This window comes from Mesoplodon mirus, assembly GCF_964341445.2.
Source record: "Mesoplodon mirus genome assembly, chromosome: 15".
In the NCBI taxonomy this organism is placed as follows: Eukaryota; Metazoa; Chordata; class Mammalia; order Artiodactyla; family Ziphiidae; genus Mesoplodon; species Mesoplodon mirus.
In genome coordinates, this window is record NC_138991.1 from 77,003,158 (window position 1) to 77,075,246 (window position 72,089).

At 40.5% G+C, this 72,089-nt stretch overlaps 1 protein-coding gene and 1 pseudogene across 3 annotated transcripts; both read left to right on the forward strand.

Moving 5' to 3' along the window:
• Positions 1-8,586: 8,586 nt before the first annotated feature.
• LOC309816779 (transmembrane protein 14A-like) lies at positions 8,587-8,938 on the forward strand (annotated as a pseudogene). Its single transcript has one exon. The product of its transcript is annotated as a transmembrane protein 14A-like (transcript).
• A 10,595-nt stretch (positions 8,939-19,533) lies between these two features.
• On the forward strand, positions 19,534-58,815 carry BTBD3 (BTB domain containing 3). 2 transcript variants are annotated; one of them, XM_082643875.1, is made up of 5 exons: positions 19,534-19,665; positions 50,257-50,524; positions 51,010-51,100; positions 51,668-51,786; positions 54,822-58,815. In XM_082643875.1, exons 2-5 carry the CDS (start codon positions 50,382-50,384, stop codon positions 55,852-55,854), a joined length of 1,386 nt encoding a protein of 461 aa, XP_082500001.1. In that variant the 5' UTR covers positions 19,534-19,665; positions 50,257-50,381; the 3' UTR covers positions 55,855-58,815. The 2 variants fall into 2 exon arrangements, with proteins under 2 accessions (XP_082500001.1, XP_082500000.1); XM_082643874.1 differs by lacking the exon at positions 19,534-19,665 and having other exon boundaries at positions 50,064-50,524.
• The last annotated feature ends 13,274 nt before the right edge of the window (positions 58,816-72,089 follow it).

A 72,089-nucleotide genomic window follows, 5' to 3' on the forward strand; every position in this document is an offset into this window, starting at 1 on the left:
AACTTTCCAACGCTCCAGAGCCCTGGATCCTTACCCCTTCAACAACTATGTCCAACTCAGTCACCCCCTCCCCTGGTTACATCTTAGATAGTCATCACCAAAAACTGCACTATCTCTAAAATCTTGAGTTTAAACACCCCACTCTCTGTCCGCCAGCCTTGTTCTACCTACGCTGCTAAATCACAAACCCCCAAGGCCCCCCATTCTTCAGCTCTTTGGAGGCTGCCAAAATACTGGCCCTATAACTTTCTGATTGCTTATTTCTTCCTCCCTTCCCTGTCTAGCCCGAAGTCCATGACCTCTCATTGTAATCATTCCCTTGCAAGTACCGCCAGCTCCCTGGTTCTCTCCCATTCTCTCTCCAGGGAAAGATCTCCCTCCAAGGCTTTATTTGGCCAGTAGCTTATGATCCTCTAGGACTTTGCCTGAGTATAAGTTCTTCTGGTGGCCTTTCCTGACCACCCTCTGCAGAGTGCAGTCTGCTATCTCTACCTCAATTCCTTTTCCTTGCTTCTTTCATAGCATTCATGGCAAGTTATAAATATTTTATTTGAGGTATACTCTTTTCTCCCTGTCTCTTGCACTAAAACATAAGTTCTATCAGGACAGGGACCCTGACTATTTTGTTCTCCCTACATTCCCAGTACCTACCGTGATTCCTCGCACATATTAGAAACTCAATAAGGAATGGTTGTACAAAGGAATTATTAGCAAATTTTCTAAGCCTATTAAGAATGTACATTATTTCCAAGTGTCTGTCTGTGGAATGATTACAAAATTTGATAACATATAAGGACATAAATATACCTTAATTCAGTAATAGTATAAATTATACCACCCAATTCTTTCACCACAATGTAATAAAATCAAATATATAATAATTGACTCTAACCCACTGGAAATCTAAAAATCTCTATTTTCAGTAACTCTTGGGGAAGAAAAAGAGAAAATGAAAGATTACAATTAAATGACAAACATTTTAGAAATTAAAGAACACTATATATCAAAATCAACTGCATGGATCCAAAACTATCTTCAGAAAAATGTATAGTCTTAAATGGTCTTGTTATTAAGCAAGAAAAATAATAAATTAACTATGTATTCATGAGAAAAAAAGCATTGAAATGAACAAAGATAAATGAGAGTTAAATTAATCAAGGTAAAAACAATATATTGGAGATAAAAGGGGAAAAAAGAAAATTATTTGAACATATCAATAAAATAGATAAACTTTTGTCAAGTGCACTCAAAGTAAAGGAGATAAAGCATAAACAAGGAGAGATAAAATTGGGCACAAATGCACAGGGAGAAAATTAATTAAGAGTCTTCTTTTAGCTAAACCTTCTTTTTTTTGCTTTCTCTAGATCTTTGCCTAGGAGCCAAGCTCGACTGGAGAGAGCTGCGCAACAGTCCACACAATGGTTTTTCATAAAGGCAAAGGTTCAGCTTCAAAAGGACCTCCCCAGTGCCCCCCCAAATGGAGTAAGTTTCTCTGTCCAGCCCTCAATGACAAGGTTTTTACACTTTTCGTTTGGGCCTACCCAACTCCCTGCCAGCTTCCTTACAGCAATAGCCTGACCTTTACCTTCTCAGAAAAAATTGCAGCCACATTACCCTTCAACACGAAATAAAACCAAAAAGTATAACAAGGAAAAAATAACCAAAATTGACTCTAACTCCACAAGCTCTTTGTCTGTGTCATTCACTCACGCATCTCAAGCACCTAAGACAGTGCTTGGCTCAAAGCTATTGCTTAAAATTCATTTGAGGAGCAAGTGGATACCAGGTATGCACGTCCCCACCCATTCAAACTCATTCTCTCACCACCCTCTTCTGATTCAGTGAAAGCAGTGGCCCTCTTCACAACCAAGACCAAGCCTTCTCCCCATGCTTGAACTCCTGCCCCTCCCAGCTTCTCAGGGGTCTTACATTATCAGTTATCCTGTTTCTCTTATTCATAGTCTAAACCACACTCTTTCCAACAGCTTTTAAACATGCTTGAGAGTCTGTTCCACTGAAAACATAACTCTCCTTCAACCAATACCTCCCCTCCAGCTTGCATCCCTCTCCCTCTTGTGTGCTTCCTAGAATTCTTAAAGAACAGTTTCCATTTGCCACCATATGCTCTGGACTGTCTCCATCTATCTGTTGTTCACATCAAAGCCTAATTGGGTTTTATAAGAGTGAAAAATAAGCACTATGTTTTTTCTTAATAATGTTCATTTTTGTATTATACAAATAATATGTATTAATTGTAGAAAAATTTAGAATACGCATAAGGATGTATTTTTTTTGAATAAAATAAAACCATATACAAATGCAATGACCAGAGACAGCCACTCCTTCTTAACATCTTGCTGCAAGCTCTTCCTGGCTCTTTCTTTGTTTACAGTCCTTGATCTGCATGGCGTTGACATGCAAAACTTCCAGCTACCGTGGTTTAGTTATACCCAATAACATGGTTCAAATTTCAGTTTTCTTGTTGTATTAACTGTAATTGCACAAAGGGCAAACTTTGCTTCTTGCTCTTGGGCCCAGCAACCACTTCACAAATAATAGATATGCATCATGATCAGTGGCCCAAGATATTATTTCCTTCAAAGTCTGTCAGTGATGGGTCTCTGTGCATTTGTTATTCCATTCACACAGACAGCAAAGTTTGTAGCTGTGTTGCCTCCCTATTTCCCAGGGATAAACCTCTGTTACATTTTTCAAAAATGAACAACTGAAAGAGGAAATTGGCCAAAAACGTGAAACTTCAGCAAAAAAAAAAAACTTTTTAAGGGACGATGTTAGAAGTGAAATAAGGATAGAATGAATGTAACTGGATTATGGAAGAAATAGCGGACCACTGGAATGTTGACACTGCTGCCATTGAAGAGGAACTAAGTGAAGGTACATTTACAGACACAAATGTGGAATGTAGTTCTAATGAAAGGATGAAGATGTCCCAAAGGACGTGATGCCACCAAGTCTCTCCATTAAGGAAACTCTCAGACACAAGTCATGACTTTGACAGTGCAAAGAATAAAATGCTGGAAGATGACCCAGACTTTAAAAGGAGGATAACAATTCACCAAGACATAGAAAAGATGCTTGTTCCATATCATACATTATATGACAAGAAGGCAAGTGCTATTCAAACTGCTACTAATAATTTTTTAAAGAAATGAAACACTTCAATTCCCAGTGCTTCCAATGTTTTAAATTAGAGTATACTAAATAGAGATTAATTTTACTATTTTTTCATTTCTTTATACAATTAAAACAGGTTGTAAGGAACAGCTTGCATAATCCATTTTACCGGCTGCACTACCATGCAAAGCAAGGGCTGCCTGTTCTCTCATTCATTCTCTCTCTCTTCTCTTCTCTCTCTGTTTCTCTCTCATATCAATAAATGCACTGTAATAAAAATGGTACCATAATAGAAATGTTGTGAATCCTACTTTTTTGCTTCACATATATTATTTCCACGTCAACACCATTTTGCATTCAGTGAACGCAAAGTGATTTATTAAGACAACATTTGAATTATTGCTTTTGCTTTATGATTATGAAAAGTGCTACAATACGCTGCCTAAAAGTAGAATTGCTAAATCAAAGGGTAGGTGTGTGTATTTTTTAATTAGATAACACAATACTGAACTGAGTTTCTGAGAGTTACACCAATTTACACTTCCTCCTGGAGTGAAAGAGAACCACATCAAAAGTTGGTATTTGTAATCTTTCTAATATTTGCTAACCCGATCAGTGAAATATTTCTTTTCATTTTTTCAAGTTGTTGGACTAAATTAAATTTGTGTTGGAGCAAAATAAGACACCATGGCAAATTTCTATTTCACATTAGGAAGTATAAATGTTTAAGTCAGATAGTTTAGAGATACTTATACTCGAAGAGGCCTTTTTGTAGTTCTCCAAAGACCTTAACTGTTGTATAGCAATCAGTCATACCTCTGTCTTCATGGACTAGAAAATAGAGGTTACACGGGAACAGAATACAAGTTTTGGATTCTGTTTATTGTTCTTTTCACTGGCCTGTTGGCTACAGATGTTTAGAAGTTCACAGTGGTCCATATGGGTATCTATGTATACTAAAGATGCTTCTAACATTGGAATCCCCAGAAAAGAGAGTAGGGATAAATAGATATTGGTTAAGGGACTGGTTTTACATTAAGACTCTAAACATAACACTGAGAATGCAAAGGGGTGAGAAAAACAGTAGGTGTAAGTTAAAACTAAGCAATAAATCGAATTTATTTCAATATCAAAAGGTTAATTATAAACTTTAAAATATAATAATAACTTCAAAGATAAGCAATAACTTCATAGTTTATTCTGTTGTGAAATAATGTCCTTGCAATTTATGACATTTGGCTAGCAGGGTCACTTTTTAATAATTGAAAAATTTTTAATATTAGAAGTGTTTAAATTTCCAATTACTTTTGAATCCTCAGAAGGTCTGATAACATGAGACCTCTCATTCCCACATTGCAACTATAGACAGGGACTGGAAATGTAGCTGCTTCCTCTACAAAGGGACAAGGTCCATAGTTTTTAGCTCACTTTCTTTATTCATTTATATTCCCTGCCTACCTTTCGCTCAAGAGAGTAAACCAATCTTGAATTTCCTTATGAATTTATAATACTAGGGGAAAGAAATGAAAACTTATGATGAACTCTGATTAGCGTAGCCATTATACTTGAAAGGGGCGGCAAATAAGTTTATCACTCTCTTTAGACATTTTATTTCAGGGAAATGATTTTTTTTCTTTAATATTTTTCCATTGAGTTCTTTCTGACTAGCTGCCCAATCAGATGACCTAACGCCTAAACACTGTGAGCTAACACAATATCTAGGGGTTACATAGATGTCTACCAAATCTTCCATGGTCCTGATGCAAGCACTTATCAGACTTGATGCCAGTGTGATCTGCATTGTAGCTGAGAAACCTGGTCCTTTCATGTATTATCCCCATTAATACTAGTCCGCTTTTCCCTAAGAAAAGTGTATAATCTGCCTGAAGTCACTCTCAATACTTTGTGGGAAAGTTTCAACGTCCTCTGTGAAGTGTTAGGCTCTTCTATTCTAACTGTAAATGATTTGCTTCCGAATTGACTGGGCTATGACAAAATTCTCAAAATATATGTTTCAGATAAGTAAGTCGATTTACTTAGTTACTTATTGTATGTTCTTCAAAACAACCATCACCAAGCAAGACGGGCACTGGGCTGGCTCTGCCATTTCTATAAAAAGATTCTAGAAGAACTCTACATTCGACTCTTATTCATTTTTCACACGTTAGAAAGACAGAGAGGCATTTAGCTGGTTTTCCATGTGAGGAATAGAATCCATTAGGACAATTAATAGACACGAACAATGCAAGCTTAGAATGAGACTTCCCAGCCCCCTAAAATAAAAGCTAATTAATCAAGGTCATTCACCCCTTTCTTGATGATCTCGCGGCACAAGGACTGTTCCTCAATAAAAGCTCTTTTTCTATTCTGTGACTTACTACAGCTACTCATGTACTAATTGTCAGAGGCCTGTATCTTCAGCATCTTTAGATGCACCACAGTAACTAGCTCCTTGGTCTGCCCAAAGCAAGCCCTCAATAAATGCCAGCAATCCACTGACTGACTCACACAGTGCCTAACTGAATACTCTTTATGTTCCTGCTCTGGGCAGGTGCATCTCTTTCCTCCATCAAGTTGATGCCAGTGTCCCATTAGCTCTGGTGACTTTCTGTCTGATCTACCCTTCTCTCTTCATCCCTCCCTCCTTGGCCCAGGATCAGGGATGGGCCACCTCTCACTTGGACTCTTGCAATCTCATTCCTATTGTCCTCCCTGACACTGTGGTCCTTCTAATACTAAATTCTGAGCATGACACTCCCTTTCAAACTCTTCAGTGCCCTCCCCTCCCTGCAAAATGAAAATTCTTGGGATAATATAAAAGGTCTGCCCACCTGTCCATCTGTCTAACTTACATTTCCCGTTAAACCCAGGATCCTATTGTAAATTCCGGCATAACCAAACAATGTTCCAACATGCCACCTCTCTGAGATCCTTTCTTTAGGTAGGCTGTTTCCTTGGCCTGGAATGTGCACCCCTACCTGTGGGCCTGGGCAACTGCCACTCACTCCTCTCTGCTCCAAACAGCCTCCTCTGAAACCTTCCCTTACTTCCCTAACAAGACACAGTTGATCTCACTTCACCTGGCGCACACCTCCAATAGAGTACGCCTCACATTGTAATCGAATTTGTTTGGAAGTGTTTCTCACTCATGGACTGTGAATTCCTCCAGGGAAGCAGCTGTTTCTCTTCTTATTTGAATCCTTGGTACTTGTTACTAACAGGTTGAGGGACCTCTAACCAGAGAAGGCACTCAATTCCAATTCATCTTGATTGAATTCAAGAAAGGACAAGGGTTGACTAGTCATTTTCTTGAAAACTTCATTCATCTATCCATTCATCTATTCATATTCTGTATTCATCCATTTATTGACTGCTTCCTAAAAATGGGTAGATTATTGTAATGGACACCCCTGAGAGGCTTAGTAAAAATGAGGTCACTTCACTTGTCAGGCCAGAGGCACTGAAAGCCAAGCTAACACACCTCAGAGTTTTGCTCAGGGACAATGTAGGCCAATTATTAGGGACAACACGTAAATATAATAAAGAGAATAATGCACATCACCATCACCATCATCATCATCATAATGGTATCTCACATGTGTACATCATTTCACAGTTTATAAAGAACTTAGATGTTTGCAACCTAGTTATCACAATTTAAATCACTAGAAATACTTGGGAGGGGGGTTCTGGGTTACGATCATCTCTAATTTATTAACATAAATGAGGCTTAGAAAGATTACATGGCTTGTCTAAGTTTACTTCGTGTGATAGCCCATTTCTTTACCCTTTCCTGTACACATACCTTTAGCTATCAAACTTTGCAGTTCTTCCACTTAGACTCTGGCTCTACGTTCATAACTTACTTTGACTAATGGGATGTCAGCAAGCATACCAGCAGAGATTTGAAAACTGATGCACACCTGGGCTTCCTTGCTCTTGCCCTCTGCCATCACCATGGGAAGCACCTGCCCGGGCTAGCCTGTTGGTCCCAGAGGAAGGAGGAAAAATACCCAGAGCAGAGACTAGTCACCTCAGCCATCCAAACCATGACTATATAGACAGCTAAGAATCTAGACACGTGAGTGAACTGGGTCAAGACTAGAAGAACTGTTCAGTTTGGCCCAAACTAAGTCATTACCCTCAGATTCATGAACTAACTATATGCTTATTATTTTAAGCCACTTAATTTGAAGGTGGTTATATATAAGGGATTATTATGACAATCTACCCAGTTAATAAAATTAAAACCAGGACTAGAGAAGATTCTTACTGCAGTCATTCTTTACAGATATTGGCAAATCTGCAGACATTAGGCGCCTGGGTATTGAAGGTTGAACATATCCAATTTCAAGGGTCCAGCTGCCTCTCCATTTCCTGGGGACTATCCACCTTGTGTAGTCCTGTGACTCATTGAGAGAGTGCAGATATACTTCTTTATATCGTGGACAGCTCATAATTTTCTAACTTCCAAAGTATCCCTCCTCTCAGAAAAACAATGTTTTTATAGCGTAACATCCCAGGCTATGCTAAATTGTGATTTGGAGACCAGTTGGAGTTAGATGAAGGCACCCACTCATGGGAGGCAGTTCCTGGGTCAGAAATGGGAGGAAGGAAGAGACGGATGAAGAGGCCAGTAGGAGATGTTTCTTCCAAGCCCCTCTAGCAATCAAGTATAATGACCCCAGGGAGAGAGGAAGGTCATAACACAGGATCCGGAACATGGGATTTGGCCAGCTGGGTCAGGACAAGAGGATGCAGGTGGAGGCAGAGATAATGCTTCGGGGCCCAGGTAACAAAGAATCTCTTAAAGCGGACCCCAGAATATGACTCTCGTGAAGGGAGATCAGAATGCTCTTCAGTAGCCCTGGACCTTGGCAGCATTTGTTGTGCTGGGCAGAACCGCTCTTGGAGGAGACATGATACACTTAGGGGCTCGGCATCCATGGTTCTGAGTGACCACGCCTCATGCCTCACCACATGTCTCGTGGGTACCAAACACTAGCGAGTGGTCAGGGACAAAATCAGAGCAGTGTCCTCTGGGCTAAATGGACAATCAGAAATAACCAGGTGGCTTTGAAGTGGGTGTTAATGTAGGTGGGTTAACGCATTTATGTAGGTGGGAACTAGGGACAAGAAAGCCAATTTTAGTGTGAAAATAAGTGTTTAATCTAGAGGCTAGTGATGCCAAGAGGCTCAGCTTCCAACTATTAAAATTAAAATTGAGAGTGCTGAGAGGTAGCATGCAGAGTCAGAAGGCGCTGGCGGTGGGGTCAGCTTCTGGACTGTAGCAAGTATTTACTGAGCACCTGCCTAGTGCTTGGCAGTGAGGTTGATGCTGTGAGAAAGACAAGACGAATTGAACCTGAGCTTAGTCCTCAAGGAGTTGGACTGGCCCAGAGGAGAGAGAAATTCAATGGAAGTAACTCTACACCAGACTTGACCTTGCCAATGGACCTGGTTGGTTTTGGTTATGCAGCCCTGGTGCCATCCGTAAGCATTTTGGGATATAAGCAGAGAGGTGGTGTTCCATCTTTGATTGCTGGTCTTTTTGTTGGATTTTCGGCTGGTTATGGAGCTTACTGTGTCTCCAATGACAAGAGAGGTGTAAAACTATCACTGTTTACAGCTTTCTTCCTGGACACCACAATTGGGGGTGAGGTTTAAGAGATCCAAGAAAATCATGCCAGCTGGGCTGGCTGCAGGTTTAAGCCTCATGATGATTCTGAGACTTGTCTTATTGCTGCTCTTGTCTCACTCTGAGAATTCGGAGGAACTGAAACCTAAATCCGTGTCATTCTGATGTAACGGGCAGAGCCTATTCTTTGTATTGAAAAGATAAATTTCAATATGGAAAGTTCAACATGGTCTTATTTTATGTTACAAACCATAAAAGAAATACCATCACCTCTAATATGGACAATAGTTTGAGGGTTTTTTTTTTAAACAAATGGTTTAACTGTTTTCTAATTATCACATACTGGTTTCATTAAAGCTATTTAATAAATCGTGATGCACTCTTTGATTTGCTGTCATGTTTTATAGATGTGGTATTTTTTTGATAGTTCCAAATACTCATGTCTGAAATAAGTTTAAATTAAACTACAACTTATCAGATGATGGAATGCCCCTTAAGTGGGCTTCACAGAATGCTAATGTTATCTATTTGTCATTTGTGTTATATTTGAAATTATTTTTTTTTCCATTTTAATTGTATTACTGCCAATGTTTTTTTTCCTTAAAAAACTTCAGCCTCAGCACACTCTGTACCAACAGAACGTATTCAGTATTCAAATAAAACACATTCTGTTTTAAAAAATTAAGTTAAATTAAAATCTAAATGTAGTATCTCCATGATGTAATACCACACCTAACGGAAGGAATCAGATGAAAAAAGACAGATAATATGAAGTGTTGGCCAGGATAAGAAACATGAACTCTCAAACAACGCTGGTGGGAGTATAAATTTGTTCAACCACTACTGTTGAGGAATGTCTACCAAGGCTGACTTATTCAAATCCTCTGACTCAGCAATCCTCCTTCTAGGTATAAGTCCAACAGAAATATGTCCCTCTATCCACCAAAGACATGTATAAGAAAGTTCACAGCACCACTGTTTGAACAGGGAAAAACTGGAAAACAGCCACAATGCCCATCGATAATCACACTAGATGACTAAGTTTTGAAACAGTCACACATGGGATACTATACAGCAATCAGAATGACCTACAACCACCCCCAATAATCTGAATGGAGCTCACTAACTTAATACTGAGCAAAGGAAGACACAAAAGAGACATAGTGTATGATTCCATTTGTAGAAAATTTGAAAACAGGCAAAATGAGTCAACGCTGTCAGAAATGAGGATGCTGTTATCCTGGGGAATTGGGCAGTGGTGTCCAAAAGGGGCATAAGGTGGGCTTTTGGGTGATGGTCATGTCCTGTTTCTTAGTGAGAGTGCTGGTTACATGGATGCTTTTAGGTTGTGAAAATTGAGTTGCACACTTATGCATAGTTTTCCATGTGTATGTTATACTTTGATAAAAATTTTAAAACTTGGTATTAAACATCAAGTTGAAGTAATATGATGTGATATGATGTGATAAAAATTTGGTTGTCTTACAAATAGCTGACACTGTGTAGTGTTGATAGTGTCGGCTATTTGTAAGACAACCAAATTTTTTTTTTTTGGCCACGCCTCATGGCTTGCAGGGTGCAGGATTGAACCTGCACACTCAGCAGTGGAAGTGTGGAGTCCTAACCACTGGACCACCAGGGAATTCCAACAAACAAATTTTTATTTCAGCAAATAATGCTCTCTGAATTTTAGCTTTCTCATTTTAAAAATGGGGAAAATGATATCTGTTCTATTCATATGGTTGATTTGAAAATCAAGTGAGTTAATGGGTATAAAAAAACTTCATAAACTGTGAAAATGTATACACATGGAAGATATTCCTGTTGGAAAAAAAGTAGAGGAGGTTTCGATTTTAATTTTTAAATGACTTTTCACTGTTAGGGAATAGCTCCCTTTGGCAAATGACAGTAATTGTAAATGTTTTGGATCAAATTTTAGAAAGCAGGTTTGTCAATTATATAATGGTCTTTAATGTACCCAGATTGTTGCTTTTGTTTCAGAAAACAGAAAATTACATGATAGCTTGTAAATGGCACATTCAATTTCACACACTGAGAATGCCTGAAAAGTAAAAGGTCCACATATAATGCAGGAACTCAAATTTAATGGCACCAAATGATACATAATTTGATTCGTTCAGCCACATTTCCAGAAATTAATCACTGAGTGTTAGTGTCTTTCTGTCCTTTGTGACTTGGTTTGTCAAAAGAAAACTGCCCTTTTTGCCATATCACTACTAATCAGCATTAGATGGCATTTCAATCCAGTGCTCAGCATCTGGAAACATTTTAAAAGGTCAGACTGCTACTCCCTTATTCAATTTACTAAAGTTTCACAAACATAATGAGCCTCCCAAGATGCTTAGAAACACCTTTAGAAATCAATGGAAACTTTGTTAGAGCAAAAATTGGGAGAAAAGATTAGGAGAGGAAATTGGAATGAATGATCTGTCGCTTCTTCCTCTCCCACTGATGTTTTTTCTCTAGATCAGAGTGCCTGAACAGTACCACCGTTGAACTTTTAGGATGGCTAATTCTTTGTGGGGTGGGAGCTGCTATCCTATGCATTATGTTTAGCAGCAGCCCTGACCTCTAACCACCTGATGCCAATAGTCCCCTCCCCCAACATTGTGACAACCAAAAAGGTCTCCAGCCAAAGCTAAATATCTCCAGGAAGGGAGAGGGGGTTAAAATTTCCTCCAGGTGAGAACAACTGCTCTGGATGGAAATCTGCTAATGCCTTTGTCTTCAGATCTTCTCCAAGATGTTGACACCTTTGTACAATTTTCCCAAACTTTCTGGAAACAGTCTGGATGTAAGGTGCCCAGCTAAGGTGTGCAAGTAACCGGGTGGTTTGGCAAACCCATGTTGTTCTCTGGCACAGTGGGTCAGTGCCTTTTGTGAACATCTTTAGAGCATACCTCCATTGACAGCATCACATTTTGAGAAGATCAGAGAGGACTAGAAATCAGAGGACAAGAGGCAATCACTGAGGGGAATGAAGACAATATTCAGGTCTGCCTGGGAAGGGACTTGATGACGCCTCTCCGTGTCTGTGTTTACCTGGTGCATGTGGAGCTGCCCTGCTCACATCCCCTCACACTTACTGGTGCAAAACGCCTGGCTTCCAGATGCCAGCAATTGAGATTCTTTGCCTTTTTTCTGGCCACTGAACCACCTTCAGCTCATAAGCAAAGGTTGAATGGAAGTGCAGGGAAATCAGTTTCCCTGGGAGCAGAACCTCAGTCTTTGATGGACTGGATGAGAATTGATGGATAACGAGCCCAGCTCCCTCCAGCCTCGACTGGGACATCCCTGGTGTGTGTTCCCCACTCGGTCCCCCCAGTCCCTCACAGGACTGAGCTCCAGCTGGTAACCTGGCTGCGTCCCACTCACTGTTTCACTTCCTGGCTTCACCCTCAGTGTTTCCTTGGATCACCTCCAAACACACTACTTGCACTTGAATCCTGTTTGGAAGTTTGGTTCTGAGGAAAATCAAAGCTAAATGGTCTGGTGGGATATGACTTTTTGCCGTCACATTCTGGAATATTCCAAACCCATGAAGCTAACCTTGGGAGAATTAGACTCCACAGGGCTTCTCGGGGTCCAACTTATTTGATCAGAAAGAATACCTTCTCCAGCCTTTATGGGGAGTTGCACAGTAATAACCCTTTTTAGAAGGGCAAACGGCACAATACAAGTAGGTGGTGTTTTATTCGTCTGTTTTTTGTCATTCACTCATGTAGGCACAGAATGTTGCATGGTAACTCACAGCTCTATGAACTGTAATTTACTCTTATAAGGTTATAATCTAGTAACAAACAATTTACAATGCCTGTTTAAAGGGAAAAAGAAAAAAGGTTTCTATAGGACTCTGAACCTCCACAGATGCCAAGTAAGCAAACCCAGAGAAGGAAATGTACTTGCTTATTTCTTAAAAACATAGCTCAGTCATATAACCAAGTGATAAAACACAATGCCTCTTACTTTAATGTCTGAGTTTAAGAAAATCTCTCTATATAACTCTTTAGTATGTTTTCCTCAAAATTCAACCCGGTTTAATGTCTGGGTTTAAGAAAATCGCTCCATATAACTCTTTAGTACGTTTTCCTCAAAATTCAACCGGGAATGGTTTTACATGATGAATTGAGCCATCAATTAAGAGGAAATGCAGTGAAAAACACACATGTGAACTACAAACGTTAAATGGATAACAGACAAGTAGGAAGTGTTTATCAGTACTATATGCATATGAGAACTTGTTGCTTAATCTTTTTGAAATCAGGTTTAGAATTCTGATGAAATACATAGCATTTAAAACCTTTTTAGAATTCAAGACTGCATAGTGTTTTAAACATATCTGTTTACTGATTGTTGGGTTAATCAAAGACTGTATTCATTTTTGTTATTTACCCATATAATCAATTTAAAAAAGGTTTTAAAAGTGTAAAAATGACTAAACCTCAAAGAAAAGTTCTACAAGACAGAAGGATACTAATAAAATTTGAGAAAGATCCCATTTACAATAGGGAGAGATAGTCAACACTGCAATTACTGAAGAGATTAAAAAAAAATCTTGCAGAGTAAGAACTGGAAATGTATGGAATCAAATGTGATAGGACTAACCAAATAAGACCTAGGCATGGCAGATTAAATTAATTAATGCCTGTATCCATTCTGGGCTTGCCAATGTGGCTTACTTTGGCTAATGAAACAGCATCAACTTGATGTAATCAGAGGCTTTAAAATGTGCATGGGTATTTTCACACAGTTTCTGGAGGGCCACCACTGCTCTGAGAACACACCTGGGCTAGCCTGCTGGAGACGAACAGACCACGAGGAGCAGTGCTGAGCTATTCCAGTTGACCATCCTAGACCAACTAGCTTCCAGGTACCCCACCTGGCCCAGAAGTAGAACTGCACAGCAGACCCAGAGATTCGATGGAAGCAATAAAGGTTGTTGTCTTAAAGCCACTAATTTCTAGAGTGGTTTATTACTGAGAGGTATTAGATATACCTGATATGTTAGGTGCAGATAATCAACAATGACTGGAGTAGAAAACAAGGTGGGAAATTTTTGTCATGAATGTTTGAGTTAGCTCTTATACTGGCAGTAGGATGTTGGGTGCAAGAGTTAAACATATTAAATAGATGTAGGCATCATAGAAAAGTTTTGTGATCCCATTGTCAGAGGTGATTTCTCTATTAGGAGATTTTCTAAACAATCATAAAGTAAAAATTCCACAGAACAAATACACAAGTGCCAACACTCAACAGTTCTCACCAAGCACTGAAGTTAAATCTTTACCTGGAATTGTCCATGTTACATCGGAACTCATGGCCTGATTAATCAAAGCTTGGAATTTTATTAGCAATTGTTAATTTTATTAAGAAATAGTAGTGATGCACATGTGCCACGTACGCTATATATGCTACACTGCTAGTATGTTTCACCATGCTTTTTAAATGCTATTTGTTTCAAGTAAAGAACAATTGACACTGGTCTCATAATATTTAAGTTTCGATAATGCCTTAAATAAAACTAGTGATTCTCAAACATTGTTGCATATTAGAATCACCCGAATTTCTTTTTTCATCCCAATGCCCAGGTGACACCCTAGAGCAAATACACTAGAATCATGGGACCATGACACAGGCATCAACATTTTTTCATCTTTTCTCAGGTGATTCCAATGTCCAGCCACTTTTGAGAACCAACAACCTAGTCCTAAATCTGTGCTGTCCAGCTCGATAGCAACTAGTCACATGTGGCTACTAATTATTTGAAATTGCAGTCTGAATTAGGATAAGCTGTAAGAGGAAAATACAAACCAGATTTTGAAGATGTAGTATGAAAGCAAATGTAAAATATTTCATTAATAATTTTTTATATTTATTACATGATGAAATGATAATATTTTGAATATCTGGATTAATATATTATTGAAGTTAATTTCACCTGGTTTTACTTTTTAAAATGTTACTAGAAAATTTTAAATTTCATATGTAGCCCAAATGTGTGGGTAACATTTCTTTCTTAGACAGCACTGACCTAGACTGTCCCATTAAACTAGAATATAAGGTATATAAATAATTTTAATATTCATGTGACTTTACAAAACCTTGCTTAATGAAGTATGTGTTTACATTCTAGAAAACTGGATATAATTTTCTGTAGTGTAGGAGGTTCATTTTTAAAGAAACAACCCTCTATAACCCAGAACTGGGTTTGTTGCACTGTTTTTGTCGTTGCTTATGCAAAATAATTTGCATGTATTTAATTTTTATGATTATACTCAATTCAATATTTTAAATGTCATATTGATGGAACGTTTACTTAGGATTTAAAAGTACAGGTATAATTAAAATGTGCAAAAGTCATCTTATTGAAAAGTTGTGTGTCAATGACATTTTGTCCGTGGGATAAAATATTAAAGGGAAGAGGGAGGTAGAACTGGAAAAAATAACAGATATTGTGCCTGCTAGCCATTTTATATTATATTTTGATTTTTCATGATCAAATATTCTTATAGTAAGAAATACTTATATTGCCATTCTCTTTACTGAGTAGGCAATATTCTACTTGTGATGCTCACCAGGTTGAATTCTTTTGAATAGTATTAATTTTAAAAAATCATGGAGAGAGGATGCCGTGTATGAATCTGTAGTGCAGAGCTATGTTTTAGTTCTAATTTTAAACCATTTAATGTGAGCACATTGGTTAATTCTGCAAGGCACCATTCCAGAGTTGGTAATTTTTTAAAAAAATTTGGTCCAGGATGTATTTTAACTTATTCCACATCTCCTATTATCATTATTATTCATCAGATGATAATTAACATCCATGGCTGGAGGCCATTCCTTTCAATTTTATTAAAACTCTTCCTTTTCTAGTATACAGTTTCCTTTAATCCCAGATTAATTTATTTCCCACTCACTGTGGCAAATCTCCTGAAATGAATATATTCACAAATTCTTATAATAAAATAACATCCTGATTATTTAAAAATTACTAAAATGCTGTGTATTTTCCCAAAATCACTTGCTTTTGTCAGTCCTGCAGTTGGCTTACTCTCATCCACAGTGGAATATTTCATTCTCAGCCAAAAGGAAAAAGGGGGTCACATCATGACAGCCCTGGCTACAGAACAAACATGATGGCCATCTCTGTCCACCTGGTTCATGGTTTCCAACTCAATTATTCCTTGTCCTTTTATGAACTCTAATCCCCACTGTTTGTTATTGTCACGTTAGATTTTTATGTATTCTCCTCATAAATCTTCATGAGGTCAGGGGAATTTACCTAAGTTATTATTTTTTTAACTCTAAAGTTAAATTCTCCTTTAAACAAAACAACAGCCATGACGGAAAAAGAAAGAGGAAACAAGGAAAAGAGGAGCTTTTACCTCTGAATGGCTTGTAAAGGCCACTCCTGCCTCACACTCTCTTATTATACCCTGTAAACTCTGAACTGAAGCAAGTGAGTCAGGGGAATGAGAATGCTATTTTATTTAATATTTACCAGCTTTGTTCAAACTTTTTTTAAAAGATGCTGCTCTACCCCATTGGCTTGTGCCAAACCAAACTGTGCAACCTGAGGGCCACAATGGAGGCAGGATGAGGAGAGGGAGCCCCCAGAATCAACTTCCTGAACAAGGTACAACTGGCTCAATCATTTATGCCCCTCCTAAGGCGCTTGCCACATTCTGCCTTACATTATAGCTATGGACTCATAGGCTCTTTGATCAATTCCCCGAGGGCAGGGATGTTGCCTAGTACATAACAAATGGCAATATCTGTAGATTCAATGGAATATCTTATCCATTTTTACATGCTCCCAATAGCTACAGGATTGCCCCAAAAGGGATTCAATAAACACACTGATTGAATGCTATATCATGCATCTACTCTGAGACTGAAAATTATTTCCAGTGTAAACTTTCCTTAGGTGGCTCCCTCCCAGCAGCAAGTAGTTAATTGTACTGGCACTAAAATTGAAATAAAATGTTCAGACGTGAAACCATGTCACTGCTTTGCATGTCTGGTGTTTTAAGAGTACAGCTAGAGTCTATCTTTAGTTAATGGCTCATTAGGCATTTATTTGAAAATAATTAAAATATTCATATGTATCACCTTTTTGGTATATCATAGCTAGGGAGACCAAATTGTGTTACCTCCTATATCAGTTTTTTAAATTTAATAGTATTACCCAGTGAAACAAGAAAATCTCACAGTGCCAATATCCACACTCTCTCCTCCTTTGGTTTCTGCCTCTGGTATTCATTCACAAGTAATAGCAGTTGCCATTTATTCAGACCCTAGCATGTGCTGGGTGCTTTACCCATTTTTATTTAATTTGTCATAACCTTATAAGTTAAAGATTATAATCCCCATTTTTCAGATTCAGATGATAATTAACTCATGTAATCTTCATAACCTCGCAAGGTATATTAGTCAGGGTTCTTCAACTAGAGAGAGAGGGAGAGAGAGAGAGAGAGAGAGACTTATTTTAAGGAATTGACTCACATGATTGTGGAGGCTGGCAAGTCCATAATCTGCAGGGTGAGCCAGCAGGCTGCAGGCCCAGGGAAGAGTTGCATTTCAAGTCCAGAGGCAGTATGTTGGCAGAATTCCTTTTTTTTTTCAGGGGAGGTCAGTCTTTTTCTATTTGGGCCTTCAACTGATTGGATAAGGCCCACCCACATTATGGAAAGCAATCTGCTTCACTCAAAGTCCACTGTTAATGTCACCTGAGAAAAAATACCTTCGCATAAACATCTAGACTATGTTTGACCAAATATCTGAGTACTGTGGCCTGGCCAAACTGACACATAAAGTTAACCATCATACAAGGTAAATATTATGATTTCATGCTACTGTAGGGGAACAAAACTTGCCACCCCAAAATGTCTCTTTGGTATGCAGATTTTTTTTAGAACTGAAAACAATCAAGGCCCAAAAGACTCAGGAATAAATTTTGACCTTCCCCCTAATTGACTAAAAATTTTAGATATAGGGTCTATTCCAGGAATAGAGCTATCACCAGAGATACCTGCAAAAAATATGGGCTAGGGATGGTAAGGGAATAGGGCCTAGAGATCAAAGTCCACTCTGTGTCCCATTGTCTCTTCCTGACCCAGCAAACAGTTATTTACCAAACATTTATATGAATTGCCTTCTCCCCCTTTCAAGTCCCAAACCACGACCCACAGCATCTTCTTTTGCCTTTAAACTGAAGATGATATTTAAGGTAAGGGTGTCAGTCATTTTGGTGAGTTACTCAGTTTTCCTGGCTCTCTGCCAGGAAATAACATATGTTATTAAACTGTTGTTTGATTTTCTTCTGTTAATCTGTCTCAATTGAATTCTTACACCAGCCAGAAGAACCTAAAAGGAAAGAGGAAAATTTCTTCCTCCCTGACATTACAGACGAACACAGTAAGGCTCACAGGTATTGAGTAATTTGCATGACATCAGACAGTTTGTTTCAAAGCATCTGGACTTTATAAAAGGGGTTTTTGTTTTCCAAGTCCATATATTTTTCACTACATATACTGTCTCTCAAATTAATGTTTTTTTAATTAAGTAGAAATGTATTCTCCCAGGACCAAACTCATGTTAAAAGAAGCATTTAGTGATTGTAGCTGTACATTTTAAAGGTCTAATTTATCCACTAATAAATATCTACAAAGGATGATGATCTAATCTAATGAAGTAGGTGTCTGTCATGAGAAACAACTCTTTACAACCAAACAGGCAGTGACAAAAACTAGGGAATCCTGTCCTTCACAATCTCTGAAAACGTTTCCATGTATTCTATTTCTGATGCCAACACTTGAATTCAGGACCCTTCTACTTCTACAGCATTTCACTGCTAGTCTTCACCTTATATTCCAAAATTCTGCATCTAATCAGACCGCCAGAAACACCAGAACCTTCTCCCTCACACCTTTAGTATTTATCTGTTATCCACGAAAAAAAGCTGAAAATTTGAAGTGAAGCATCAAAAATCTTTTGCAGACGAGCTTCAAGTACCCTTCCAGCCACCGTTTTTGCCCTTCACTATGAAAAACACATTCAGATTAAACTTGTCCCCAAGAAGGTTCATGAGCTCATATATTACTTGATTTTTTTTTTTTTTTTTTTTTTTGCAGTTTCTGCCTTTGCGTTGACCTTTCTCCCAGGTGAGCTTATCTTCTGATTCCATCTCTTACCCTTCCAGGCTTCTCAAAGTTTTCTTACCACCCCAGCCAGAGGCAACTCTCCTTCCCCAAACTGCTTAAGAGTGTAGTTAAGGTTTGCAGTTTCAGGTACTGGATGATCTCTATTTATGCACTTTTCTCATCTGTTCAAAGAGAGGGCTGGATTCAGGGCCCGAAAAGGAATCCCAAAGCCAATGCAATCTGTTCACCATTACCTGAGGATGCCCTGTGTTCTGCACAAAGGCTGTCAAAGTAGGTGCTCAATAAATATTTAACACCTTAATTGACGAACGATACAGAGAAGAAAACTGCAACTTGTGGGACAAGAGCGAACTTCCTTCTCAGCGAAGGGTGACTTTTGGCTCTCTTCCACTTCCCTGCGTTTCACAGGTCCAGGCACACAGCCGACTATGCCACCGGACCCTAGGAAGGGAAAGGCACTACGCATGCCCAGTATCCAGGGGCGCCTCCAGGCGCGCAGCCTGCTCGGCCCCGCCCCTCCCGTCGCTCGGGTGCGCGCGTGCGCGGCCCCGCGGAGCGTGCCCTGCGTGCGGGTGCCCGCCGAGCCCGCCGGGCGCTGGTTCCCCGAGTGCCCGGGCCGGGGCTGGAGGAGCGGGCACCGGGCCGGGGCAGCGAGCAGCAAGCAGAGCAGACGGCGGGCGCTGCCTGAGGCGACAAGGACAGCGAACGGTGAGTGAGGGGACCGTGAGCGAGCGGGCGGGCGCCTCCGCGCGTGCGCAGCGTCGGACCGCCGGGCCAGGGGCGCGCTCCCGGCCGCGGGCCGAAGGGGCAGAGCTTGGCTGGGCAGGGACGGGGCTGCCGGCCGGCGTCGGGACAGGGGTTGTGGGGGCGCCCGGATCCCCGTCCCGGCTCGAGAGGCGCTGGCCGCGCGGGTGGGCTTCGGGAAGAGCTCCAGGCGGGACGGTGCTGGTCTCGCGCGGAGGTCTTGGCGTCCGGGCCCGAGGGCAGGGCTAGCTGCAGCTGAGGACGCCGGGGAGGGGCGAGGCGAACCCCCCGAGGCTCCTGCCTGCAGTACGGGCGCTCGCTGAGTGCGCGGCCCCCGGAGGTGGCCGAGGTCCAGGGAGGGGGCGCGGCCGAGCAGCTTCGGCGTCGAGCAGGTGGCGGGGCCGCGCCCCTCGCCCGGGAGTCGCGGGTTGGAAACGGGAGCAAAGTTCCCCGGAGCAACTTTACTGGGGCGCAGCCTGCGGGGCCCGGCCGACACCCCGTCCTTCGCCCAGCCCTGTTGGCCTCAGGACCCCCGTGAATGCTGGTGGGCTTTTGCGGGTTCAGTTTCCTTCTGGTCCTGGAGCTCGTCCTCCAAGTTCTGAGCTGTATTCACTGCCAATTCGCTCTTAAAATAGCTGTGTAAGTTTGGTGTTTCGGTAAGAAGGATATTTGCTCTCTTGGGAAGAAAGGGCTTATATTGCCAGTTTGTTTGTTTTTTTTAATCTCAAAGAAAGTATTGTTAGGGCATACCGGGGACTCCTATTTATCAAGAAACCTATTGTCCTGTGTGTGCTTGGAGAAAGCCAGCTAATTTCTATTATTAGCCGTAAAAAGACAAAGGGAGATAACTGTGCTTTCTCTTCTCCTTTCTTTCTTTCTCTCTCTCTCTCTTTTTTTTTTTTTTTTTTTTTTACCCTTTGGTTTAAATACTCTCTGCCACCTCGCCACATCTTGGAGTACTGTAGTTCCCAAAACTGGCTGCACAAAAGGATCATTGGAGACTTTTAAAACTCTGCTCAAAATTGCACCCCAGACCAATTAAAACACGGTGTGTAGTTTATAAAGTTCCCTCGGTAATTCCAATAGTGCAGCAGAGTTTGGGAAGCATAGGTTTAATTTAAGAAAGTCAAGATTTTAGTTTTGCAAAGTAGCATTCAGTTTGTAACTGATGAGACGAAACTCTGGCTTCGTTTTCCATAGACAGGAACTCACAAAGAGTGGTTTGTTCCCGCCGGGGAGGGAGGGAGGGAGGGAAGCGTCTCTAATGGTTCAAACTTTAGCTGAACTGTATAATACGACTCCAGCGTCCAGACATTGTTCTAACTGGTGTTTTGAATTTCTTTTGGGCGTGTTGAATTTCCTAGCAGTAAGCCCACCTTCCTAACCCCTGCCGCACCCAAAGGGTTTCATCTTTTAACCCTCTCTCAGCCTCCCTCCCCCGTTTCCCCTCTTAACCATCCCCCAGCGTCAGAGAGGATCCCCGCCCCCAGCATGTACCGACTCTAAGGGGTGACTTCAGGTTCCCATAGCAACGGGTCTTCCAGGGGAAGTGGACGGGTCTCCCTTTGGTTTTCTGAATAGGACTCTTCCTTTTCTAAAGATTTTGAATGAGCCTTTTCAGTTCTTGGCCTCAGCTCAGGTAAGGGTGAGTTCACGCAATTCCACTCTTTCTTTCTAAGTAATTTCAGAGTTATTTATTAATGCTGTTGTATGAAGTGATAATGCTAGCAGCTCTGCTGTTCTTCCTTTACCAGTCTTTGCGCTAAGCACTTGTGTAACAAAGTTCCAAAAGAGGTGGAAGCAACTTTTTTTAAAAAATGGTTTTTCTTTGGGGCACACAAATCTACGAAGTATATGCATCATTTTTCTAAACTCCGAAGACATATTTAAGAAAATTTAAAAGTGAAATATAATCCTATATCCATGCAAAAACCTTTGCTAATTTGTGGCCCCAAAATGTCATTGTCAGTTTGTAAATTGTTTCGTTCCTAGAAAGTGCTTTGCCATGATTCTTTGCAAAACGTTAAACCACTTGCAACATTATACTTTAAAATAACAAAGGAAAGGCACAGTTTGTCTACAGATTCACCCACTCCTTCCCTTCCCCAACACACACACATCCAAACAAAGATAATTTTTTAAAATGTTCATTCTTTTATGTTCAAAACAGATATTCCGCAGCCAACTAATTCCAGTTTACCTTGCAAGGAACTCTTAAAACTGTTCCACACAAAATAGTACAGACATATTTACGTGTCTTTAGGCTTTTTGTTTTTATGAAACCTTTCCAACTTTAGTGTGTAAATAATAATCAGAATTCGATCAGTCAATTCAAAATGCTTATGGTAGTATAGTGACTCCCAGCATCTACTGGGGATTGCAGAGGTTTTCTTTACTCTTCTGTTATGTGCTAGTTAACTTTCTGGTTATCAAGCAGATTCCATAAGGTTAATTTTCCCCATTTTACTCTGAGAAGAGAATAATAGTGGAAAATCCTCTCATTTGATGGACCTTGTAGTTCACCAGTAATGCTGTGCAGCTAAGGCAGTAACTGCTCACCTAATCTTTTCATTCCATGTTTAAAAATTGAGGCCTTCTAAGCATCTACAGTTGAGAATTTCTATTCTTTCTACGGTTTTTAAACATTTTAAAATGAAAAACCATTGTCCTTGTTGTAGACATTTTGGGAATTACCAAAACAAGTTAAAAAAATAAAAATCACAGGTACGTCCAGAAAGGACTGTTCATGGGATGATATGCTTCCATTTGTCCCATTTTATTTGTCTGCATATATACACTTTTAAGCAAAATTGGCACTTTAATTTCATTTGTGTTTTTGAATACTGCCTTTTCGCTTAATGTATCACAGACATTTCCTATGCCCTTAAATCTTCTTTGAAAATAAGATTTTTAATGATGGGTATGCCAAAGTTTATTTAGCTAGTTTTCTCTTTTTTGACATATTTCCATTTTCAGTGTTTGGAGGTATGATATTAAATTCTGGTTGCAAATCCTAGCTTGGCCACTTCCGATCTAAGTGACCTTAATTACCTAATTATTTGATTGTGCTTCCTTTATCCATAGAATGGGGGGTAGTAATTGTGCTGGCAACATAGAGTTTTGGAGCGATGGAATGAACCAGATAGAGGAAGGTCTTCGACAGAGTCTGGCAAAGGATGTAGGCTCAGAAAGTAATAGCAGACACACAGGCAGAGCTGGGGTAAATGCCCTTGTCTGAAAGTCTTACTGTCTCTGACTTGCTCAGGCTAGATTTATAGCAGAATTCCTGGGGCAGAGGTGAACTCTTTTATGACTCTTGAGGCCTGTTGCCAAGTTGCTTATGCCAGAACACGTCAATGCCCTTACACACTGAACGGTCTTTCCTTAGTGTCAGCACTCCAGTGTTTAATCTTTCCTAATCTTCTATAAAAATGTGGTCTTATTTTAATTCATATTTTTTTGGTAACTAGTGAAATTAGTAATTTGCTTTTTATTTGTTCATTTTGCCTTCTGAGAGTTGTCCAGGTACTTTGTCCATCTTATTGTTAAATGATGATTTTTAAAAATGATTTAAAATATCTTTTAATATAAAGAGATAATATATGTATAATTAAATATTCTATATATATTATATAACATGCTCTTAATATAAAGGGCAAATAATATAAATATGCTCTTAATGTAAAGAGCATTGTGCCTTTATCATATTTGTAATCTTTTTTTTCCTCCGCAGCTCATTATTTGTCTTTTAATTTACTTTATGGTGTTTTCCAAACAACAGGATATTTTTACTTTTATGTTGTCAGCTCTTTCCATCTTGTCCGTTATGACTTTTCCTTGTAAATATTTACGTTTGAAAATATAAACAGAGGTGAGGTAAATGAAACAAAAATTTTGGAAATATATTAAATTTGTACATTTAGTTCTATATTAGCACATGGATGTGAATTGTTTTACAGCACCTTCTCCTCCTGAGCCAGCCCATCTAGTCTACCAGCACCATCTGTTAAACAGTCCAGCCTTTCCTCAGTGGTTTGTGGTCTTCCCTTTAGTATATTTTAAGATCTTGACTAGCTTTTGGGTCTGATTCTGTTTTAGGTCTTACTCATCTATCATTGACCTCTTATCTTAATCAATGTTAAATCTTTTTCAATGTACATTTAGAATATATAAAAGTATCTGCTAGAGGAAGTCACACTGTTCTTTAAAAAATCATAGTTATAGTCATCTATCCTTTCAAATAAAAATTATATTACTATCTTTATACTAATACATGCACATAATTTAAATCTAAGAATACTAAAATACTTATTGTAAAATAAGTGGTCCCCTATCTCTCATCACCCTCCACCCATCCCCTCAGGCTCCTCAGTGGCAGTCTTTTGACTGTTACTGGTTTCTTTTGAGTTTTTCACTGGGACCACATACGAGGTCTTTTCCTGTTGGGCTGGTCAGAGGGTGGTCATCAGGCAGCACCCTGCGCTGAGGAAAGGGTCCAGCTGCCAGTGTTGGGGAGACATCTGGCTGGAGTCTTAGCATGCTCTTCACTTTGGGGAAGGTTCTGGTGCTCTCACAGTCCAAATACTTACCTGTTTTATCTACTCTCCCAAGAATCAGTCTCCAGTCTTGCTGGGCTCAGGCAGGGACTGTGGGCCAGAGCAGGAGGTGGGAGGGGCATCCGGGAAGTGGGGCTGCTAACCTTATTTTAGCCCGCTACCCACTGGAGTGCTTCTCAGCTTTTCTCACTGCTGGTGGAGCGTTTCACTCTTAGGGCTGCTGAGCTGCTACTTGTCCATCTGCTTTCCACTTTCATGATTTTGTTGTAATTTCCACTACAGTTCTTTAAGTCCTTGCATCTTTGTCTTCTGGAAAGAACTCTTATTTATTTATTTATTTATTTATTTATTTTTTGCGGTACGCGGGCCTCTCACTGTTGTGGCCTCTCCCGTTGTGGAGCACAGGCTCCGGACGCGCATGCTCAGGGGCCATGAATCATGGGCCCAGCCGCTCCGTGGCATGTGGGATCTTCCCGGACCGGGGCACGAACCCGCGTCCCCTGCATCGGCAGGCGGACTCTCAACCACTGCACCACCAGGGAAGCCCTGGAAAGAACTCTTTACTGCCATTTTTGTGGAGTTTAGAGGGACGATGTGCTTGAATGTTTTGTCAAATGTGCCATCTTAACCTGGAATGCTCTGCAGATGAATCCTTAGAACTGAGAAATATCCAGTTATTTTGGTTCGTTGGCAAGGACTGTCATGTACATGTGAAGTAGTCAGTGTCTCTCTGAAGGGATGTGAAAAGTTATACAGACCTTCTGTCTCTTAGCAGAGGTGTTTTGTTTGTTTGTTTACTCTTTATATAAGTCCTAATATTTATTGTTAGGGTTCTTCTTAGGTATTTATGTTTTTGTTGCTGTTGTGATGGGTTCTTCAAATTGCCTATTGCTGACATAAGATGGTGGTTGATTTTTGTAATTTTATTTTATAGCTGGTTCTTACTCTAAGAGCTTTGCAGTTTATTCTCTTGGGTTTCCTAGTTACGTAATGACACTTGTGTCTACTTCTTTCTAACAATTATACCTTTTATTTTTGTTTTACGGCAGGCTGCACTAGCGTTAGCATTCTGGAACATTATAAAATACATCTGGAACATTATCAAATAGTAATGGCAGTAATGTGCAAACTTTTGTTCTTTAATAGGAAAAACAGTAGTACAATATTGGCTTTTGTTTTATCATAATTCCTCATCAGGACAGAGGAAATCTATCCTTTTATTTCCAATTTACCTAGAGGTATTTTTATTATTTTTTTAAGGGATAGGAATTGAATGGAATTCAATTAGCAGTAATCTGCTAATAGGAATTAGCAGATTTCTGTTAGCAGCTACGGTTTATCACTGGTATTTCTTAACAGATCTACTGACTTGAGTCCCAAATATTAAACTGGAGTAAATCCTTCCTTTTGAATAATTCTTTAGAAAAGTGAATTCAGTTTGTGACAAAATTAAAAGGTAACATCACATTCAGTGCGTATTCATGTCTTCTGTGTTGGGGGCTGTGTGGGATACAGTCACCAGGGCTTTTTCAAAAGAAAATATTGTAAATTGCAGAATCCAACAATCAACTCTCATCTTTACTCTTGGCAGCACTTGCTATAGTTGGTCATTCTCTCTTTTGATTTGACTTTCTTCATTTGATTTTGAGGACACCACAGTCTCCTTCTTTTCCTTCTGTACCACTGGCTTTTCAGTCATTTTTTTTTTAATGTGTGTGGTTTTTTGTTTGTTTGTTTGTTTTCACACCAGCCTGTTAATTTGGAATACTTCAGGGCTCAGTTCTTGTGGGACTCTTGTCACAAACAATTGTAAGATTTTAATAAAGTACCATGTAGCTCCTTTAGACTCCCAATGTGTATTTCCAGTTGAAGTAGGTCTTTTAAACTCCTGATGCATATATCCAACTACTTTTTTGACTTCTTCACTTGAATACGTAAAATATACTTCAATTTTAAGGACTAAAACGGAATTTCTGATCTTCCTCTGCAAACCTGCTCTCCCTGTATGTAACCTGCCCTATTTTGGTGTCGGGGTAGCTCCATTTTTTGGGTTATTCAAGCCAGAAACCTTGGAATCATCCTGACTCTTCTCTTTCTCTCCCACTTTACATCCAGGCTGTTAGCAGATCCTGCTGCTCTATCTTCCAGATGTATCCAGAATCCTGTCTTCCAAATAAATCCAGGAGTTCAACCCCTTTTCTCACGTCTACTGCAAGCACCTTCCTCCAAGTCTCCAGCACCTGTTGCTTGGATGGTATGCAGTGGCCTCTCCTTTCTTCTTCCCTGCCTTCCTTTAATATGTTATTGGCATAACAACCAGAGTGATCTTTTTAAACCATAGGTCGCATATGCTTAAAACCCTTCTCTGGCTCTCCATGTCACTCAGAGTAAAAGTCGAGATTCCTCATAATGATTCACAAAGCCCGACACCTTCTGGTTACCAAGACCTCTGACCTCCTCCCCACTCCTCTCCCTGCAATGGAATGCTCTCCATTCCAGCCATCCTTACCTCCTTGCTGATCCTGGAACCCTCCAGGCACATTCCCACTTTTAGGTCTTTGTGCTGGGTTTACCCTCTGCCTGTAGTATTTTCTCCCCAGATGCATTCATGGCCAGCTCCCTCACTGCCTTCAGGTCTTCACTAAGCTACCACCCTGTCAGTGATGTCTATGCTGTTTACAGTTGCGAACTGTGCCTGGTATCCCTCTTGGAATGCTTTACGTTTTCCTTTCTCCATAGCATCTACTACCTTCTAAATTACCGTATGACTTATTTATTTATTGTTTATTTTTAGTGAATGCTCTTTTCCCGTCCCTGCTAGACAGTAAGTTCCATGTGGCCAGGTATTTTATGTCTGTTTATTAATGTGTCCCAAGTGTGTGGTACATAGAAGATGGTCAGTAAATGTTTTTTGAATAAATGAACATAGTCTGCCTTCTCCATTTTTTTTCCAATGAATTTTTCATAAAGCAGTGTAGTCCTTTGGCATCTGTGGATCTAGCATTGGTGATTTAGCATCCCATCAGCAACGGGGAAGTTGAAGAACATGTATAATTTATAATGGATATAATAATACAGAGAGTGGTTATGAGGATTAAATAGGATACTGTCTGTAAAGTGCCAAACTGTGCCAGTGTGTAGGAACAGGTCACTTAACTGTCAGAAAGCCTTAGCCATCTGAATGATGTTAATTGAATTCTAGAACCTGCTCTCTTTGGATTTCGGTTTTTTAAGCAACGGTGGGCAGTGGCTTCACCTTGGGAACATTTCAAAATACAGGGGAGCCTGAGCTCCCTGATAAATATCAGTGATGTGCTCTTCCTTTGTTTTATTCTTTAACCCGTCTGTTAAAGTGGAATGCAACCACTTGTTTTCTCCTTTTGTGCTTTCTTGCTGTTCAGGACATCTCCACATCTCTCAGTCTCCTTTAAGTCCTTTTTTCCTCTGAGGTTCTAGCTGAAATAAGTGTTTTTTTTGTTTGTTTGTTTGTTTGTTTTGTGATACGCAGGCCTCTCACTGTTGTGGCCTCTCCCGTTGCAGAGCACAGGCTCCAGACGCGCAGGCTCAGCGGCCATGGCTCATGGGCCAAGCCGCTCCGCGGCATGTGGGATCCTCCCAGACCAGGGTACGAACCCACGTCCCCTGCACTGGCAGGTGGACTCTCAACCACTGCGCCACCAGGGAAGCCCTGAAATAAGTTCTTTTATAAGGTGATTTTGAAATCCTTCAGAGGCACAGAGAAGCACGTAGTTGAACATGATATTAAATCCACAAAGTCAAAAGCTCTCAGGCCTTTAGCTTCAGTTCCCCAGACAAGCATGCGTTGTGGCCATCCCTGCAGCAACCATCAGAGCCATCGTTTTGCTTACAGAGTTTCTAGAGTCTCCTTTTGTGTCCTTTAAATCTGAGAATATCTCAGAAACATCAGGCTCCCTCCTCTTTTGATAGAGCAAGAAATATTTGTAGGCTTTTTACTGTGGCAATTACTGTGCAAATAAGGTGAGTCATGTGCCAGAAAAAGATGATTATTTTAGAGATTGTGAAGGCAGCCAAAGAATAGACAATAAACCAAAACCACGATGTATGTATCTCTAGAAATGTATAAACCCAGTGCCAGTAACCTGAACACAAAAATGTGAACATTTTCTTCAATTTCTAATTTTTTTCCTCAAAAACTATCTAATTACTTAGTTTTTTAAAAATCTACTTTATTTTTCTCTAATAGTATATGAGCAGGGGAGGTCCCCACATTCAGAGAGTGTAAACATTTTAGCCTCAGTTACCATACATATTACAAATAAAATTTCACAAGCACCACATTCTGAATGTATCACCTGATGAATTTGCCTTGTCTTTGAACATGAGATCATTGTATTTGTGCTTTTTTTTTTTTTAATATACAGCAGGTTCCCATTAGTTATCCATTTTATACATATTAGTGTTTATATGTCAATCCCAGTTTCCCATCTCATCACACCAGCACCCTAGTCCCCTGCCACTTTCCCCTATGCCACTTTGGTGCCCATACGTTTGTTCTCTACATCTGTGTTAATTTCTGCCTTGCACCAGTTCATTTGTACCATTTTTCTAGGTTCCACATACATGTGTTAATATACGATATTTGTTTTTCTCTTTCTGACTTACTTCACTCTGTATGACAGTCTGTAGATCTATCTACATCTCTACAAATGACCCAATTTCATTCCTTTTTAAGGCTGAGTAATATTCCATTGTATATATGTACCACATCTTCTTTATCCATTCGTCTGTCGATGGGCATTTAGGTTGCTTCCATGTCCTGGCTATCGTAAATAGTGCTGCAGTGAACATTGGGGTGCATGTGTCTTTTTGAATTATGGTTTTCTCTGGGTATATGCCCAATAGTGAGATTGCCGGGTCATATGCTAATTCTATTTTTAGTTTTTTAAGGAACCTCCATACTGTTCTCCATAGTGGCTGTGTCACTTTATGTTCCCACCAACAGAGCAAGAGGGTTCTCTTTTCTCCACACCTTCTCCAGCGTTTGTTGTTTGTATATTTTCTGATGCCCATTCTAACTGGTGTGAGGTGATACCTCATTGTGGTTTTGATTTGCATTTCTCTAACAGTTAGTGATATTGAGCAGCTTTTCATGTGCTTCTTGGCCATCTGTACGTCTTCTTTGGTGAAATGTCTATTTAGGTTTTCTGCCCATTTTTGGATTGGGTTGTTTGTTTTTGTAATATTAAGCTGCATGAGCTGTTTATATATTTTGGAGATTAATCCTTTGTCTGTTGATACATTTGCAAATATTTTCTCCCATTCTGAGGGTTGTCTTTTCGTCTTGTTTGTAATTTCCTTTGCTGTGCAAAAGCTTTTAAGTTTCATTGGGTCCCATTTGTTTATTTTTGTTTTTATTTCCACTACTCTAGGAGGTGGATCAAAAAAGATCTTGCTGTGATTTATGTCAAAGAGTGTTCTTCCTATGTTTTCCTCTAAGAGTTTTATAGTGTCCGGTCTTATATTTAGGTCTCAAATCCATTTTGAATTTAATTTTGTGTATGGTGTTAGGGAGTGTTCTAATTTCATTATTTTACATGTAGCTGTCCAGTTTTCCCAGCACCACTTATGGAAGAGACTGTCTTTTCTCCATTGTATATCCTTGCATCCTTTGTAATAGATTAGTTGACCATAGGTGTGTGGGTTTATCTCTGGGCTTTCTATCCTGTTCCATTGATCTATATTTCTGTTTTTGCGCCAGTACCATATTGTCTTGATTACTGTAGCTTCGTAGTGTAGTCTGAAGTCAGGGAGTCTGATTGCTCCACCTCCGTTTTTTTCCCTCAGTATCGCTTTGGGTTTTTGGGGTCCTTTGTGTCTCCATTCAAATTTTTAAGATTTTTTTTTCTAGTTCTGTAAAAATGCCATTGGTAATTTGATAGGAATTGCATTGAATCTGTAGATTGCTTAGTGTAGTATAGTCATTTTCACAATATTGGTTCTTCCAATCCAAGAACATGGTATATCTCTCCATCTGTTTGTATCATCTTTAATTTCTTTCATCAGTGTCTTATAGTTTTCTGCATACAGGTCTTTTGTCTCCCTTGGTAGGTTTATTCCTAGGTATTTTTTTCTTTTTGTTGCAATTGTGAATGGGATTGTTTCCTTAATTTCTCTTTCATATATTTCATCATTAGTGTATAGGAATGCAAAAGATTTCTGTGCATTAATTTTGTATCCTGCAACTTTACCAAATTCATTGATTAGCTCTAGTAGTTTTCTGGTGGCATCTTTAGGATTCTCTATGTATAGTAATAGGTCACTTGCAAACAGTGACAGTTTTATTTCTTTTCCAATTTGTATTCCTTTTATTTCTTTTTCTTCTCTGATTGCCATGGCTAAGACTTCCAAAACTACGTTGAATAATAGTGGTGCGAGTGGACATCCTTGTCTTGTTCCTGATCTTAGAGAAAATGCTTTCAGTTTTTCACCATTGAGAATGATGTTTGCGTGGGTTTGTCATATATGACCTTTACTATGTTGAGGTAGGTTCCCTCTATGCCCATTTTCTGGATCGTTTTTTATCATAAATAGGTGTTGAATTCTCTCAAAAGCTTTTTCTGTGTCTGTTGAGATGATCATATGGTTTTTATTCTTCAATTTGTTAATATGGTGTATCACATTGATTGATTTGCGTATATTGAAGAACCCTTGCATCTCTGGGATAAGTCCCACTTGATCATGCTGTATAATCCTTTTGATGTGTTTTTGGATTCTGTTTGCTAGTATTCTGTGGAGGATTTTTGCATGTATATTCATGAGTGATATTGGTCTGTAATTTTCTTTCTTTGTAGTATCTTTGTCTGGTTTTGTTATCAGGGTGATGGTGGCCTCATAGAATAAGTTTGGGAGTGTTCCTTCCTCTGCAACTTTTTGGAAGAGTTTGAGAAGGATTGGTGTTAGCTCTTCTCTAATTGTTTGATAGAATTCACCTGTGAAGCCTGCACTTCTGTTTGTTGGAAGATTTTTAATCACAGTTTCAATTTCGTTACTTGTGATTGGTCTGTTCATGTTTTTCATTTCTTCCTGCTTCAGTCTTGGAAGGTTATACCTTTGTAAGAATTTGTCCATTTCTTCCAGGTTGTCCATTTTATTGACATAAAGTTGCTTGTAGTAGTCTTCTTAGGATGCTTTGTATTTCTGCAGTGTCTGTTGTAACTTCTCCTTTTTCATTTCTACTTTTATTGATTTGAGTCCTCTCCCTCCTTTTCTTGATGGGTCTGGCTAATGGTTTATCAATTTTGTTTATCTTCTCAAAGAACCAGCTTTTAGTTTTATTGATCTTTGCTATTGGTTTCTTTGTTTCTATTTCTGCTCTGATCTTTATGGTTTCTTTCCTTCTGCTAACTTTAGGTTTTGTTTGTTCTTCTTTCTCTAGTTCCTTTAGGTATAAGGTTAGATTGCTTGAGATGTTTGTTGTTTCTTGAGGTAGGATTGTATTGCTATAAACTTCCCTTTTAGAACTGCTTTTGCTGCATCCCATAGGTTTTGGGTCGTTGTGTTCTCATTGTCATTTGTCTCTAGGTATTTTTTGATTTCCTCTTTGATTTCTTCAGTGATCTCTTGGTTATTTAGTAGCATATTGTTTAGCCTCCATGTGTTTGTTTTTTACATTTTTTTCCCCGGTAGTTCATTTCTAATCTCATAACATTGTGGTCAGAAAAGTTGGTTGATATGACTTCAATTTTCTTAAACTTACTGAGGCTTGATTTGTGACCCAAGATGTGATCTATCCTGGAGAATGTTTCATGCGCACTTGAGAAGGAAGTGTAATCTGCTGTTTTTGGATGGAATGTTCTATAAATATCAATTAAATCTAACTGGTCTGTTGTGTCATTTAAAGCTTGCGTTTCCTTATTAATTTTCTGTTTGGATGATCTGTCCATTGGTGTAAGTGAGGTGTTAAAGTCCCCCACTATTATTGTGTTACTGTCAATTTCCTCTTTTTTAGCTGTTAGCAGTTGCCTTATGTATTGAGGTGCTCTTATGTTGGGTTCATATATATTTATAATTGTTATATCTTCTTCTTGGATTGATCGCTTGATCATTATGTAGTGTCCTTCCTTGTCTCTTGTAACATTCTGTATTTTAATGTCTATTTTATCTGATATGAGTATTGCTACTCCAGTTTTCTTTTGATTTCCATTTGCATGGAATATCTTTTTCTATCCCCTAACTTTCAGTCTGTATGTATTCCTAGGTCTGAAGTGGGTCTCTTGTAGACAGCATATATATGAGTCTTGTTTTTGTATCCATTCAGGGAGCTGATGTCTTTCGGTTGGAGCATTTAATCCATTCACGTTTCAGGTAATTATCGATGTGTATGTTCCTTTACCATTTTCTTAATTGTTTTGGGTTTGGTTTTGTAGGTCCTTTCCTTCTCTTGTGTTTCCCACTTAGAGAAGTTCCTTTAGCATTTGTTGTAGAGCTGGTTTTGTGGTGCTGAATTCTCTTAGCTTTTGCTTGTCTGTAAAGCTTTTGATTTCTCCATCGAATCTGAATGAGATCCTTGCCTGGTAGAGTAATCTTGGTTGTAGGTTCTTCCCTTTCATCACTTTAAATATGTCATGCCACTCCCTTCTGGCTTGTAGTGTTTCTGCTGAGAAATCAGCTGTTAACCTCATGAGAGTTCCCTTATATGTTATTTGTCGTTTTTCCCTTGCTGCTTTCAATAATTTTTCTTTGTCTTTAATTTTTGCCATTTTGATTACTATGTGCCTCGGCATGTTTCTCCTTGGGTTTATCCTGTATGGGACTCTCTGTGCTTCCTGGACTTGTGTGGCTATTTCCTTTCCCATCTTAGGGAAGTTTTCGACTATAATGTCTTCAGATATCTTCCTGTGTCCTTGCTCGCTCTCTCCTTCTTCTGGGACCCCTATAATGTAAATGTTGTTGCATTTAATGTTGTCCCAGGGGTCTCTTAGGCTGTCTTCATTTCTTTTCATTCTTTTTTCTTTATTCTGTTCCACAGCAGTGAAGTCCACCATTCTGTCTTCCAGGTCACTTACCCGTTCTTCTGCCTCAGTTATTATGCTATTGATTCCTTCTAGTGTAGTTTTCATTTCAGTTATTGTATTGTTCATCTCTGTTTGTTTGCTCTTTAATTCTTCTAGATCTTTGTTAAACATTTCTTGCATCTTCTCGATCTTTGCCTCCATTCTTTTTCCAAGGTCCTGAATCGTCTTCACTATCATTATTCTGAATTCTTTTTCCGGAAGGTTGCCTATCTCTACTTTGTTTAGTTGTTTTTCTGGGGTTTTATCTTGTTCCTTCATCTGGTGCATAGCCCTCTGCCTTTTCATCTTGTCTATGTTTCTGTGAATGTGGTTTGTGTTCCACAGGCTGCGGGATTGTAGTTCTTCTTGTTTCTGCCCTTTCTGTATTTCTGCTTTGTTAGTGTGACGATTCATTCTTTAAGACTTACCATTGCTACAGTTTATTTTATTTTGAACTCAAAACAGTCAGGACTGTTGGCCAAGACTGAGTGGAAAGCATTGACCTGCCTCTCTGCTGCTGAATTGCACAATATCCCTTAGTTTAGGTTGTTAATGGATAGCCCCGTTGGAAAACACACCTTGTTTTTTATAGTTCTACTGCTGGGCTGAGGACCTGTGTAAGTATTTGTTTTCATTGTGAAGGTTTTTCTTTTTAATTTCCACCTTTACTTGTATTATCCAGTTTTTCAGAAGTGGTGATCTTGCCTACTCAGCACCAGCAAACACACGTACTCTGTAGTGAGGGACTGAGTTTGGCCTTCAGGCATTACACTGTAGGTCTCTGGAAAGACAGGGCTCACATCTCGACCGCCACCTATTTTCATACCTTTGTTCATGGGACGTGTAGTGGCAAGTCCAGTGTAATAGTCAAACTGCATTTAGATGTGTTTTGGGGGGCTTACTGGGGAATCACCTACATTCCTAGGAAGTCTAGAAAATGATAAAATTCTTAACTAGAGTTCAGCGGGCCTCTCTTCTTAAAATAATCTTACTGTCCACATTAACAATGTGAGAAGGGGCCCAGAAGCACCTCCCGCTCCAGATGCAGGTTCAGATGTGAAACCCGCTGTTCTAGCTGTTGCTTCCTCTTTTGCATAGCCCTTCCCCCCACCCCCATGTAAGACACCCACCCAGGCAGGAGTGCATCCCAGAGTGCTCCCTCCCTGTTCCTGGTTTCTTTCCTCACCCCTCCTATAGCCTCAGGAGATGAGGTGAGTAGGAGCTAGAAGCTGGCCCGGCTGCTGGAACGGGAAGGGTAGTCACTCCCACTCCCTGCCGGTCTCTCTGCAGACTCCCCACCCCTGCCCCGAAGGATTTCAGCACTTATTTCAGTAAATGCTGTAGAATATCTTTATAGGAATTAATAGATTTTCTAGTTAATTTAACACTATTCAACAGGTATTTCTTTGGGCCTTATGGGATCAGCCCATGCTTACCTGAAAATCTGGGTTACTTTATTATCTACTTTCTCCTGTCACTGCCATGAAAGACTCCTCGAAATGCCAAAATCAGTCCTGAACTCTGGGCTAGCATACAGCTCCCGACACATTCTCAAAATCGTCACCAGCCAGTGTTGTGCTCAACCAGGTGGGTGTTTGTTAGGGATGTCGCTACCTAATTCGGTATTTCAGTTGGGTTATAGGAAAATCAGATGCTTGAGGTCAGATCAACCAGTATTTTGATTTTACAGTCTTTCTATAATAATATATAATTACTGAATGTAAGGTAACTAGGAGGATCACCATCCTACTAACATGCACAACCTTTAAAATCGTTTCAAGAATGAAGCTGAGGAAGCGTTTGAACACCAGCTTTTTAAGAAAAGGCAATCTTTAGGGCTTCCCTGGTGGCGCAGTGGTTAAGAATCCACCTGCCAATGCAGGGGACACAGATTTGAGCCCTGGTCCGGGAAGATCCCACATGCCACGGAGCAGCTAAGCCCTTGTGCCACAACTACTGAGCCTGTGCTCTAGAACCTGCAAGCCACAACTGCTGAGCCCACGTGCCACAACTACCGAAGCCCGCATGCCTAGAGCCCATGCTCCGCAACAAGAGAATCTACCAAAATGAGAAGCCTGCACACTGCAACAAAGAGGAGGCCCCACTCGCCGCAACTAGAGAAAGCCTGCACGCAGCAACAAAGACCCAACACAGACAAAAATAAATAAGTTTAAAAAAAAATTGTTTAAGCAATTTTTAAATGAAAAGTCACTACTGTATTTCCTTTGTCTGGACTTTTTCAAAGTCCTAACCTAAACTTTATTTCCAACACACTTTTTTCAATTAATTATAGAGGAATATTTTGATATTACATAATATCAAATACTGTACTATATAGAAATAGTATATAGGAAGATATTAAAATGGTGTGTTGGAGGGGGAGGCAGTTTCTATCTAATGTGTGTCTCTAAATGAAGGAAACAAGTGAACAACAAATTCTCTTAAATGTTGACAGCTGTGCTTACCTTGCAGCAGTTGCTACTTCTCATTTTCCTATAGCAGAGAGCAAACTATCAGAGAGATAAACTTGCTTCTTTCTTGCTGGTTTATATGAAGCTAGAGACAGTTGTGTACTCAAAGTTCATTTACATTTTTCTCTTAAGATCTTCAAAGAAGGTGTCAATTGATATATCTTGTACCTTGTATTTGAATTTTCTGAGGTTGGGGTAAAGCTAAGGTGCCAAACAATGTAATAGAACAAATGGAATATTAGCTCTTTGACTGCTGTTAATTTTTTTTAAGTTTTTTTTAAAATTAATTTGTTTATTTTTGGTTGCGTTGGGTCTTTGTTACTATGTGCAGGCTTTCTCTGGTTGCAGCGAGCGGGGGCTACTCTTCCTTGCGGTGCACGGGCTTCTCATTGCAGTGGCTTCTCCTGTTGCGGAGCATGGGCTCTAGGCACACGGGCTTCAGTAGTTGTGGCACGTGGGCTCAGTAGTTGTGGCGCACAGGCTCTAGAGCGCAGGCTCAGTAGTTGTGGCACATGGGCTTAGTTGCTCCACGGCATGTGGGATCTTCCTGGACCAGGGCTCGAACCTGTATGGCCCTGCATTGGCCGGTGGATTTGTAACCACTTGTGCCACCAGGGAAGCCCCAACTGCTGTTAATTTTTTGTGTCAGAGATTATCATTTTCTCATGTCCTCCATTCTGTCTACCTAATGTGCAAAAAAATGGTTGAGAACTATGCTCTGAGAATTAATTATTATTTTCTAGTAGAGTAGAACCAAAAAGCAGGTATGTGTAAAAACCTGGCCCTGATCACTTACAGTTTCTTTTTTTAAAAAAAAAAACCTGTAGTAGCTTACCACAATCATACTTACAATAAAATCCAAACTCCTTATGATGCCAGGTGAGGCATCGGTGGTTCCTATACTTTTTGACCTCAGGACTCTTATACTCTTGAATATTTTAAGAAACCCAAAGAGCTTTTGTTTATAGGGGTTATCTCTATTAATATTTACTGGAATAGAAGTGAAAACAAAGAAAAAATTTAATATTCACTTATTTGTTTAAAAAATAAGTGTTTTGATTGAAGCTTATGAAGAAAATCTGGCCTCACACAGATATATAGCTAGAAAAGGAAGGAGTATTTTAATAGTCTTTTCAGATAATGGTGGATATTCTATGATAACCTCAGCAAAACTTGAATGGTAATTTCTTAAAGGTTGATTGCTATGTGGAATCTAAAACCATCAGTGAACTTTTTGTATTCCTGTTATACTAAAATCCATTGATCTGTCTTGTACTTTGAATGGACCTTTTACCAACATGCATGATTCTGTAATGTAATAGCATTGTTATTAGAAAACATTGGTTCACTGGGTTATGCAGATCTTTAAAATGTTGACATGTTTCACTATACAATATAAAAAATTACATTTACCTGATGTCACCAGTGTTAATCAGAAACAGTCTTTAAGAAGTCTTTACCATTCTTGGGAAGCTATCAAGCTCATGGTGGCATAATCAAGATTTCCAAAATTCTAACTTTTGCTTTTTCATTGGCAATAAATAGTCAGTTTTCCTTGAAGTAACAGGCTCATTTAATTCATTTTTGAGAAAATGTCTGCTAAATACCTAAGTGTGAATAAGCATACTTTGCATATTTTCTCAAGTGCAGTGGTGTTCCGTGAAAAAAATGGCTGGTTCAGCTCTCACACAAGCAGTTGCACAAGTATTTTTTTCTCAAGGCAACCGTTCTATTTCAGTTTCACCAGAAATGCTTTAAGCATACTTCCCATTTCACCACACAGAATATTAAGAAAATGTATACTCAAGGGCTGAGATTTAATAAAATCAACAGTTTTTACTACTGCATCTCATAGAGATTCCCCAATGAAATAATACATGCATTATGGCAAAGGAATGCACAGTAGCTAATCTATTCACACAAGCTGTTTCATCACTGTTCCTAAATCCCCCAGCCCCCCCACCCCCACCCCAGGTGTGGGTGGGGAGGCATAGGGAAGGCAAGGCCACTTGACAGGTCCTTCAGTGCTGTTCACTTTGGCTGCTTAGGGCCCACTGGAGTGACTGTCCAGGCTTAGGAACCAGCAGCTTCAATTGTGGAAAGGCAAGAGTCACAGAGCCTGACTGTGGACCAGTCCTTATCTGTTTACGGCTCCCTTTTCTGTTGGGAGCAGATGGCTTCTCCTGTGATGGCTTTTGGTGATGTGTCACCACTGCCAGATGTCACAGAGAGGTTTCAGAGGGCCTCAACCACTGCATCTATTTCAAGTACCTTCTGAACCAGTGCAGTTCAAACTGCTTAAAATACTTAACACAGTAAGACACACACACTTTAACCAACAGGCGCAAAACAGTGTGTTTACTTCATCCCACCTTCCAAACAATGTGCTTTTATAACCAGTTGAACTCGTTATTTAGAAATTCAAGCTATATTTTTTGCCAACATACAATTCAAGCCATTACCTTTTAACAATTTGTTTACATTATCAACCCTACTAATGATTTTAAAAATCATTGCTGCTGGTAAGTTTCCTTTCATAAACACACCAACCCAGCAAGAGACTTTACAGCCATGGCTAGGGTATTCAGCTCCTCCACTATTGATATGACCATTTCCATTTATCCTTACTCCAATAACGTAAGATGATATATAGACCGAAGTTGAGATTTCTTTATTTTGGGGGAAGAAAAATAAAACATGTGATTACTTAACACTGCAGTTTTTCTTAGTAAAGTGTTTCACCGAGACAGACACTTGCTAAGAAGTGCGTTTTTCTGCTTGTGCTTGTGCTCTGCAGTAATCTGAAATGTGACATTGCCCGTCTCTAGCAGTGTGGTTTGTTTGCAGGGTAGGGGTGAGTTTCTAGACTATTCATATACTCAGTCCTGAACACACAAGCCTGTTTTATTACTTTGTTTGAAGATTGGGTGTGTCTAATGTAGTAGAAATTCTTGCATTCAGCGTTAAGTTCAGGCGAAACACGTTTCAAAGCCACATATAAAAGTCTTCTTAATTATCCATTTTTTAAGATTATTCATATGACTGCTTTCCTCCTTTCAAGTGAATTGCTGAGAATTTATTATCCTTTCTCATTCATTAAATCACTAAAATTCTCTACTGGTGTTATAAATAAATACGCCAGGCCATGAATTGAGACCAGTTGATAAAGACAGCTTTGTCCTGGGTAACTGAGTCTTGATCCTCATTAGCCCATACTTCTCTCTGACTATGTGAGTATCTGTATTACATTAAATTTTAGACTCTAATGAAGCGAAACCTTGCTCTGAGCGCATATGGGGCTTACTTTAAATCGTGCCTCAGTATTTTCAGTTGGACTAGATGCTAGATGGATGCAATGTTATAAAACCACATTTGTGCTTAGACATGTTCGGGAAGCCTCAGGACACAGTTCACAGATGTCTCAGTTCTTTACCACCGTACCTCGTGTAAACCTGCATCTCGGACAGCTGGAAACTTGACAGCCCTCAGTTTCAGACCATGTTAGCCCAGGACCAGTTGCACTCCACAATGCAATCTAAGGTTCTAGATGGATGTATAAGTGCTGGACTTGATCGTTCCTGTTACAGAATGATTGTAAGCCAGGTGTGAGTGTGGTGCTTTTATCTCTTGTTGGGAGGCATGGAGATGAGGCCCTCGGAGAACTCACCTAGTCAGACCACGTAAGGCAGGATGAAATGTGAGAAAGTGCAGCGTGGAGAGGCTGGGAAACCTTCCTTGTTGAGGTGTCTGTGGACTGCATTGTGAAGGATGGGTAGGCTTCCGACAGGTGGGCTGTAAGGAGGAGAGGGCAGGGAGGATGGCAGGAAGCAGTGGGCTCGTTTCAGTTCAGGAATAGTTTTGTTTGCAAAGTGAGTGAATGAGGAGTACAAGTCACAGGGCCTGGAGTCAGGTCATGGAGATCCAGAATGCACTGCAAACTGTGTGGCTTCCTCTCGCTGAGAAAGGTGAGACAGAATTTCTTCTTTTTTTTTCTGGAGAGATGCTTGTTCTTCACTCCTAGCATGCTGAAGCAACAGGTGAGACCATCCTCCTTTCACATGGTAACCTCTTTAGGAAGAGCAGCACAGAGTAGTTGGTTAAGACTTGGCCACATGCTGGGACTTGCCTGGTGACAAGTGGTTAAGAATCTGCCTGCCAATGCAGGAGACACGAGTTCGAGCCCTGGCCTGGGAAGATCCCAAATGCCTCGGAGCAACCTCGGAGCAACTAAGCCCGTGCGCCACAACTACTGAGCCTGCACTCTAGAGTGCGAGCCACAACTACTGAAACCCGCACTCCTAGAGCCCGTGCTCCGCAACAAGAGAAGCCACCACAATGAGAAGCCCATGCACCGCAACGAAGAGTAGCTCCTGCTCGCCACAACTAGAGAAAGCCTGCGTGCAGCAATGAAGACCTGACGCAGCCAAAAATAAATGAATTCATTAACTAATTAATTAATTTAAAAAACTTGGCCACGTGCCACTTAATAAATACCCCTTTTCATTTCCTTTTTATGCCATATTTTAAATTTTATGAGAGAGTATTACATTAAACAAATACTGACATCAACTAGGTCTCCTGTACTGAATTCTCAGTGGATCATGGCATCCCTACAGCTGGCTAGTAAAATGCTTATGCAGAGACCTGACTCCTGTAAATTTTGATCACCCTTTTCAGAGACTGTCAACTCTTCGTTGGTTTGTTTCCAGTCATCATGCATACCGTGGATCTTGTATGAGTCTGTGCAGTTCTTGACTGTGGTAAAACCATTGCTTCTCTGAGTGTTACTTAAAAAATTTGGAGCACTAATAGTTGAGTGGCCACTTTTCAAAGATATATTTTTGACTCGAATGCTTTTAATCTGGTCATTTTACTTAGGTACACATGTAAATACTGTCTACCTATTGTTGTGTGATGCAGAGATTGGGGAAACCCAAATTTGAGAACATATTTTCACAAATAGTCTTGACTTTCTAAGTGAAACTTACTTGAGCATTATTTTATGAGCAACTAAATTTTATACTATACCTCCGGGCAGTTGTACTGACCTACTTCTATAGTAGCTCTTAATTAAAAAACAACAACAACAACAAAAAAAAAACTTGCTAAATATATTATTAGAATTGAATTTTTGTTTAAAGTACCTCATTTGCTTAGTTCTGACACATGCAATGAAACTATGTATAGAAACCCCTCAACTTTTATTCTGATTAGAACAGCATGAGAGATAGAAGCAACAAGGGGTACTTTATTGGTGCCAAATAATTATTTCCTGCAGCAAATGGTGGTCGTCTCTGAATGTTACTTGGTGTTGATATAGTTAAGGTTATGCCAACATTTACAGTACAGTATGCCTTCATATTGTGTCCTTCACAGCAGTCATGGGGAATTGTAGACTTTAAAGCTAATCAAAAGTAGCGTAAAACATATTTTTTTATTTGGACTTAGAACAGATTTTACTTTGAGTTTTTGCCAGAAGCTGGTTTCTGTAATAACCCTCCATCACAGGCTTCTAATTCTACTTGGATTTTTTGTTAGAGCATGTTTTTGTGACTCAGTTTAGAAATGTATGTGTTTTTTTCATTTTCATTTGGTGGTCCCTACTCTAGAAAGGATTATTAAAAATTAGGTTTGAAGATGCCTGGTAATTTCAGATGTGTTTGTGTTTTCCTGTAGCACAATTTCTCTCAGTATAGCAGATCTCTTATTTTTAGATCTTGTATTGTTTGCTTAAAATAACTATATTTCATTCTAGTCACATACATTGTAAAAATGAAGGAAGGCGTTTCATTAAATAGTAATTAACTGAGGCTCTTGTAGATACGTGTATGGTGATAGTCAAAACACAAAATTGGTAACTTGTCTTTTCTATGTGACTTTGCTAAAATAGGAAATTAAAGTTTTTTGGTTTTTGTTTTTTTCTCGCCTTGCCTTTAACAAAACTATCCTACTGATTTTACAGTGATAAAAATTTTTAATGTAAGATTATGTATATCATTCCTTCAGGTGTTTTGGGGGGCTGTACTATGTTGAGGGAGAGGAGAGCAGTGCTCATTTCTAAGTGCCCCTGAGTGACTGAGGGCAAATGCAGTGAGGTGACTTGTGTTTGGGAATCTTGTTTTATCTTGCAGAGCTTTTTCACTAAGTTGTAGATGTTGGGGAAATTGGTTTGTTACATCTACCCTGTTAATAAACAGGACTGATATAGCATGGTTTGAAGGTTGGTTTGAAGGTTGTCAGGATTTTTTCTTCCTGTTCCATGTGCTCATTGGAAAAGTGTGACTTTATCAAATAAAGCCAGACATTCTTTGGTTAACTACATAAGTGAAGAGGGCCTTTGGGTTTTAATGATCTGAGTGTAGAGATGATTTTGGTTATTATCTTCCTAATATCAGAAAAAAATATACTAGGCAAAGTAAAAAATATCTATTAAAAATATTTTTTATTTGACTAAAACATATTTTCCTCCTCTGTCAACTAAAGCCAGCAGCCAACCTGGAAAAAGCCACAGCTGTGGTCAGGCAGAGTCGTTCTTTCCAGAGTTTCCAATATGTTTAATGTCCCCTGTTGGATCAGAACAGCCCCCCCTTGGGCCTTCTCAGAAGAGACCTTCTGAGGCCTGGTTTTACTTTTCTTTGGATAAATTGTTTTCAAGTACCTAGGAGAAAGTCATACATAAAATGGGATCATTGTAATATGATAATAGTATTTCTCCCTCTTAAAACTAATATTTTAATATTGATTCTATTTGTGAAAATTATTAATAATTTCAAAGGAGTCATTTAGCTCCAGGTTTAACCTATGTATCACATTGTTGTAGGTTAATAAATCTTTGATTGATTGATTGATAAAATATCTTTAGCAAATATTACCCAGAGAGTTAATAGGCTTCTATTAAGGAGTTTTAAGTACATGTATAGTTGTGTGCCTTGAGAATTTAGTAGAAATGCATTGTATTAATGCTGAAACTCTTACCAGTCCTGGCAATGGAAATTCTCATTTTGGAATTTCCATGTAGACTTTTTACCATATCATCAGTTGTCATGGTAGCAGTCTCAATTGAGAATTGTGATTATATACTTTATCGAATGACTAGTTGATGAAAGCTCAATTATTCTAATGTAGTTCAGCCAGAATTCTGAGCCGGCATCTTGCCTGGTTAGGGGAATAATTAACCAACCTAAAGAAGAGAGCCCTTTTTTTCTGTTGAATTATATATATTTTACCTTATTTCACTGATTGTAAGGTACCATCAGTTGTAAGGTGTGCCTTTATTTTATATACCAACAAGAAAGGGGAGGAGCCTGAAGTTATACTCATAAAATGCCATCAATTATAAGATTCAGCCCAATTTCAGAGATGTTCAAATGTTGCAGTGGGGGAGAAAAAGGAATCTTATAACCAATAAAATGTGGCACATGTCTGTATATACATACATAGAGTTTTAGTTGGGTTTTGGTTATAATCATAATACTAAAATATAAAGAAAATTATATTAAATAAATCATTATTTTTGCCAAACATTATACAGATTCTTTAATTCTAGAAATCTAGAATTGGAAACGATAAGAGATACTGTGTAGTCAACAACTTTCACACACAAGGAAACTTAACATGAGATCACTCAGAGTATATAAAAATTAGCAATTGATTATCTTGTTTACTAAAGGATCTTAAACTTTACAAAAGAATTTATAGTGTTTTTTTAAATACCTATCATTAGAGTATCTCATATGATATATTTTATATGTTCCTCTCAAGATCACCTCATTTAACATATGATAGAGAATGATATGGCATTTAGCTGAGTTGTTTAATAGTCCAAACAAGGTACCCATAGACATAGCTATAATCATCAAATATCATGTTAACTGCTACATGAAATTTTAAAAGAATCGTTGTTCCTGCCTTCAAAGAATTCTACCTTTGGGCATTTTTTCCAAATGTAATGTACCATTTTAAGGTTAACTGGAACTTTCTGTGGTGAATAGGAAATGACTTAGTGAAACAGCCCATGAGCCTCATCCCTCCAGCCACACAGAGGCATGCCTTGCCCAAGTGTTTTTCTTAGTTATCATCACCCTTGGTGCTAGAATTCAAATTGGGTCATTGTTGAGAGGCCAAATTGAGTTGCTAATGTAGACATTGCTGGGTGGCTCTGGACTACTTGCCGCTTTGGGCTCCCTCAGGAGGTGGGTACAGCTGGGTATCCACCAACAGGTGGTCTCGAAGTCCAGTGGACACCCAGCCTGGAGTGTGGGTTCCAGGTGCACAGTTGGGCATTGTGTGGGACCTGATCACAGTGCACGACACAGATCTTGATCATTGAACCTCACCTGCAAGATCTGGACAAGAGCCCCAGCAAACCGGAGCCTGCTTGGTGGGGCTGGAGCAAGCCTGCAGATGGATGAAATGTCAGTAGCTGTAAGCCAGGAAGATTAGGAGGGCAGGGAGCCAGATGAATCTTTGGGGTTTTGTGCTTTGGAAAATTGTATCACAAATATTTCCTGCTTTGGATACAATTATTACTAATAGTGGAAATGTACCTTTGCAGAGTGTTTTCAACTTTTATCAAAGTGCTTTCACAAACATGTAATCTTGCCTTCAGGAGAAAGCTGAAAGGGATGAGCTAGGTAGAATCACCCCATTTGGCAGATGAGTAGAATGAGGTTTACAGATTCTAAGTAACTAACGCTAAGTTCGCTAGTTATTGGCCCTTTTTTCCCCACTATACGGTGCTGCCAATGCTTGACTGTATTTATTTCCAAATTTAGCATGCATATAGTCTGTTTTCCAGCAACTGTTGCTGTCTTTAGGGATTGCCACCATTTTGTCACTTATGTTTTATACCTCCCAAATCACAAACATAACTTTTGCTCAGTACTGAAGAGAAAGATAAGCAAAACCAAAACACTGTTCCATCATAATTGATCAGGTTATATTACTCTCCTCTGTTAGGTTCTGGAGGTGTTCACCCTGTAGCTGTTTAGGTGTCTTGTAGTAAACCAAATACAAGTCCAGACAAGGCGTGCAAGGTTAGAGCAAGTTAAACAAGAGATGCCAGCGTTGTTAGTTGTTGACATTGCATTTGTTGGTGTTAACCATGCATGGCTGGTTTTCTAATTTTCATTTTACTGGAGAGCTTCTTCTGTTTTTGAGCGGATTCCTCATGGCTGCTGCGCTCCTGTGTTCCTTCCTGTTACAGTTCCTCTCCATCTCTTCCCAGAAAGTGTCCTTCTCCCATTCTTCTAGCAGTTGCTTCCTGCAGGGTACAGAGTATATATATGTTCATGGTTTTCATATCTGTAAATTCGGACATGTGTTTTTCTTTTAAAGTAGATTAGAAATATGAAGATAAAGCATTACATAAGATTGTGGGGTAATTACTGTGGGTGAAAATTAGAGCGAGTGGAACAGACACAATTAAGCAAGCAGTCAGGAGATCTGCGCTCTAGTCTGGACATTGCCCCACAACCTAACTGTGGACTTTTCACAAATCCCATAATCTTCTGGACCCCTAGTTACCTTATCTGTGGGACAGAGTTGCATTAAATGATTTCTGTAGTCCCTTTTAGTTCCAAACCTTACTCAAGTCCCCAAACTGAATAAACAAGATTCTATAATACCAAATAAAGACCGGATGTCTGGCAAACCTTCCAGTGGTGAAGAGGATGATCTAAGTGAGCTTAATTCTGTTCATAATTTTATTATTATCGGGAATTGAATGGGAAGAGATAAAGGTGATTGAACTTTCCGGCAGTTATAAAATTATCTGAAATCCACTGCTATTAGCTAACCTTTTAAGCTTGGTTCCTAATCTTGCTCACCATTGCATGCCCGACACCTAATACACTGCATGATCAGCATGTTTGTATTTTGAGAATACTTTCATAAAAGATTGATGGGCTTCTTGACTTCACCTATTTATTTACTTTATTCGGGCAAATTAACCATGTCTCATAACAGCTTTAAAATTCAGGACGTGTAGGAACAAGTGGTATGCTAGTCAGAAAGAAATTTTAGACGTGAAATTTGACAGTAGATACCAGGCTGGTATTCTTTATTCTTCAACCCAGTGGGTGATGTTTATGGGTTACAGATTCAATAGATGGTAGTTTAAATATTTATATTTAATTTCAAGGGGGGGAAGAAGCCATAATTCGTGTTTAATGAGATAGACTATAGAAATGAAAGCAGAAAATAAAATGATACGATGAATATTTTGACTATTCAAATTAATCTGCGATTTCCATAACATTTTATTATGTTCTGCATCATGAATTACTCTGAAAGACAGATACGGCTTCTCTTTCCAGAAAAATAAATGCAAACTCCCAATTTTGCATGTGATTTGAGGGGTTTGTTTCATGGGCTCCATTAAGTTGATGCAACCTTGCCTTCTTCCTTGTCTGGTGGCCCCTAGTCCAAATTCCTGATAGGAAAGAACCCGGGGATATTAAGCCTTATAAGTCCTTGGAAATAATCTAGACCAGTGTTACTTAAACTGTGGTCATGAAATCAATGGACTGTATCAAAACCAACATTAAAAAGACAAGACTAAAACAAAATATCAGAGTGTTTCATAACATGCTAAGCATAAGTTTTGTTTTGTGACCTTCCTTCCATCTGTATGTAGATATATGTGTTTATGTGTGTTAGTACCGGGTCTGAATACAAAATGGATTTCTTACTGTGGATTGAGGGCAAAGTTTGAGAAACACTCATCAGTTCTGGATGAACCTCTTCATTGTGTAGGCGCTTTAAAGGCCAAATGATGTGTTCCGACACTCTTCCTCCCTCCCCCTCCCAGCGCACACACAGCTCTTTAATTTTTAGTGGCTGAGCCAGGACTGAACTAGACTATTTGAGTGCTAATTGTGCTGGACCACAGTGCTAATTTTTTGAAATGGAATTTGAAGTAGATTATTTTTAAAAATTAGGTGGTTCATCTGTTTCACACTTGGCATGTTTTAATCCTTTATTTTTCCCACTAATTGTCTCTGTCACTGCCCTTTAAAATAATATGGGCTTGAGCTTCTTTTCCTGAAAATTGAAAAGTATTTGGAGACCTCTCAGTTGGCTGTCTACACATCTGAATCATAGAATTTGACACTTAGGGGCTGATCAGAATTTCAGAACAAGACATGAAGGTTCAAAATTAAATTATTTTGAATTATTTGTCCATTCACTTGAACGTGAAACGTGGCTCCAGAATGTTGATACGGGAACATTGGGAAGACCTTGTAACATTCCCTTAGTCATGTGTATGAGGTTTTCTCAAACTTGAATGTCATATAGATTACTTGGAGAGTTTTGTTAAAATACAGATCCTGATGCAGGGTCTGGCTGAGGTCATGGGTTCTAACAGGCTCCCAGGAGGTGCTGCTGCTGCTCCTTCGACCACACATGCAGTAGTAGCAGGGACCTCATATTAACTGCCTTATTATCGTGGTAAGAAAAGGTGGCTCTCAGTAAGCTTTTCATTGTCTTGATTTTATTCACATTTTCATGCCCTTCCATATTGGCTACAAAAATTAAAATATCTTTCTTGTTTTTTAAAAAACTGGATTATTTTTTGTAGTTAAAAACATGTCTTTAGGGCTTCTCTGGTGGCGCAGTGGTTGAGAGTCCGCCTGCCGATGCAGGGGACGCGCGCGGGTTCGTGCCCCGGTCCAGGAGGATCCCACATGCCGCGGAGCGGCTGGGCCCGTGAGCCATGGCCGCTGAGCCTGCACGTCCGGAGCCTGTGCTCCGCAACGGAAGAGGCCACAACAGTGAGAGGCCCGCGTACCGCAAAAATAAAAAAAAAAAAACATGTCTTTAAAACAGCCGTGCTCATCGGTCCACACATCCATGAATAAGGACAAGTCTCCTCTTTGCAGCACTGTTCTAGGTGATTCCAGCTTAATTCATATTTCCAAGCTTCTGCACAAAACTTAATTTTCTAAATAACTGAAACTTAATTTTATAAAGAACATTTTCTAAAATATTATATAATTTTCTTTCTTAAACTATTATGTGCACTTTTTCCTTTATTCTAGCAGTATAAGAGCAGTGTTTTTCGGAGGCTTCTGGTGAAGGGTGTTGAACTATATGCGAAATGAATAAAAACCACAGAACTTCTAAGTTCTGTGTCTGTCTTTCATGCTTTTTGTCTGTCTTGCCCTTCCAGCTGCTGGTAAGTCTGTCTCAAAGCCCTTCATTTCCCTTCCATTCTAATTGATTACGTCTGACCTGAAGGAGCCAGCTACTTGGTTTGTTAGAAGTGCACAGGGAATTAATCCCAGTCAAAAGGAGCTCCCTGTCCTGGGGACTTTCCTAGGATGGGGGTGGTCAGGAAGTTCAGTAGCACTTGAGCAGGAGAGAAATCCTTTGGTTTTAACCATATTCTGAAAAGTTAGCTCTAATAGGAACTCACTTGTTTCCTCTTTGTGCCTTTCTCCATGTGTTTCTTTCTCTCTCTCTCTGTTTCTCTCTCTCTCTCTCTCACACACACACACACACACACATTGTGTGGTGAAGTGTGTTTGCAGGCAGTTGGAAGTGTGTGTGTGTGTGTGTGTGTGTTAGCCCTATGACTGAGAATACGGTACTTGTAGTAAATAAGTGGCACTTCAGGGTTTGTACGAAATGGGGGCGAACAACCTTGCTAAAGACCATGGTTCTCTTTGCACACAGTCTGTCCTGCAGTGGCTTTGTAAACAGGTTTAAGAATAATAATGATGACAGTAAAGAGGATATTCCTTGGTTCAGTTTAGTGATTCCGGATCCCAGGGATTTAAAGTCTGATTTTAGCTGTGTTATCTTTAGTAGATTGTCGGTTATAACAGCAACCAAAGCTCCCATTTGTTGGGCCCTCGCTCTCAGGAACTCATTATCCAGATGGATGTGGTGCAGCGAGCAGGGCTGTGGTCATGCAGGTGCGTCAGGTGGGGGCAGCACGTGGCTGCCGCCTTTCAAACCAGTAGGAGTGATAGTGCTTCATTCTCCTCATTAGGCCCCCCTAGAAATGCATGTGCATGTGTGGAACCTGCAGCAGGTGTTTTGGCTTTTCCTTACTCAGCAAAGCTAGAAACGTTGGAGGATTCACATCTATAAAAACCATGTAGTAGTTAGTACCGTTCTGATTCAAAGCCGAGAGAACCTGTTTGCATCTTAACTGTGCAGCATTGGAACATGTATCATTTTGGGTAGCCTTATTATTGGTTTCATGTTAGAATTTGTGAATTACATTCTTTAAAACTGTGACGAGGCTAAATGTAACCATAACATTTCGGTTGGATTTTTTGGAAGTCCTGAACAGGGCCCCATTTCACATATTTTTAGTGAATTACAACCTTTAAACACTGATTACCAGATTTGTCTCGCTTGAATCTTATTTTTACATCCAGAATGTGTCTTATGTTTCAGTGCAGCTAAACCTACTGGTATCATTTTAGTCTAATTAACAGTATTTTGTGATCTGGGACTCCTGTCAAAGATCGTTATAGGAGCTAGAAAACACTGGGGGGTAAAATGAACACATGACCTCATCTCTTATTTGTACTAGACTATAACTTGAATTCAAAGAGACTAAAAAAGGAAAAAGAAAAATTTCATTCCTTCACATTAAGCTGTAATAAATGTGTTTAATATGGTTTTGCTATTAATAATCCCTTTTAGCTGGTAGAATGGAAGATTTTGTTTGAAGTACTAGAATGCTGCTGGGATAAAGATTTTACTAGAAACAGAGTAGATATCAGTCCCTGCTTGTTTAACTGGGGGAATAAAAATGCACATGTACTGAAGAAAAATCTGCGGGCATAAACTCTTCTCTTCCTGTTTTCAAACATGTCTCATAGGTTGTTTATCTTACTTAAATGTGCAGTAATATAGTAGCCAAGAGAATGCAACTGCTGTTCCTTTAATATCAGAACTATGCACACTACAATAGGTGTCACTGTTTTGCTTGGTCCAATCATGACTGGTGACTTCAGCTATTGGCTCCGAGCACTGGCTGTCTGACTCCATCTGCAGGGCTGTAATACCTACTCTCCTCCGATCCATTCACCACACAACTTCAGCCGGCCGAACAGACTCACGCGGCTCCAGCACATCTTGCTAACCTAATTCAGAAAACAAGTGCTACGGCTCTCTGCCTGTCACCTTCGCGCAGTGTAGCATTTTCAGGTGATCTAGGAAACTGGGTTATTTTTATGAGCAACTAGGAGAAACAGGAATCATGATGGGGATGTATTTAACAGACCCAGTACTGGATAAAACTTAAAACCAGTTTCTAATTCAACATAGTAAAAAGGTCACCTTGCTCGGCTGAGAAAAGAAGCAAAATACCAGCTTGCTGGTTTCTGTTCTCATCTTAGCTCGTGCTAGCCTCTTTTCCTTGATGCTCACACCGATTTGGAATATCTGGCTCTAAAGAGAGACCTACTGTACTCATGGTAGATGACAAGGAAAAGAACATGAAATGTCTCACCTTCTTCTTGATGCTTCCAGAGACGGTAAAGAACAGATCCAAGAAAAGCTCGAAGAAAACAAATCCCAGCAGTAGCAGCAGCAGCAGCAAGTTGCCTCCAGTTTGTTATGAAATAATTACCTTGAAGACTAAAAAGAAGAAGAAGATGGCTGCTGATATATTCCCCCGAAAGAAACCAGCCAACTCCAGCAGCACCACTGTCCAGCAGTACCACCAGCAGAATCTCAGTAACAACAACCTTATTCCGGCCCCGAATTGGCAGGGTCTTTATCCCACCATTAGAGAGAGGTAAGTGCCGGGCCAGCATATTTACTTTAAAAGTTTGCCTGTGTTGAAGTTTCTGCTTATGCACAACGTGTAATGTATTTTAACACAAATCCGTGTTTCCGCTTTTCCCAGAAGCTTTATTGGTAATGGAAAACTGCCTTGTATCTTTTCCAGAATAGTACAGCTGTTTTCCTCTTAGATAACAATGTTTTTGTAAGCTGTAACATTTAGGTGACAGGGTTGTGTCTGTGGGTTATAGAAGATAGAAACCTTTTATTTGTCCTTAAGTCTAAAGAAAAGTTTGGATAACTTTTTTTTTTTTAAACTTCACTTACTTCCATGTGTTTGCAGTGATTACAAACGCAGTTGTATAGTTGGAAGCTTTATTTGTAGCTTTACCCTGAAGTTATTAAACTGTTGTTTAGCTTGTGAATCTTTTGTGGGTTTCGTATGTTGGGGAGGGGGTGTTAAAACGCTGTGAATTAATGAATTGCCTCTGTTTACAGAAATGCAGTGATGTTCAATAATGATTTGATGGCAGATGTACATTTTGTGGTTGGGCCACCAGGTGGGACTCAGCGGTTGCCAGGACACAAAGTAAGCAACAGATGCATTACTCGTTTAGTACTGAGATTTACAAAGAGGGACCCTCTCCACGAGCCTGGAACTGGGGGTGGGCAGCTTGCCAATGGAAGGCAGTGCGTGTTTCACCCGATCACAGAGAAGGCGCAGCGTCTCCAGAGGGCCTTGGCCACGCTTAATTTTTTTCTTTGTTTCCTTCTACCCTGCTTTATGTCTCACACAAAAACATGCCCTCTTAACTCTACAGTCATGGGAAGTTGTTGTGATAGGTTAGGAAAGTCATACGTTTACCCTTCTCCTAGAAATCTGTTAGATAAGCTTTTATTTTATTTATTTTATAATGAGGGAACTTGAGCATCAGTCTGTTAAAGCCTTGATAATTAGCAGCATAGAGACTGGTTTGTGTGAACTTCTCTCTTTTGCTTTCATGACCAGATCCACTGTACCTTGGCTTTGTCAGTAGAGCAGGTGTTAGGTGCTCTGTGTCCACTAAAGCTGATTGCTTAGAGTTGTTTTTCTGGATTGATTTGCTGAAAATGTTTTCAATTTAGTGCATGAAATAAGATTTCCCTTTCTCCACAGTATGTTTTAGCTGTTGGGAGCTCTGTTTTCCATGCAATGTTTTACGGAGAACTTGCCGAGGACAAAGATGAAATCCGTATACCAGATGTCGACCCTGCTGCTTTTCTCGCTATGCTGAAGTAAGCATCTTGCATATATTTGGAAAGAGTTTGTTTATGCTGTTTTTGTGCTCTTACGGCTTCACAGTTAAGTATAACTTCCAGGTAATAGAAAAGAGAGACTGATGAAGAAAGTGGGTGCTGCTTACCTTGTAAGTGTTTCTGATGAAAACTCCTGTGCATCTCTCCATGGGGAGCATGTGGAATGAAGCAGGCGTTTACAATCACACCTTGGCATGGAATTTGGGGGCAAGTGGCATGTATAGTGATTTCATTTTTAATGGCTTATAATTAAAGAAAAAGAACTTTCTGGTGTGTTATCTAATAGAGCATGTTCTCTCTGGAAGTATTGTGTGTGAAGAAGTCTTTAAAAAGACATAAATTATATTTTTGCTTCACAATTCCAGAAATTATATACATTATTTAAATACTACCAGTTAGGAGGTTTTTAAGTTTTCTAGGAGTTATTGTCTCCTATCAACAAACATAAAACTTATTATCTGTTGAAATTGTCTGATCTTGATGCACACATACATACACATGCTCTCACATGAAGTCAGATACTATTTCTCAAGGATAAGAGACATTTACATTTTGTAGTAGAGGAGAAATTTTTGAAAGATGAGTAATTTTCTATAGATTTATATGGATTTGTTCAGAAAAACTTTAATTGGTCGTACGGAAATGTAAAGTTATAAGATATAAATTTATTTAAAAAATAGTTTTCTCTCTCATGGGTCTTTTTCAGAATCCAGTAAATGTTATTAACCAGATAAATAGGATCTACTTCTGTGACCTGCGTTGGTGCTGGGCAGTGTGATAGTCTACTGTGTGGTTAGGGTCCAGTGATTATTCTAAGTAATATTTAGGTGATTTTTCTTGATTCTTATTCTAGCACACCAAAGTGTATCAGAGTTCAAGGTTACCTGCTGCTATGGGGATTTTGAGTCACTGGAATAAATTACAATGTTTGTTGAAAAAAATTATTCATTGGGTCAACAAGTTGGACAGTCATCCCACAAACATTTAAAATGTTGATATATATTGTCTTCTGCCTACTGAAAAATAAGTATTATAGTTACTTCCGGAACTTTAAAGTGTTTAATTCTTTATGTGCAGTAGTATAGTTTTGAAATCCATTTGCTGCTCTCTAGAACTTTCATAGTGGGAGATAGGGAAATTAAAGGCAAGTGAGCATGTGAAGTACCAAAACATAAACTAATCCACTACTTTTAATGAACAGACACTTTGTGACCTTGGTAATGTTTTAGAGATACACATACAGAACTCAATTTTACCTGTAGTGATTTTTGTGTGTCGTTTTTTTCCCCAGTGAAGTTAGCTTTGTATATTTGACATTATTTCTGTTGCAGAGGAGAATGCTGACACTAGTTCGGCGTTTTGTCATCACTGTAGTCAAGTAGACTGTTGTGTTGCCGCAGATATATGTACGTAATTAGGAAACTCAAGTACAAATCACAAAATTCCGTTTCACCTAAGCCATTTGATTCATCATTTGACAGGCATCTTTTCTTATAAATGTGTTGCCTAGAATATATCTTGATACAGCTTTTTAAAATTATATGAGCAGTCCACATAAAGTGGTAAGGATCAGAAATGTAGCAGGTGCCATTTACTGTCATGCTGTGCTTGGTCAGCACAGCGTAGTTGCCTGGGATAGCGGAGGCCAGGTTTTCCTCACCCCTTCATTGTGGGTGAGTAGCCAGTACTACTGGAAAGGGGGCTGTCAAGAAAAAGGGAAGACTGCTCACTTGCCAGTTCTAGGGTAAGAGCTACAAAGTGCTGACCGTGCTGCAGAATCCTCCCCACGGTCCTGGTGCTGCAGGTATTTAGTCGAGCAGTCTTGCCATCTTGCCAGTGGCTGGCTTAGTCTATCAGAAAAGAGTAAGGGCTTCCTGGGAGAAAAAAATTCAGGTTCCATTCATGATTGTGGTCATTTTTCTCATTGCCATCCTTATATTTTTGTACTTTCTTACAGAAGCTATTGCTTATTTCCTGTTATATGTGTTTCACTAAGGAAAATGTCATAGCAAGTAGCTAAACACCTTAGCTAGAAGCGTTTTTTAATTATATTATTAGTATGTATTTTTTACTCATGTGCAGTTCTTACTATCTCTTAGTCAGCCACAGCATCTAAAAGAAGCAGATGATTTCTATCTTTACATACCATCTTGGGAGACTGCCATTGTCCCCCAAAACAATAAGTGTCTTATCTCCTGAAATGGGGACACTTCACAGAAGCACACGAATAGTGCATACGTAGACTTTCTTACTTTGTTTTTTAATTAAGTGTATCTGGAAATAATGTATTCTTTAATTCTGAAGGTGGAAGGAATGTGTGGGGGAGAAGAAAGAATTTAGAGTTAAAAAAAAAAAAACAAAACCAGATACAAAGCCTGCGTTGGATTCTATGTAAAGTTAACTGGAAGATAGCATTGGAGCCCATATTTAAAAATCTTTTGAACTTGGAACTACTTGAAAAATATCTTAAGATCAGGTTTTGTTTTGTGTTTAAGGAAAATCCAAGTCATTCTTATATAAAAGCGTCAAGATGCAATCATTGCTAACATTACAGTATTGATATTAAAGATACTTGTTTCCATCTGAATTTGCATAAAAAATTTTAAGTAAATCTACATACATATATTTCTCCTAAAACATGGGGGTTATTTTCAACTAAATATAGTATAGTATATATAATAGAATTTTGCTATATTTTTTCCTCATATTCACTATTTTTTATTTCAGTCCTTTCTTAAACAGTTCTAGTATCTTCTATTTTTTGTAGCTTTAAAATAGAGGCTAGAATGATTACATGAAGTTAATGTCTTTAATTATACAAACTTTCTACTAAGTTAAAATATTAATAACTTATGAATGTATTTCAGATGTTGCTTTAGTGTCTAATCATGTTTGTAATAACTGTCACGTAAGATGATTTTCTTGGAACTAACTTGAAAGTAGTCACATCTTTTCTCACTGGACACGCTCATTTTTGTGAAAGTTCCGTTTACATGCAGCGCTCTCCCTTGCAGATACATCTATTGTGATGAAATTGACTTGGCTGCTGACACAGTCTTGGCCACTCTTTATGCTGCCAAAAAGTACATCGTCCCTCACCTCGCCCGGGCCTGCGTCAATTTCCTGGAGACCAGCCTGAGCGCCAAGAACGCCTGTGTCCTCCTGTCCCAGAGCTGCCTGTTTGAGGAGCCGGATCTGACCCAGCGGTGCTGGGAGGTGATCGACGCCCAGGCCGAGCTCGCTCTCAAGTCTGAGGGGTTCTGTGATATTGACTTCCAGACACTAGAAAGTATCCTCCGCAGGGAAACTCTGAATGCCAAAGAAATTGTGGTTTTCGAGGCAGCTCTCAACTGGGCTGAAGTGGAATGCCAGCGACAAGATCTGGCTTTGAGCATCGAAAACAAGCGCAAGGTCCTCGGGAAGGCTCTTTACTTGATCCGCATCCCGACCATGGCCCTGGACGATTTTGCAAACGGTGCTGCACAGTCTGGAGTCTTAACTCTGAACGAGACGAACGACATCTTCCTCTGGTACACCGCAGCCAAGAAGCCCGAGCTGCAGTTCGTGAGCAAAGCCCGCAAGGGCCTCGTCCCACAGCGCTGCCACCGTTTCCAGTCGTGCGCCTACCGGAGCAACCAGTGGCGCTACCGGGGCCGCTGCGACAGCATCCAGTTCGCCGTCGACAAGAGGGTGTTCATCGCGGGCTTCGGGCTGTACGGCTCCAGCTGCGGCTCGGCCGAGTACAGCGCCAAGATCGAACTCAAGCGGCAGGGTGTCGTCCTGGGGCAGAACTTGAGCAAGTACTTCTCAGACGGCTCCAGCAACACCTTCCCCGTGTGGTTTGAGTACCCGGTGCAGATTGAGCCGGACACCTTCTACACGGCCAGCGTGATCCTGGACGGCAATGAGCTCAGCTACTTTGGACAGGAAGGCATGACAGAAGTTCAGTGTGGCAAAGTCACTGTCCAGTTCCAGTGCTCGTCGGACAGCACCAACGGCACTGGGGTGCAGGGGGGGCAGATCCCCGAACTTATATTCTACGCTTGAGCGCGCTTCCCAGAGCAGTGCGGGCTCTGAGGTGCACACCACACTCCTGCTTGCTTGATGCTTAGCTCAGCTGCAGATACGCAATCAGCGCAGGCGATTTGTAATGAACGGAGCTGTAGGCAGGTTCTAATTTCTTTCAACCTTTTAATTATGTACAGACAAAAATGCGGCATTCAGCTTTTTACTCTATGCCTAAAAGAGCCAAGTTCTCATCAAGGCTTGTGGTTCTTAGAGTTGGATCTATACATCTGGGGAGATTTTGAGTTCTTTTCCAACTGCCCGACTGACCTCCCAGTTTTGTCCCTCTTAGGAAAATTTTCAGATCACCTCAACTTCCCTTTTGGGCTTTATTTTAAATAGGAATAAATAGTCTAAAATAACAATAACAAGAATTATTTTTAAACAGAGCCCTTCACTTCCCAAAAAACAAATAAACCTCAGTGTACAATTTTGAAAGACGTTTTGCTTGATAATTAATAATTTAGAAAGTAGACAGTAGTCACCTTTACCTTCTTATTTTATTTCCTTTTAAATATTTTACTTTGGGGCATTGCTTTTTCTTAAATCCTAAATTCATAAGATTGTTAAATTTTAAACTGCAAAGTGTCAATGTAAAGTAAGCAAGTAAGAAATTGGAAGTTTTAGGTCATGACTTTTGCTACAAACAGATTTATATTCTTTTAGTTTAGAAGACAGACTATTGCAGTACAGAGACTTCTTTTAGAAGTAACTAAATTATAAAATTTTATTGTCATTAGGAAAAAGTTGCAGGCCTATTAATTTAAACTAAAGCGGTTTTAAAAGGAAGCCTAAAAAAGTCCCATACGACAAATAGTTTAATTGGTGGCAAATTATAATACAGAGTTTGAAAAAGTCAGACCCTTTTCCCTGCTTAGCTTCTGATCCCTGCCATTTGCTGGTTTTCAAAAGTTGTACTGTATAGAATTCCTATTCCCTTTTTCCCATGAAAAGAGGACCAAACAATTCTTTAGATGAATGGAATGACAATTAGTTTTGTAGCACCACATGTTAATGTAATAAGATATTTTATTCATTGATTTTTTTTTTTAATCTGAAATGTATTTCACCGGATCTACTTTGACCACATTGTATCTTCTTAGTTAATTATAATTCTGTCCTGTTCCTGGACTGCTAGAATCTGGCCTCTGGCCATCTTAAAGTGCCAATACATGCCTGCAGGGTTTTTAGGAAATGGTCTAGAGCGATACACTTGATGATACCTAATATTCACTGCCTCAGCATCACATCCAGCTCTCTTATTTGTCCACGGATAATGTAAACAAAGGAGGGAAAAGCTCATCAAAACATTCTCCTTCAGCGAAGGCTTGTGCTGGCTTAGTGCCCGTGACCCTGGTGGTGTCCACTGTGTTCACTCCCAGTTGAAGTATCCATGTGTTTCTGGGCAGCTTTTCTGCCCAGCGTGATCCTGAGATGGCTTCCCCGCCACCCAGAGTGTGGTCGCTGGCCGCCTCCTTCTTCTGCTCTGTGAGCCCGAAGCTGGCTCTGGAGCAGGGGTTAGTCCTGGGGTGGGTGTGTGCGTGGGTGCCTGTGCGCATTCAGGTGCGTGCCAGCTCAGGAACTGTCTCCTCCCTGCCTGGTCAGTGAGGCCTGGGACAGAAATGGTCCCCCTGCTGGCCCCAGCTGGGCCCCAGTGAGTGACTGCCTGTGCTTCTGGGCCACTTCTCCCCCTGTAGACGTGGGCTTGTTGCTTCCGCTGGCTTCCCTGATGGAGGAGAACACTGGATTACGGGAAATGTTTTAATCACCTTTACCATTACCTATGTCTGTTAGCATAGATGATCAAAAGCTATTACGGTGATTATAGATGAGTATTCCCAGGACAACTTCCCAAAATTATCTAACAATTATTTCTTATTAGCAAGATGACAGTAGTTTTGGCAAACTATGAAATAAAGGTACGTTTTCAATTTAAAAAATACTTCTACAAAGGGTTTTATTTATAAATTATGGTTAAACATTTCGGTAACTCATAGTTACCTTGCAAATTGGTAGACTATATACCTAATTGGAAGGCACTCATTTTTAAGCCAGAGGAGAAGAAACTTTATTTAGCACTAATTTCATTATATCAGATTGTTGGCGGTGGGTGTGATAACCTTAGAGTGAAGATTGTTCATTCAGTAACACCCATGGTCAGTGCTCCTGTTAGTAGCTGCCCTCCAGAGGCTGGGGAACCGCTGGGTGAGTGCCACGTGAGATCCTGTACACTAGGTGTGGAAGAACTTAATTTTATATTAATTACTATCACCTGAAGAAGAAAAAAAACAAAACCCATCCATTATCTGATTGGCTGGTGCCAAGATCTGTGGGTTAAATTTGAAAGTTCTACTTAAAATAAGAAAATTTTATCTTTTAAATCCTATTCTCCCTTCTGCATTTTCAGTGACATGGAATTAAGGCTAATGTGCTTGCTTTATTTTCTTTGGTAATCTCAAATTTTGTAGCTTTTTAAACTAGAAACCATCGTTCTGACAAAGCGGGCAACTGTAGTGTATAAACGCAACTTTATTGAATAATGCCCTATAGATGCTTTTCCCAATGTATCTGGCAGTCTTTGTCATTGTTTATATCCTGGGGATAAGGGGAGCTAGGCTAGCAGTTCTAATGTAACATTCTTTAAGCATATCTTAATATAGTATTTAAGTAAATGGTCTAATTTCTACATAACTGTTGCACTGAACTGTCTTTTTTTTTAAGGTGTTTAAATAAGCTCACTAATTCAAGACACTAGCCACTTGTGCATCAGAGTGCTTGAATTCAGTAGCTTACAGCATTATTTATGAAGGAAAAATATATAAATATGAAGTACCTCATGTTGAATGTTATTGTACTGTATTTTTAATGTAACAGTGCAGATCTTGTTAGACACATGAATGTATATAATCATGTTAAGTGAAAATAAAATAAAACTGGTTCATAGATTTTTTTCCTTAGCATTTTTGTAGGTCCCTTGAAATAGTAAAAAAACAAAACAAAACAAACTCATTCTGGCACTTTTGGTTCCACTTATATTTTACAGAGATGGTTTTTTCAGGAGCATTTGTTTGCTAAGTTATTCACATATCCTTGATCCCTAAAGAAGTAAAAATCTGAGGCAAAAGCCTAAAAGAACAATGAATATGTTAATCAGTTGCATTGTGGAAAGCCTGACTGTTAAGTTGATGAGAGAGAGTGAATGAAGTTGATGAGAGGGAGTGAATGGATACATTTATATTCCAGGAATGGAGTTTGTGGTTGGCTGGCATTCTGGGTAGAGTTGCTCAAATGTCTAGTAGATCTCCCTGTACTCTGGGCTATTGATACCAGATCACATCTAGCTTTAGATGTGACCAGTGCTGCTGCTTATTCCTGCCTTGTTATAATTGCTTACGTCTAGGAATAAAAAAGATAAATGTCATGTGACAATTGTGAATATAATTTTTATGTCCTCAACTGTTTTCCATTATATTTCCCTATATCAAGTACATATATACACACACACACTCATATATAATTACACACACACGTACATTTTTTTTTTTTACTACAGCTTTCTATTACGTTTATACTAGAGTTTATTGCGAAACCCGTGTGTGTATTTGCTTAACTACTTCGTCTACTCATAGTTCAGTTTCTATAGCATACCTATTCAAAGGATTTTTGGGATTATTCCAGAGAGTAAGAGAACTGGAAATACCCATTCTCATCAGCTTAATTACAGATACAACCTGGATTGCAAAGATCTTTAATCCAGGAAAGTCTTAGCCATTATCTCTTCTGGTGCTCTTTAAACTTAATCCACATGTGTTTGTTTTCAGTATCCCAAGACAATTGGAAATGATCCTCCTCTTCTGTCGGCACTCAGGATCAAAATGTCATTGAAATTACACTTTCTTCCCAGTTGACTCTTTGGCTTGCCTACAAAAGCCATGGACTTAAACTTGGGAAAAAACAAGAAGGAGAAAAGCATTCCTGAGGAGCTAAATAGCATGAAACTTAGAGGCCGGAACAAGCAAGTGGCCCTGAAAACCGGGGGTACCTTAAGTGTTTGTTAGAGAGGGCTGCGTGTGCCTTTGAGATGCTGCAGTAGATGACTACGCTTTTGATTTCTATCAATAATTAATAGATTTCAGCATTTTTTTCTGAGCCATTTACATTTATTGACCAACTACGTCCTTTGCTCAAAACTTCATTTTATCCTCCACTTCTTATTTTATTTTTTTATTTTATTTTATTTTTTTATTCTTATTTTTTTGTGGTATGCGGGCCTCTCACAGTTGTGGCCTCTCCCATTGCGGAGCACAGGCTCCGGACACGCAGGCTCAGCAGCCATGGCTCACGGGCCCAGCCGCTCCGCGGCATGTGGGATCTTCCCGGACCGGGGTACAAACCTGTGTCCCCTGCATCGGCAGGCGGACTCTCAACCACTGCGCCACCAGGGCAGCCCCTCCACTTTTTAGAATAGATCATCTAACAAAACTCAAACTGGGGGAAAATTTCAACAGTAGAACCTCTTCGTTTATTTCCATAACCAACCTAAGCACTTGTAAGAAAAGTTTCTCAACCAAGATATGGTCAGGTAGGTGAGACGAAAATACTTTTGAGGAAGAGAGGAAGACTGGTTCACCTTGTCACACACCAAGCAGTGTAAGACACTAACATCTGTAGATCAGTCCCTGAAGAATCATTGGGTACCTTTTCCCAACTTGGGCATCTCCCCTCTGTTTCTTCTTCTGAGGCTTTTTTGAGTGAGGATGGTGGGGAAGGTGCAATTCCTATTTATGCAGATCTTAAATATCCTCATAATGGTAGTTTTCTATTTGCCAGTTTACTTAAATGTCCATTGGACAGCAGTTTTGCCAGCAGATGCTACTATTTTATACTTGAGCTTCTAACAAGTTCCTCACTTCAAGATACATAGTTAAACAAAACACCCACCCTTTACTTTGTCAAATATGTACTTTGTGTACAGGACATAATTAAAGTTGCCTGTTAGACTACTACCACTGAAATGTTAGTTTGCTCCTACTGATTCCTCTTTAAGCTGTTCTTGGTAGTAACGAAGCTAAGTGCTGTGAAGAGAGGCTGTGCTTTAGAATTTAAGGATGAATTTTTCACTTAATGCAACAGCAGTACAGAAAATTATTTCAAAATTAAGGTGTATTTTTTGTTTTTAAGGTGTATTTTTTGTTTTAAGGTGTATTTTTTGTTTTAGGTGAACAGTTTATATTGAATAGACTATCTCTTTTACATCAATTTGTTTTAGAGGAATGAAACTGTACCTGGAAAATTTTAAAAATGTCATCCTAGTGGCCTTGTTAATGTAATTTAATTTTTTAAAAATTTATTTTATTGAAGTATAGTTGATTTACAATGTTGTGTTCGTTTCTGCTGTACAGCAGCGTGACTCAGTTATCCGTATATATATTCTCTTTCATATTCTTTTCCATTATGGTTTATTATAAAATATTGAATATAGTTCCCTGTGCTATACAGTAGGACCTTGTTTTTTATCCATATAGTAGTTTGCATCTGCTAATCTCAAACTCCCAATCCATCACTCCCCCACCCCCTCCCCTTGGCAACCATAAGTCTGTCTCTATGTCTGTGAGTCTGTTTCTGTTTCTTGGATAAGTTCATTTATGTCATATTTTAGATTCCACATATAAGTGTTACCATATGGTGTTCTATTTCAGACTTACTTGACTTAGTATGGTAATCTCTAGGTCCATCCATGTTGCTGCAAATGGCATTATTTCATCCTTTCTTATGGCTGAGTACTATTCCACTGTATATATACCACATCTTTATCCACTCATCTGTTGATGGACATTTAGGTTGCTTGCATGTCTTTGCTGTTGTAAATAGTGCTGCTATGAACATAGGGGTGCATGTATCTTTTCCAATTAAACTTTTGTCCGTATATATTCCCGGGAGTGGGATTGCTGGATCATATGGCAACTCTATTTTTAGTTTTTTGAGGAATCTCCATACTGTTTTCCATAGTGGCTGCATCAATTTACATTCCCACCAGAAGTGTAGGAGGGTCCCCTTTTCTCCACACTCTCTCCAGCATTTGTTACTTTTAGACTTTTTGATGATGGGGTTTCTGACTGGTGTGAGGTGTTACCTCATTGTAGGCCTTGTTAATTTTAATAAGAAGTGCTGCAATAAATCTTCATGACCAGCATACAGCATAAAGACTGTTTTGTGAGAAACTGGAAAAGCTTGTGAAATATTATGATGCATAGCAGTCTTTACTGTGGCTGTACAATTTGCATTTTCATTCCTAAACTATTATGTTCAAAAAATAATCAAAGGGAAGATAATGACTATTTAAGGAAGCTTCAAACAATCTTTCAAAGCTTGAAATGGAGGTTACTATCTTCTGCTATATAGTAGAATACATAAAAATGTACTTTTTGAGAGACATTCTGTGCATCTTATGGAATTTTCACTTTTGTGCATGCCTTAACCAGCCCTAAACTTAAAAGTTATTTCAGCATCTCTTCCAATAGTGCTGAAACAAACCCTCAGAACACCTGAGCCTTATCCAATTCAAAGTTCAAGAAGAAATTCAATTCTAAGAATATTTGGAGGCATAAGTGGACTAAAGAGTTTTTAGTATTTAGTGTTTCTTGGATAATGTAGCTCCCCAGGAAAGACATGTCAGGTTTAATGAATCATTCAGAGGATTAACTCAACGTTCATTCATTCATTGATCATTCGTGGATTCTTGGCTTCATCCCAGGCAGTAAGAGGTGCTAGGAGACAAGGTGGGTGCTTTCAGAAACTTCTGGTCCAGTGAAGTGCTGCTGTGCTGTTAGCACAGAGGATTGTGCATTGCTGGCCTCTGCCCTCTGATTTGGTTGGTCTTGGGTGGGGCCTGAGAAATTGCCTCTCCAAGGAGCGTCCACAGGATGCCGACCGACACTGTTGTCTGCAGATCATACTTTGAGTAGCACCCATCTAAGTGAGTGGTGTGTCATTGAAAGCCAGTACAGAAATAAACCAGTAGGGTTTATTTGGCTACTGTGGAGAGAAATGCCTTGGCTACTATGGGACCAATGGAAACGGTCATCTAGATCAGTCTTGGGTGGAAGCGAAAGTGATGCTTGAGTTGGGTTTTGAAGGATGCATTAGAATTACCTAGTGCAGAATTATCTAGTGTAGACTGATGACGCACACTAGAGGGAAGGGATAGGGATGAAGGGAATTGCAGGAGAGAAACAACAGGGGGATAGGATTGGGAACAGCTGGATGTGGCTCAGGTAAAGGGTACCTGTGGGAGAACGAGGCCGTCTGCTGTGTGCCAGCCTTGGAGCAGGATGATGAACCAGGCAGGAACGTGGAGCACTTCACATATTGGGCTGAATTATTCGGCTTTTATCCACAGAAAAAAGTAGTGACATGGAAGAGGTTTGAGACGAGACAGCGGTTTTGTGTTTTAAAAACGTCTGAACTTAGGGAAGGGTAGACCGGATTAGACTGGATTAGACTGGATTAGACTGGAGGCAGGAGGAGAGGGCAGGGCTGTGAGTGATGCAAGCAAAGATCAAAGGGGGCCAGGAAATGGAGAGAAGGATGAAGATTCTAGAAACGTTGAGGAGAGACAACCAGGGTGCAGTGGCTGTGACATCCAGTCCAAAGGGGGCTTGTGCAGTTGGAATGAAGCCTCTTGCTTTATATTTAGCCTTATGGAAAGGGAAAGAAAACAGTTTTTACTCTACCCTCCTCTGTAGGTGGTTTATAGGTACCCACCCTTGATTCTAAGATTCTTTTAGGAAGAAGGAAAAACAAAGAGAGTCAACTTAGGGTGCTGGCTTATAATTTAGACTGCAGGAAGACTGCCTGGATTTGAAGCTCTAGCTGCGTGTGAATGCAGGCAAGTTACTTAACCTCTCTGAGCCTCTGTTTCCTCAAGAAAGACGACAGTAATAATAGTACTTCCTAATAGGGTTATTATGATGATTAATCTTTCTAAAGCATTTGTGACAGTACCTGGCAAACAGGAAGTATCATAAAAGTGTTGTTAAGTGAAACAAAATATTAAAGGCCACAAATTAAACCCATGCATTTCCCTCATATGTGCCTTTATGAGAACCAATTTTAGTTTACACACACTTTTAAAAAGTTGTCAGTGCAGACAATTAAAAAGGGTCATTTTGTTGCTGTTCTTTTAAATATACTACGGCCAATAGGTAGGGAGTATATAAAGTTACAAAGAGCTATATTGTTGAAGAATTCTCATATTTTAGCCATATTTCTAGTAAGCATTTAAATTCTGTCATGTTAATGAGAGACAACTGAGGTAGGTGGATTCTAGCATGTCAGATGCCTTCAAAGCTAGGAAGTTATCTAGGATTCAGAAAATTACTCTGTAAAAGAGTACACAGCGGGTTTTCGAAAGACCTTTTGAAGACATCTTCCAGGAGGAGTCTATTTTGCTAGTTCTGCTAGAGTCAAAATAAGCTCTTTTTTCTTGGCTTACAGTCTTAGACAGTTTTGGATATAACCCCTTCTCCAAGTATTTGGGGATTAAAATCAGTTTTAGCTTTGACATTATTTGCTGTGTGTTGAAAGCAGGTTTGACCTTCATTATGAGTGATGTGAATATTACAGGGAATATTTGAAGGGCTAATTGTTTTTATTAAGGTAAACACAGGTGTGTCAGAAGCCCCGGCAGCTCCGAGTCCGTGTCCCCCACTGTGGGTGGCTCTCCACCTGCCCTCCCCACGATGTCCTCCATCTGTAAGCTTACCTAGTTCTGAGCCAGTGCTGGGCCCTGGTTTCCTGGAAGTTCGTTTCTGGTCCCTTGTTCTGGGTTCTCTGTTTTGCAAAATAAGCCCTCAAGAGCCTTACCCCCCAGAGATTCTCATTCAGGGGCCAGTTGCGTTTATGTGAAGCTGCGAGCAGGTATGAGGGACTCTGATGCCCATGAAAGGTTGAGAACCCCTGGCGTAGAACATATGCTGAAAAAAATACACCCACATGGACATTTAGCTTCAGCACCCTGTTCCCTGCTGGGGGCTCTGGCACCACACACACACCCTGAAATCAGTCTGATGCTTATGTTCCGAACCCATGAACCCTGAAGCTCACCCCAAACAACCCCTGTCTGCGTTCGTGGATGAAATAAACTAGGGGTTTCGGAAGGCCCAGCCTCTGACTCCCTGACTTCTTGACCCTGAACTCTGTTTGTTGAGCTCACTCTTGTCAATCTCTCTGTATCCCCCAGCCCTCCACCTGCACCCCCGATTTCATAGCCCCAGCCCTTTCATCAGTGTCTGGTCCCAACTCTGGCCCACTGGACCATGCCACCTGCTTAAGTTCTGATTACCATTAACTGGTCTCAGTGCCTGCGCATGCTGGGGACTCCAGCTCTGAGCCCTGTCTCTCTAACATTCCACTAGATTCAAGTACGTGCTGGCCACTCGGCCTGCAGGATCTGCTCTCCCAGCCTCCAAACCCAGGCTGATATTCCCGCCCGCCCTGGTCCTGGTGGAGCCCCTGCCCAGCCTGTTCTGTAGCCCCCACTCCCTGTTCTCTTCTTCCTACCTCCAACCTGACCCCCAGAATGACATACTTAAAATACATTTGTTAAAGTACAAATGCAAAATACAAATACATATGATGCAAATAATGCAAATACAAATAATGCGTAGCAGACACACACAAGCTCAGTGTAGCACTGCAATGCATTTATACTCGCATGTTCGGAACAGCTGCGGGCTGTCTTGGCAGCTCTGCTGACTTGGCCTCACGTGTGAGGGTTAGCTGGGGTGGCTTTTCTCCGATTGCCTCTCAACCTCCAGAAAGCTAGCCTAGGCGTGGTCTCATGGTGACGGCCCGAGGCACATGAAAGTCATCTGCATCAGGAGGAAACGTGCAAGGCCTCTTGAGGCTTGGGCTCCGAACTTGCACGTCATCACTTATGCTGTGTTCTGTCGGCCAGAACAAGTGAGAAGGCCTCCCAGATGCAAGGGGTGGGGAATTAGACTCTACCTCTTTATTGAAAAGGGCAGCAAAGTCATGTGGTGAAGGCTGTGGATAAGGACGGGGTGTGGCAGGTTGGGTCATTTATGCCATCAGGCGGCCACAGCATTTCACCTGAATGTTGGAGGGGCCCACGTGAACACACTGTGCTGCTTCGAACTTGGACCCCAGACTCAATTCCCGCTGAAGTTGCCCATGGAGAATCCACTTGAGCAAAAAGCATTAGTGAACATGACTATTTTGTAGGGGGAAGGAGAAGGAATCCCTTTCGCGTACTCACAGCATGAACTGCCCAAACATTCACTTAGCAGGTCTCCTCCCCAGGTAGTTGGTTAATTGGTTAGTTGGTAGGTTAGTTGGTTCTGCTAACCAGAGGTGTTTCTTGTCCCGAATCCTCCAGGCACAGCTGTAGCTTCTCCTTAGACCACATCTTGCCCCCCTATCATCTCCCCCTCCTCAAACTGGAGCCTTCACCTGGAGTTAGTACACACCTCAGTGCAAGATTGTCTTGTCACTTACAGCCTCACTTCCGCTCTTGTTTACATCCCCCTAAGCACTGCTGTACAGTTGTACTCAGAAGTCAGGCCCTAGTAAAACAAGTAAAGGTTGTGGAGGTGGATGGTAAGGGGCCTTTCCCTCTGTGTGTCTTCATCATCATTAGCAGCAACACCCCAGGAGACCTAAGATGGCTCAAGAGCTTCTTCCAGGTACAGGAGGATGGGCAGTGTTGGCCCTCAGAGGGTCAGGAAGGGAAGAGGGAGTTGGACTTTGATATAACAGCTCAGCCAACACTTGGGGGATAGACGTAGAGGGTTGGCTGGAGCAGGGAGAAAAGATGGGGTCTCAGGGGAGCAGGAACTCTCATACAGCTTCTCTACTGGGATCTTCTCATTTTCTCATCTCCTCAGGAATCCCTGACCTAGAACCCACCCAGGAGATGCTCAGCAGGTGGAAAAGTTTAGGGAGAGCCCACCCGCTGGTGGCCTGGGCACATCACCTGAACTCCTACGGCTTGTTTGGCGAGCACGTGCTTAATCGGCTCTGTCTTTTGTGACTGTATCACTGAACAAGTGTCCCGCCTGGCCTCTGTAACACTGCTTTGTCACCTCACACGTGCATTTGTCAGTCAACTCTTTACTCTCTGGTCTTTGGGGAAATGTGGCAATGCCCTTGATTCTGCTTCCGTCCCTTTCTTCTCTGAGGAAACCCTCCCTTGTCAGAGCCCCTGCTTTCTCTCTGTTCCTCTCCCGCAGTACAGAAAGTTTTAACTGGTGGAGTACCCCAGATCCTGCATTCCCCATGGAGGAACTGTACTTGGTTACTATTAGTAACCAGCCAGAGCCTCGATTGCTGAAAGAGCTGCTAAATTTGGGGAAGAACTGCATTCCTTCCTCGAATTTCAGATTTATCTGCCACATGGGTTTATCAGAAATCAAGAGAGAAGCAGCTCATGCCTTAGAAAAATCAGTCTTCCCCTTAGAAAAATCCCATGACTGTAGGTACAGTTGGGCTGGAGATAACATCCAGTGTGAATGGGAGCCTTGGGATGCGGTGGCTTCCCAGAGACTGGCTGTCATCCAGCCAATCAGAAACCGGGGCTGAATTTGAGCATCTCCCAGGCCAGACTTCTTCCCAGCTAGACAATGTTTAAGGTTCTCATCCCCTTCCCCGCCCCCTTCCACTCCACTCAGGAGAAAGGTGCGTCCCTATTCAGACAGCTCCTGAGAAAGCTTCATCAAGCAGAGCGAAGACTGCAGCCAAACCAGTAAGACTCCCGTGTCCTGACTGACCAAATGTGCAAGAAAACTCCTATTTGGGGTGGATGTTGGATGTTTGTGGTGGGTTTTACCGCCGTTCTTTAGTGTTTCATTTATTCAGACCGAGTTCAGAAGTCAGGAAAGAAATGAACTAAGCTCTTCCCTGTAACTGCAGAGAAACTTCCACCTTTCCAGGTAAAAAACCCAAATCTTCCACATACACAAATCACCTTGGCCTCCAACTCATGACAGCTTCAGAAATGAGCATGGATGTGACTAGAAGCAGGATGGTGCAGGCAAAATAAGTCGGGGAAAGGAAAAGGGCCGTGGGGCGAGGAGAGAGAGACTGACTGGCCGTTTCCTCTGAGAGGCAAAGCCTTGGAAGGAGGGTAAAGGAAAGCAGTGCACTTCCTTGGGTGGAGGGAGTGACACTGACTAGTGGACAAGCCGGGGGGGTGGGGACATGGCCGTCTTAGACCTCCCTGGCCCACCTCCTACCCTCTGTAAGGAGCCTTTGTCGGCTTGCCAAGCCTTTAGCTCGAGTCCCATGAATGGCCTACTCAGGGCTGTTTCTCAAGGGCTCTTCAGTTTCTGGACCTCCAAACAGGGCCCAGAGTGCAGGCCAGACCGAGCAGCCATTCAGGGGTTGAGGCGGGAAACCAGGCCACCCTTGACTCCTTTTTGTGAAGTATTGCCCTCAGGCCTCGGAACAGCTGAAAAGATGTGTGGACTCTGTCCTTCCCCGGAAAGAACCAAGTCCGGCTCACGGCAGCCTCAGGGGATGGCGTCGAGTGTTCCTTCACACATCCCTCCCTTTGCTCTCCTTCTTTCCTCAGTGGTGCTGTCATCCCCCTGCTGCTCACTGGCTTCCAGCTCTCACCCTTGAACCTGGGCAATCCAGCCCATTCCTGCCCCACCCCCATCCCCACCTTCATCAGCAAAGGTGTGGAGGTGAGGGAGTTTTCTCGTGCAGAACAGCGTTCGCCTCTCACAACACAAGAGCGCTTCACAGTGGGTGGGAGCACCGGAAGGGGCAGAGCCGTGGAAGAGGCCGCAGACTCCCTGTCATAGTGATGAGGGCAGGTGGGAACAGAGGCCACTGTAGCCAGACCCCTACATGATCCCCGACTGGCCCGTGGACAAGGAAAGGCAGGACACGTGGCTTTTTACAGCCTAAATAAATAAAAGGAGCTAGTTCTCGGGCTTTGCCACGTGCCTGCCATTTACGTAGTAGCTATGCAGTCTTTCGCAAACTCCGGATAAGACGCCCTGGGTAGAAAAACGAATTACCAAGTGCAACCAGAAAGCAGTCTTTCATAGGTCATTATCAGGGCCTAGGCAGTACCACGCCTGATTGAGAGCAGCTCTCAGAATCATCTAGTTTCTCTTGTGGGGGAAGCTTTTGCTACTGCTTCCTGCTGCCCTGTCATTTTGAGCTAACCCCCAAAGGGAGTGTTAAATTGATGTCATCTTTCCAATTTCTTCCCAGAAGCATTTGGAGACATTTGCACAATAATGGGGTGGGGGGGGAGAAGAGTGTCCAAACAAGAGTTCTGTGAAAACCCCTAACTGGGATGAAGTCATTTATTTATGTGCTGGCCCCAGTCCTCATCCTTCTGATAACACAAAGAAAGATGAATCACACAGGTGACATGATAAAGAAAGAAAAATAAAGAAATAAAGTCAAAGCAATCCCAAACCAAGAAGAAACCCACTGCCTTCAGTCAACAAGAGGATTCAGTTTGAAAATTGTGGAACTGTAGAATTACCACCGAACAAAAAATTGAAGACAATGTTGATCATCTTTGAACTGGGACACATGCATTTCATTGTACAATCTGTATTTGTGTATGTTTGAAAATTTCCATAATAAAAATTACTTTAAATTGCGGTAGGAATTGGATCAAAGAGTTCATACGTGGCACTGTAATACCTAGGCACGGACCATTTTACCCCTGAATTTAATTAGCAAGGCTGGCAAGACCCACTCCAATAACTTACAGCTGAAAGCATGTTTGAAAGTAAACCTGGCTTTTTTAGTCACACGTGGACAAAGGGTTCTCTGTGATCAGCCCACCTCTGGCATCATATAACTCAGACAAAGTGTTTCCTAAATGCGGGGACTTTTGAATTTTAAAACAAATTATGCATCCACTTAAATGCAGGGATTGACATTTACGCTTAGTTGCTTAAGTGAAGACTCCTACTTCATAAAATACTTAATTAAATGGGAAAAGCATTCTACATTCTTGATCTTTGTTAATCATATCTGGGAGAAGCCTGGACGTTTAGATCACGATTTCATTAGGGCATTCTTACAGTTCCCCTGGTGGCAACATAATCTAATTTTAACAAAATTTAATTACAAGTGCAGCGAGGGTTTATGTGGACTGGAGTTGAGACTGAGATATTCTGGCTTCTGGAAGTAGCATCACCAGCCCCTCCACCTCAGACCCTCCATTTAGCCATGCCAACCCAAAGAGTTATACAGCCCAGGGCAATTGTACAAATGGCTACCTGCCTATTATGTGTCTAAACATTAACAGTTATAAATCTAGTAACGGCTAAATAAAATATGTTCTACCTTGACAGATACGACTTTGTAGCAATCTGTAAGGCCAGGTTCAAATTTCGAATCCTTAACCCCTCAGGGTTCTGCACCAGGGAATGTAGTGGTGGAGCAGAAGTGGTCCCCGGCTCCTGGGCTCCTGCCCACAGCCCACACCTTTTCTCCTAGAACCCTGTCTTTATCTTGTAGCACAAGGAGTCTCCTTGTTCATGTGTCGTCTCCTTAGCCCACACACTCAACTCTGTCCATCCCAGTCCAACACCAAAAAGCTACACTTTGGCCAACCCTGGGGCCTAGAGGTGCACAACTCCTGGCCTGGGCTGTCCTCATGAGGAAGTGAACTTGAAGCCATGCAGACAGAGAATTCCAGAAAACTAGATACTACATGATACAGAGATTGAAGCAAGGGTTCTAGGTAGGCATGTCCCCTTGATTGATTTGCAAGGGTTAAGGGGATCCATGGGGAAGAGCTTTGCCTTGCTTTGTCCTGCTGGCAAGTGTAGGAATGGGGAGGTGGATAGCACAGACACAGCCTTGAGACCAGGAGCTGAGCCCCCACGGACTCTGCATCACCATCTCATATCTAGTTCTGAATTGTGGGAGTAGAGGTCCGGGTGGAGGCAACTGTAAAAGCATCAGACAGGGAGGGATACATATAAAAGGAAGGTGTGTGTCTTGGGGGAGGAGCTCTCATTTAAAATAAGTCTATAAACTAAAGTTCCATACACATGAAATAATTTAATGCTAGGAAAGGCAATAAAATAAAAAATCAGAATGTAAATTCACTCTATGAAGATCTGTGTATCAGTTAGCTATTGCTGTGTAATAAATCATCCCAAAATTCAGTTGCTTTAAACAATTTTATAAGATATTCCAACAAAGACTTTCGATATTATTAAGATCTATCTATCAAATAGATATATCTATTTGCACTAGAAAGGGAATAAGAATTTATGAATTACAATCAAGGTCCAGACATGTAGAGACACAGCAGATAGACTTGAAGGATGAAACAGTTGAAGCCAGATTGCAGGAAGTGGCACTGGGGTCAAGAGGAGAAAAGAAAATTTCCATTAGGAAGGAAAGTTATTGGTCATTCTCAGTGTTTGGGCTGGGAGAAGGGAGCAGAAATGTTAGGTTTAGTGTGAAAGCTACAACTGGTGGGGGTTCCTCTGCATCATAGTAAGGAGGGAGGTAGACTAAAATGGGGAAATACATTTCACTAAGGGACCATGTACTTCTGCACACAAGCACATAGGGACGCACACACGCATGCACGCATGCACTCACATGAAGCGAAAGAGGATTCCTTCCATTCTTCCAGAGAGGTGAGCACCAGAGCTCAGGGAGTGGCTGGTGGCTCTGAGAACATGACCCACTGAAAGCCTCTTCAATATCAGGGCACCTGGGGATGGAGATTCAGGTAGCAGGGGCAGCAGCAGCAGTAGCATCAGAGAGAACAGGTGCCCAAGACACATCCATGCAGAAACAGCCACATGGACCAGTGGGGTATGAGAGGCAACTGCAATTGCAGAAGCAGAGGTTAGAAAGGATTAAACATGAAACAAATAAGACTACCCACTGCCAATGCCGGTGACCACTAGAGAAATACAAGAAAAGGTATGGACTGAGATCTTGCCATTTGGCTGTGGTAGCCAATGAGTCTACAGACTTTAGGACAAACTGTTGAAGCCTCATTCCCTGGGGCCTGCAGCTGGTAAGGTGAGAGAACATTCAAGTAATACAAGAGACTGATCTGGAAGGACACACACAGTTCTTTGAGCACTGACTTGTAGATCTAAATCTGCAAAATCACATGTGTCAATCAGCCTTCCAGATGTCCTTGTATTCAAATCACTGTGAGATTCCACACACATTGAATGGGCTGATCT

What these genes read in the sequence shown, in the direction of transcription:
- BTBD3 (XM_082643874.1), top strand. Translation starts at nt 50,199, where the DNA reads ATGGTAGATGACAAGGAAAAGAACATGAAATGTCTCACCTTCTTCTTG. An exon ending in TATCCCACCATTAGAGAGAG is followed by an intron (nt 50,525 to 51,009) that starts GTAAGTGCCGGG and finishes CTCTGTTTACAG; the next exon opens with AAATGCAGTGATGTTCAATA. An exon ending in AGCGGTTGCCAGGACACAAA is followed by an intron (nt 51,101 to 51,667) that starts GTAAGCAACAGA and finishes CTTTCTCCACAG; the next exon opens with TATGTTTTAGCTGTTGGGAG.